General features: G+C 40.2%; 1 pseudogene; it reads right to left on the bottom strand.

The window, feature by feature from the left end:
• Positions 1-20,485: 20,485 nt before the first annotated feature.
• Positions 20,486-57,324, bottom strand: LOC133831982 (ABC transporter G family member 1-like; annotated as a pseudogene).
• Between the last annotated feature and the right edge of the window lie 14,765 nt (positions 57,325-72,089).

Below are 72,089 nucleotides of genomic sequence, written 5' to 3'. Positions count from 1 at the left end.
CAATCATCTCATCAGTCACTGGAGCCCCATTGTCCACTACTGAAGGCATATCAACTTCACCGTGGTAGGTCCACTTCACATATCACTACAGAAACTCATATATGTGTATGTGAGCCTCCACCACATCCAGTTTCTGATTCAGCATATTGACACGCTAAGCGCGTGGGCACCTGACTTCTCCCATAACATTCACGTGATTCTTGGCCATTTGAATAAATGCTTGAAGACCATTCAAAAACTCATCAGAGTTACGTCGCCTATTAGTTATCCAACTCTTGTCAATCGTCATAACTGATTCAAGTGGAAAATAAATTATCACAATGTGATAATCATAAAAAAAACTACCTTTATTTGGTAATAATTTTTTTATCACCAAAGCACTAATTTTTTTTAAGTAAATTTAATTAATTTGTATTAATTGCTTTAAAATTTATTAATTAAAATTTTTAATAACATTAATTTTAAAAATACTTTGTTATAATTTTCAATAACAATAAAGTTTTATTATTTTAATTTTAACTTAATTTTAAGAGTATGGTTAACTTAATTACCTATTTTATCAATATATAGTATCAAATTTTATGAATGTATTATAAAATTAATTGTATATTTATTAATGTTGTCTGTGTTTTGATCATCTAACACGTGGCAATTGGGAGAAATTAGTGACAGGACAGGGAAGTCCTTGGGAGGCGAAGACCCCGACGTAATCCAGTTTGGCCAAGTCGAGAATGTCTCCAGGTGAGGTCATGCCCTGAGGTCTTCTCTCAAGCAAGGGTGTCTTCCATTGAGACCACGTTTCAAGTTGGTCTCTGAAGCATGAATAACCACAGGTGAGGCCATGACCCAAGGTCTTTCCTCAGGGAGAGGATGTCTCCAAGTGATGTACACCCCGAAGGGCCTTTCTAACTTGGCTATTCTCCAGGTTCCGGACTCCGATCCTTGGGCCTGGGAGTAATGTCAGGTGTCAATCACTGCAGGTGTGGGCCTGAAAAGGATCATCTGAAAACTTTTGGTGATCCTCGATTAGTGGTGTCGAGTTCATACACTCCACAATCGGCATTTCCCACAACGCTGCCTGACACGGGAAAACATGCGCCGTACCCTGACAGTCACAGATATGTTCCCCATAAAGTTGGTGTGTGACTTTCCGCACTAGGCCCTGTAGAATCCGCATGGGCCATAGTTTTTATTGTAACATAGCCCTTTGTGTATTAATTTAACACTAATACCCTGATATTAATGAAAGATGATTAGCATTAATGATCACAGCCTCTAAAAATAGGGCTTGGGTATCTCCTTGTAAAAGGTTCAGTTTTTTAGAGAGAGAAATTATGTACTTAGTGCAATATATACGCTGCCTGAGAATCACCATTGAAGCTTGCTAGCATAAGCTTCAAGCTTACTAAATAATAGAGACTCGTGGACTAGGGTTCATTTATAACCCAAAACACATAAAACCTTGTGTCTTTCCTCGTTTATCCTTTAATCACTCCGATTAAGTTGGTAGGGAAAAAGACATTCAACATTTTGGTGCTTTCATTGAGAGCTTGAGGGGAACTTGGAAAATAGTCATGGTGACCACTGAAAGGAATCCTCCAGATGATACTGCCCCTCACATCGCAGCTGAGGGAGAAGAAACCAGTCACATGCCGTCCCAAAACTACCCAGATGCGGTGGAGGACTACGACGAATATGCCGAGTACGATGACATGGATGACGGGGGAGACGATGAATATTATGAGGAGGAATATCCTCATTCTATGGTTGCGGAGGAGACACCAAAAGTGGTGGTGCTCCGTGAACAAGTGGCCTCTCAACAACAAAAGATCAACACCAAAAAGAGTAATATCGCCACCCTACAAGAGATGGTTAATGTCATGAGGGCTACTCTGGCAGCCCAAGGGCTACGAGTGGACCCCCATTGTAACCCCCTGGATAGCCAAGACCGCTACACTATGTATTTATAAAGGTGTGGGACTTGCTAATCAAGCCAATCAATTAAAAACATGATTATTAAAGCCATTAATGTGCTAGGGTTAAAAGGTTTTGGTCTCAAAAGATACTTTCCATATAATTAAACATTTTACACATGGGATCCCAAAAGAAATAGCGTATAAAAGTTTGTTTACAAAATTTCCAAAGTTCAGACAATCACCAGCCTTTCTAAAGGCAAAGCAGAAGTTTATGGTTTTCCTGTCCCTGACTCTCCTCAACTGTGGCGGCTAAGCAGCTGATCATGTACATTATGCTCTCAGAGCTCTCCAAATCAAGGCTGATCAAGCTTGCCCTTGCCTTTAGTTGCACCACGAAGCACCCGTGAGCCAAGGCCCAGCAAGAAAACATATCATATTACATAACAAGCAGTAATAACATTTGGATAACCCTTTAAGCATGACCATATACCGAACATACCACAATAACCACAAAGCATGAAGATTCAACCAAAGAGTCAGCTAATTATCACCCAGCTATACAACATACCAATCCTCCAATCAATAATAACAAACAAATCACATAATAATCAGGGTCGACACCTTAGGTCGCACCCTCTGTTTACCCCCACTGACTCCGGCCTGCTTAAACTGAGCTCAGTGCATAATAAGCTGTCCTCAGCTACCAGTGGTTGAGTCGCGCCCTATGCGCTAGTGTAAACATCGACACTCTTAGGCCGTTGGTTTACTGTTTACATGGCATAATACCATCCTTTACAAAGCATACAAAACAGGGAACCCTTAGTCCAATTATAAATCCACAACCGGGTGCAGTTTTTTTACCTTTAATTCCCAAGTTACTGATTATGTGCGACACCTCTCAAGCACGATCCGCTTCCCGAGCCCTAGCTTAACACCTAGTCACAACCAAGATAGGGAGCACCATTAATAATCGCGTTAATATTTCCGGATGGAATTCTAGCTTCCGGGACATCGAATTCCACCAAACACGGTGGTGGGTTCGATCCCGAGCACCCTAGGTTAGGTTCCCGTGCTTTAAACCTACAAAAGATCAAAGATACCCTAAAGGGTTGCGACCCTTGAAACCCAGCCGCGGCCCGCCCCTGAAACAGAGGCTAGGCCTCTCTGAAGATAGACACGCACCGCGACGCTTCCCCACTGCAAAGCCTCCTTGGCTCTTCCTTGCTTCCCAGGGCCGCAGTGCTCTAGAACAGAGCAGCGGCCCAAGCCTTCATGTCCAGAAAATCCACCATTTCTAGCATCCTAGCCTTGCTAAAAACCATACCAAAGCACCCTAACTCCAAAACCCATTGATCACAAGACTCCTCACATGATTCTAGCAACTCAATCCAACAAGAACCTAGCTTAAAAACTCATTAAAATCCCATTTTGATTTCTGAAACCTAGTAGCTCAAGAACTCTAAAACCAGTCATGAAAACTCAGAATTTAAGCTCTAAACTACGAATTGAAGCTTACCTTCTTTGATGAACCACTTCCTTAACAATTTCTTAGCTAGAACCCAAGCTTCTCAACTTCAATTCAGTCCTTAAACATCAAAACCATAAACACTTTTAATACTCAGCCAAAACTCATAATTCTAGTGCTCAAGAATGAAATTCAGTTCTTACCTTGGTCCTGGTTGAGTGTCCCATAGTTAGAGCTAAGCCAATCCCTCACAAATTCAGCTCAAAACACAGAATTTCCAGTTGAGTTTTTTAGATTCTAGTGGTTCCCTTGGACGAGAAGAAGAAAAAAGGAGAGAGAGTTAGGAGAGTCAGTTCCTCTATTTCCACAAAATTCTGAGGTTTTTACTTAGTCTAACCTTAGGTAATTAAGTTAATCCCGGGGCTCGGGGTACCAAAAACGTCCCTGAGGGCAAAATGGTAAAATTTCCCGACATTCCCGCCTAGGCTTCCTAACCTCAAATATATATATATATATCCATATATTTATTTCAATAACCCAATAACCCAAATAATCATCTAATACCCGAATTACCCCTTGACTTGCCCCAAGTCAAATATTAAGCCCCGTTGTAACTTCCCGCTAACTTTCTCCCTAGGATCGCCTCGAGTCGCGCGCTGCAGACTTACCAACATAATAACGTGGTTCTCACAAATATAACATATACTCACATTTGAATTCATATTACCATACAAGCATGTTTATCATATAATCACACGTTAATTTAATAATTTTCACACATAAACCAATCATGCCCTCCCGACACACTAACTAAGGCCCTTAAGCCATATTAGTGATTTTGGGTTGTTACACCCATGGAAAAGTACCATCTGGGCAGCCAGCTGATGTGCCTCATGCGCCCCTAGCTGGAATGCCACCTATCGCTCCACCTGGTGGGCCTCTTAAGCACCCGACTGGGTTGGCACGAGATCCGTCAAGTGGCGTGCCTCCCAAGCACCCAGCTAGAGATGGAACCCCACCTACGCCACAAGATCGTGGAAAAGGTAAGGTTGACGATATCCATGTTCCCAAATCAAAGAAGGCACGTCGGAACCCCAAAGACAATCAGGTCTCGAGGCCAACTAGCATGGCTGAAGGCCCAGGAGTCCGAGGACGCCGCCAAGCCACCAGTGCCCGTGGAGCCTAGGACGTTTCACCCAGGCGCGCCAATATGAATCGCGCGAGGCCCTTCATCCCCACAGGAACAAGGGACAAGGAGGTAGCATGCAAAATTTCCCTGTCGGTGGAAAGCTCAGCCTCAACATTTCGGTTAACAATGAGAACGTTGAGTCCGACGGGGAAATAGAGGTGGCTTGTCTCGAGGATAATGGCGCGTTCCAAGGTCAGGCTGACCTGCAGGACAACCTTAATACTCATTGGTTCAATAAGACCAACGGGTGCAAGCCCACCAAGAAAGGTCCATCAGACCTCCGGGACAATCTCAACGCCTGAAGGAGAGATAACCCGGCACAGAGCATCAACCGAGACCGCGACCCGCTTCGTGCAAACTAGAGAATTTGAAGAGGATCATGCTCAGAATGGCCCAACAACAAGACCACAATTCAGACTCAAAGGATGAAGATGGGGCACCGTGAATTCCTCACATAGTGGAAGCCCCCTTGCCGCAGGGCTTCAAGATGTCGCCCATCCCCTCTTATGATGGTGACTTAGACCCCACCGACGACCTTACAAAGTTCAACAAGTTGATGTCGGTGCACCACGTCTCCGAAGACGTTAAGTGTCATGTGTTCCCAATAACTCTAACGGGACGAGCAGATGAGTGGTTCAAGAAGCATTGGCCGAGATCCATTCAGTCGTGGCACCAATTGTCGCCTTCCTTCCAAAGACAGTTTATAGCAGCTCAGAAGGTGAGCTTCGAGATCAATGCATTGGCCAACATAAAGCAGGGACCCTTCAAGACCCTTAAGTCTTACATCAAAGGTTTCAAGGAAGAAGCCGCAAAAACCAAGAGGGTTGACAATGGCCAGCAACTGATGGCCTTGCAGGTCGGCATCCGCACGGGGTCCCCATTGTGGGATGACCTCCAATAAAGAGGATGCCGACAGCTCGACGACTTCATTCATCGAACACAAGAATATATCAGCAGGGAAGATGCCCAAATTGGGGCATTTGGAGGGCCCGTCGCCTTTCCCGTTCCAACCACACCTGGCCCCATCGCTTCGGGGATCCGATATTTTCCTTACACTCTTGTCCAACCAAGTTTGGAAGGAGTCCAACTTGGTCTGAGTGTCCCGCCAACAAGCTTTAGTGTCGTGCTGACTGCTAGTTTCAATGCGGCTCCAATGGGATACGAAGCAGTGCACACTGGGTACAGTTCTTTTCATCCTACATTCAGTGCTAGAGTTTCCGCTTCGTCCAAGTCAGTTGCACCCAGTCGAACCCCCAACGATAGTAGATGAAGGGGCAAGGATAAGGGCTGAAAGTCCAAGGGAAATGGGATCACGCAGGCTGAACAGGGAACTACCTCTGGCAAGAAGTACTTCTTGCAGTGCTCTGAGTACACTGACTTGTTAGACTCCTTTGAGAATATCTTCATGGCTACGGAAAAACATGTTCATTATCGGAAGCCACAACCCATTCGAAGGGATAGAGAAATGCAAGATCCCGTCAAGTTTTGTCGTTTTCATAACAATATAGGGCACCACACCAATGAGTGTTGCCAGCTAAAGGATGAGATCGAGAACCTCATCAAGTTGGGACTCCTCCACAAGTACGCTCAAAGCGGGCCTCGCCAACCACCGACTCCAATAGCATGAATACCTGCACAGCCTACTGCTCCTATATCTCCGAGGCCGGTGCCCATAGCTCTGCTGCAGCCAATAGCAAACAGGCCCCCTCCTGTTAACGACAGAGTGGGGACCATTTCGGGAGGACCCCACATGGGAGGCACTTCAAGAGGCTCGCATAATAGATTTGCACGAACCTTAAACCACGATGATGAGTGGTTGGCCTTGACTCAACTACCAGCCCAGATGTCGCGGATGACCAACCAAGTCATCACATTCTCCGAGCACGATGCTCGGAGAGTTCACTTCCCCTACCACGACCCTTTGGTGATCGAGAGCTATGTGTCCAACAAGATGGTGGCTAGGATCCTGGTGGACAATGGGAGTTTAGTGAATCTCCTGTTTAAGTCCGCTTTCGAGAAGAACGGATTGACCACAAGCAACCTATCCCCATGCACCTTGAATCTTTACGAATTCTCGCGAGAAGGTCTCATACCAATGGACCAAATCAAGTTACCTGTGATACTGGGGAAGAGCCTTGTGAGGCTTTCAAATATTGCTCTTTTTGTGGTGGTGGTGGTGGACTCTCCCTCTGCATAAAACGCCATTATAGGGCGTCTGACTTTGGTGGAATTCGAAGTCGCCACTCCTATTCGACAACTATGTCTGAAGTTTTCGAATTGGCACAGTCCGAGGAGACCAGAAGGAGGTGAGACAATGCTATAACATCTCCATCCGATAACCAGTAATGGTTGTTGAAACAAAGGACCAGGAGCAGTCTCTTCCCAAGAATACAGAAGTGATAGTGGTGCTGGCTGAATAGACAGATGAGCTAGATCCGTGGGTTCAAGAAGAGAGGGCGGTTGAACCTATGGAGGAAGTCAAGGAGGTGGCTTTCGATGCAGCCGCTCCTGATAGGATAACCAAGATTGGGAAGAATCTGGAGGAGAAAGTCTGAAATTTGCTCCTTACCTTCCTCTGAGAAAACCAGGACGTCTTCGTCTGGTCTAATTTCGACATGACAGGCATAGAACCAAATATCATATGCCATGCCTTGAATGTTATCCAAACATCACTCCAATCCAACAGAAACAGAGAACGTTTGACCAGACTAAGGCGAAGCCCTGAAGGTGGAGGTGGACAAACTGCTTGCGAATAGTTTCATCTAGAACACACAGTATCCCAAGTGGGTGCCCAACCCGGTCCTCATGCCTAAGCCAAACAAAACCTGGAGGACTTGCATAGACTTCTCTGACCTGAATAAGGCATGCCCTAAGGATTGTTTCCCACTACCTAAGATCGATCAGATGGTCAATGCCACCTCAGGGTATGAGATTTTGTCTTTCATGGATGCATACTCGGGGTATAACCAGATCACCATGCATGTCGTGGACCAAGAGCACACTAGCTTCTGAATGGACAAGGGAGTTTACTGCTATAAGGTGATGCCCTTCGGGCTAAAGAATTCTGAGGCAACCTACCAAAGGCTCGTGAACAAAATGTTCAAAGAGCAGTTGGGGTGGAATATGGAGGTGTACGTGGACGACATGTTGGTGAAGTCCTGGACGGCCCTCGACCATGCGAGGGACCTCACAAAGGTGTCTCGGTGCTCTTCAAGTTCAGGATGAAGCTAAATCCCAAGAAGTGTACCTTTGGCATTAGTTCGGGAAAATTCCTAGGCTTCATCGTCAGCGCTACGAAAAATAGAGGCAAACCCCAAAAATATTAAAGCTCTGATCGACATGCCATCCCCCCTGAAAGCACAAGGATGTCCAAAGCCTCACTGGAAGGATCGGTGTAGTGAGTCATTTTGTCTCCAAGGTGACAAACAAGTGCATCACGTTCTTTAACACCCTCCGAGGATGGCAGAGGTTTGAATGGACCGAGGAAGGTGAGTAGGCATTCTAGCAATTGAAGGCTCATATGGAAAACCCTCATATCCTATCAAAACTCGTGGAAAATGAACCTCTCTTACTCTACATGGCAGTATCTAAGAATGCCACCAGTGTCGCCTTAGTCTACAAAGACGGCCATGTCCAGCATCTTGTGTATTATGTGAGCAAGAGGCTCCTCGGAGTAGAGTCTAGATACCCGCTCATGGAAAAGCTAACCTTCTGTGTAATGTCCCAAAATCCCTAATTAAAGCCTGGATTAGGAGGCCAGGAGGGTCATAATTGATTTATTATGCAATTAAATGATTATATGCATGATTATGTGAGTTATATTGTTATATGATGATAAATGCATGCATGTGGGTCCACTTTTCATTGTAAGGGTATTTTGGTAATTTGGCCCGTTGAGGGCATATTTGTATATTTTAATGCATGTTTATGACTTATGGATGAAACCACATTATAATGTGGATTTGTTAGAGCTATTCGACATGAGAGGATCTTAGAATGTAAATTAGCAGTTTGGTCATAACGGGATTAATTTTCCGGCTTGGGGTGAGTCTCGGGGTAATTTGATGATTAGTACATTGCCAGGAATTAAAGGGTAATGGGATTTGATTTATTAATTATTGGAGAATATTGGGAATAACGGGAATTGGAGGATGCTAATTATGATTAACGGGATTAGAGGAGAAATGTCACTTTTGCCCTTGGTGGCTGTTAAGGAAATAAGTTAGGCTTGGGGGCATTTTGGTCATTTGACCTTAGGATATATTTAAACTAAGTAGATGGTTGTAGAAGGGTAAAAGTTGAAGCAAAACAGAGACTCTCCTTCCTCTCCCACGATCATCTCCTCTTCTTCTTCTAGGTTGGAAATTTTGAAGCTAAGATTGAAGGAATCAAGGCTTGTGAGCTTAGGATATTGGTTCAACTGTGGAAGGGGTTCAATTCAGGTCAAGGGTAAGAATTCTAAGCTTTATTTTTCTGGTTTTGCTCTGTTTTGAAGTTAGTTTTCGAGCTAGATTTTTTTTATTACAGAAGTGGTTATTTGAGGTGGTTTTAAATGGTTTAAAGCTTGGGTTTTGTTGGTTGAATGATGGGTAAGTTGTGGTAATGATTGGGTGTGATTTCTGGATTGTGTCATGAAGGTTTTCGGCTGGTTTTAATGGAGAAAATGGTAGGGGTACTGTGTTCGTGGGGTCAAGTCGCAACTTGGCCCAGGCAAGTCGCAACCAGCCCCTCGTACCCAGGCAGAGTGCTCCCTGACTTGGGGGCGCGCCACACTCACTAGGTCAAGTCGCGGCCCACCCCTTCCTTTTGTGCCAGGGAGGATTTTTCAAGGGTTTTAGGCTCAGGGTTTCAATTCTTAAGGCTCGGGATCGAATCTACTAACCGTTTTAGTACGATCCGAGCTCCCGGGAACGAGGTTTTAGACCATGAACCTTTTATGAATTATTTTATTAATGGAATTCCATATTTGGTTATGACTAGGTGACCGCTAAAGGACCAAATGATTGATCGTTCTCAAAGGTCATTCTTTTATTATTTCTCGCTCGAACCAGAGGTAAGAAAACTGCACCCAGTATGTGACATGCATGGTTATCTATAAGGCATGTTTAGTGCTCTATATGTAGACATTGAATGCATATTAAATGCTTAGTAGTCTTGCTTACTTGTGAGTGGTACTGACTTATTAGTCAGAATCGGCGATGGTGTCAGTATTGACTGTGAAGTTGTGAATTATTAGTCAAGTTCGGCAGTAGTACTGAGCACTGATCGTATGGAATTGACCTATGAGTCAAGAATGGTATTAGCGTGTTTAACACAGTCGAAAATATTAGATCTAATCGACATAAGCATTATCAACATAAGCATGAAATGCTTGACCGACCTTAAATTCGATGAAAACAAAGCGCTTGTCTAGTCTAAAGGCTAGTTACTTAGAGCCAAAGCCAAAAGGCTAAGGTGACTGATACGTCACATGCCTTAGGTAGCGGATCCCCATAAATGGACTTATTAGCCATCTATTTAAGGAGCAAAACCCTAGAGATGGACATACTAGTCATCTATTCAGGGAACAGATCCTTAGAGGTTGACTTGTTAGTCACATGCACAACGTGTGACTCAATAGTCACTTATCTAATTGGGCTGCAAGCCCCAGCATGATTACCAGAATCAATATTGATAGTCACTTATCTGATTGGGCGGCAAGCCCCATAATGATTACCATAATAATTTATTGAGATTACATACATGCAGTAATAAGTTTTCTTGTTGAGCCTTGGCTCACAGGTGCTATGTGGTGCAGGTAAAAGGAAAGAAAAGCTCACCCAGCCTTGAGTGGAGAGCTTAGGTGGTGATGTGTACATATGCGGTCGCTTGACCACCACAGCCAAGGTGTTTCTCAGAGGAACTAGGAATTAACCCTATTTTTGCCGCTTAGGTCGGCGGGTTGTAATTTTTACACTGTAATGACCATTTTGGATTATAAATAACTTTGTAAACACTTTTATAGGCTCATGTACAGTTTTATGTTTTAAATAAATATATCCATTCCTTTTGATCAAGATTTTTTACCTTAGCCTATTAATAACACATAGATGCACGTTTATAACCAAATGACTCATTTAGCGAGTTAAGTACTGTTTAAAGTCCACAGTAACAGTCTTGGAGTAACCAGGGCGTTACATTCTGCTTAATGGTGGCTTCTCGAAACCTAAGGCCCTACTTCCAGGGCATCCCATCAAATTCCTCACGAACCACCCATTGCGACAAATAATCCAAAAGCTAGAGTCATATGGGAGACTCCTAAAGTGGGTTGTCGAACTCAGCTAGTTTGACATCTCTTACCTCCTGAGGACAGCCATAAAGGGGCAAGCACTGGCATATTTCATTGCCGAGTGCACGGGAAATAATGAGGAACCTACGAAAGCCCCAGTAAACGAGCCCACATGGAAGTTGTATGTCGATGGGTCATCGAATGAAAATGGGGCCGAGGCAGGTCTCATTTTAGTATCCCCCGAAGGGCACAGGGCCCATAGTGCCCTAAGATTTGGGTTCGACGCCTCCAACAATGAAGCGGAGTATGAGGCACTGATTGTTGGTCTTCAAGTTGTTGTTAAGCTTAAGGCTGAGGGCCTCAAGATTTTCAGTGACTCGCAGCTGGTAGTTAATTAGATACTGGGGGAGTACCATGCCCGAGGAACAAAAATGGCTACTTACCTAGCGAAGGCCCAAGAGATGCTACATGGCCTCAAGAAATTCACAATTCGACAAGTGCCGCGGGAACAGAACTCGAATGCTGATCTCCTGGCCAAGGTCACATCCACCAAGGACACTGAACTAATCAATGTAGTCCCCATCGACTACTTGTCTTCTCCGAGTATCTCGACGCCCGAGGAGGTGGAGGCGATCCAGCCCCAGGATGGGTAGATGGAACCCATAATTAAATATCTTATCTCAGGGGAGTTTCCACAGGATAAGAAAGTAGCTCAGAATTTACGCTACTAGGCGCCTTGGCATCTTATCATGGATAGAAAGTTGTACAGGCGAGGATACTCATTGCCTCTATTATGGTGTGTGTCCAAGAAACAAGCTAGCATAATACTCTGACAAGTGCATGAGGGATTTTGCGGGGACCACACCTGGGGGCAGAGCCTTGCCAAGAAAATATTAAGGCAAAGATACTTCTGGCACACCATGAAAGGAGACACAATGGACTATGTCAAGAAGTGTGACAAGTGTCAGCATTTTTCCAACATTCGTCGAGCTCCTCTGAATGAGCTCACTCAGATGACGAGTCCTTGGCCCTTCACAATCTGGGGCATCGACCTTATCAGGTCACTACCCACGAGAAAAGGAGGAGTGAAGTATGCGATAGTGGCGGTCGAATACTTCACGAAGTGGGTTGAGGCCGAGCCACTCGCTACTATCACTTCCAAGAAGGTGCTAGACTTCGTCATTAAGAACATCGTTTTTTGTTATGGGCTCCCAAGGAAGATTGTCTTCGACAATAGCCTACAGTTCGATAGTGAGGTGTTCACAAATTTTTGTCAAAGACACGGAGTCATAAAAATCTTTTCTTCTGTTGCCCACCCGCATGCAAACGGGCAAGTGGAAGCAGTCAACAAGACGCTCAAGGCCACCTTAAAGAAAAGGCTTGAACAGGCGAAAGGTGCCTAGCCCAAGGAGCTGCCTAGGGCATTGTGGAGCTACCACACCACTTCCAGGATCTCCACCGGCCACTCACCATTCTCAGTGGCCTGCGGGTGTGAAGCCATGCTCCCAGTTGAAGCAGCAATCTCCATGCACCAACGGGGTATGTCTGACCTAACCAAAAACCATGGTTTACTACGAGAATCCCTGGACCTCGTGGAGGAGCTCCATGAAGCTTCTCAACTTCGAGTAGCGTCCTACCAGCAGAAGGTAGATAGGTATTTCAACTCTCAAGTGAAGGATAGAAATTTTGGGTTCGGAGATCTGGTGTTGTGAAGATTCTTCTTAGCCACCCGAGACCTTGGAGCGGGAGTGCTGGGACCCAACTAGGAAGGCCCATACTAAGTCAAGAGCGTTGTATGTCCGGGGATATACAAATTGGCCTGGCTAAGTGGGGAGTTGATCCCCCACGCCTAGAATGTCGAGCATCTTCACCGGTAATCTCCCTTATTAATTTTTGTAATCTCCCTTATAGCCTCTGAGCACATTTAATGGAAACTGTGTATATAAAACACGGTAAAAAAGAAAATTGTTTGTCTGCTTATATTTTTTTTTTGGTTTCCTTTATTCAGTTAATGCTATGTGTGAGAGCACTCGCTCACTGGCCTAAACAAGTGAATGGAGACTAGTCTCCGGTCACTTAGGGCCATGGAGTTAGGGCAGCATAACACCTCGAGCCCTGAGAATAGAAAATCCTAGGAAGCTAGTCGAGTTTGGCCTAGGAGACTAAGCTTGTTCCATGCAGAATAGGGCTTAGCACCTAGAAACTAGAAAAAATCTTAGTAGCACGAGAATGGGCCTACATCACCTCCCATGGATATTGTGCCTGAGGAGCTCTGATCAAGTCCTTTGATCTCAAGATGCAAATGGAAGACCGAGTACTTTGTACTTGGTCCTGGGGCAGACTTGGGATGCCTCCCGTGGACATTGCGCCCGAGGAGTTATGCCCAAGTCCTCTGTATGCCTCGAATATTATAGCGTGGGGCAGTCCATGACATGGGGAGCTTGGCTAGGCGAGGAGTGAAGCACCCCTAGCTTCGTGGGATCCCATAGCTAAATGGCCTGATAGAAACGCAGTGCCGAAAGGATCCAAGTAATGCGAGATTGGATTTAGCATACTCTCCTGAGGACAGCGCGCGCCTGGGAGGCAGTGAACAAATCCAAATCCTCGAGATGTGAATGGAAGTTTGAGTCGTCGGTACTCGAGCACTAGTATAAGTCCCCTTAAGCGCTTAGCGCGAACAAAGGCCATAGTTGTTAGGACTCGGGGCCAAACCTAGAGCACTTAAAATCAAGTCACGAGACCTAGTCAAAGGGTGGAGAACTCAACCTCGTAGGCCTGGGATAGTGAGTTCACAACTTCCAAATGATTAGTTCCGAGTTGTGTACTCGAGGAACAAATCAACAATCCCAAGCTGGCCCACCGGCAACCACGTTCCCAGGGGAAAATAGCTTAATGTGAACACGGGAGAACATTAAAGTTACTTTCAAGGACATTGAGCCTGGAGGGCAACACTAAATGTCGAGCACTAAGAACCATACAGTATAAGACCTCCCAAAGCACGAGTCGTTGAAACTCGAGGATATGGGAAAGTCGAGTGCCCTCACTTGACGCTATGTCAAAGTTACTCTTATGACCTCGAGCCTAAGATGAAACACTAGACGCGCAAGTGTCTAAACACTGGTAGGAAGATCCTCAAGCTCTAAGTACCACGGGCAGGCCTTGTCCTGAGTTGTTGGAACTTGGGGACATAGGGCCATGTCGAGCTACCACTTGACCTAGCATTAAAGTTACTCTTGAGGACCGCGAGCCTACAGAACAACACTAAACACATGGAAATTTCCTAAGTACTAAGAGATGTCGATAAAAACTTGAGTCTTCAAGACTCGAGTGCAAGACCCGATTTGGCATCTTGGGACTCTCACGAGTATAGTAGGCTTAATTAGCCAAGTCCACGTTGCATATTTTCTAAAGGTTAAATTTGGAAATAATAATGTAATCATGGCAATAAAGTAGTGCAAGCTGCACAAGTTTAAATGGAAAATAGTTACAACAGTGCTCAGGGGCTCAAGCGTTGGTTGTCTATACCACAATAAACTATGGCACGAAGGCCTACTTAGTTAAAAAATTATACAGGACAAAATTATTGAGGCCCTAGGCCTGGGGGCACCTCTGCCACAACCTCAATCACAGGAGTGCCTTCAGGAACACAGCCCGCCGCCAAGGCCTCCTTCTCCTAGGCCGCCCGGACCTCTTTTTCCTCGAGACACACCTCAAGCTTTTTCTTCATGTCGAGATCCTCAGTGAATGAAAGATCCATGTCTCTGTTGCTCTGCCACGCAACAAAGAGTGTATCTTTGGCCATCACATCGAGGTCCTTCCCTAGTTCTTCGGCTTGGCGGCAATGGTCTTCGACAACTTTCTTGGCTTTCTCCAGCTCATCATCATGGGCTAGGGACTCTGCCCGACTCAACCGAAGCTCTTCAAGGGCTTTGGCTAGCTCCTCCTCCACGGCCCGGGTGCGGCCTGCAACATCTTCCAACAACTTAGAAAAATTTTCCTCCAAGGTGGATAGCTTTGACCGCTCTGTAGCAAGTAGGTCCTCCACCTCACAGACACGGGCCCTCGTGTCCTCCACTTCTTTTTGGAGTCACAAGTTTTCCTCCAGGGGGACCGTAGTCTCCTGGAGCTGAGCTAGTTCTTCCTAAGCCCGACCCACTCCCAGATCCTTGCGGCAATGAGGGATAATGGGATTATTTGGCCAATCCTCACGCAGAAATTCAGCTAGGAGTTTGAATTCCCTGTTGCCCTCTTCGATGCGGGTGTTGTAGTACTCAATGACCTACCTGGGCACCTCCAAGTCCTCTTCGTCATAGTGTTCCGGGAAGACGATCAATCAAAGCACCTTGACTGGAGCAGAGTCAGCCGCATTGGAAAGGATTTCCTTACCCTTCTAAGAGACTCCCTCATCTTGGGGGGAGGAAGCCTCAAGGTCAATGACCTCATCGATAGCCATCATGCTCGGGGTAGGGACCGGTGGAACAGCCGCAGAGGATGCTTGGGCAACCGGTTCTGATGTTGCGGTGGATGTGGATGTGGTCACTGCAGTTGTTGCCGTCGGGACGTCTATTTCAGAGGGTCCCAACACCCTCTGATGCTTCGACCGTACCAAGTCGGACAGGCCCATGCTTTCTGCACAAAGCAAACGATCTAGTTAGTCCATAGGAAAGAAAGACAAACTAAAACAAATAAAAACACATGTGAGACCAAGTATAAAACTCCTCGGGAGCCCCACCGCAATCAAGCTCCTCAGAGTGGAGGACAGGATGGGCGAATTTGTGGATGAGTCGACCCATCTCCTGTGTCAGATTGGTCTCATACTAACAAAACCACGTGGCGTACATGGTCGTCATCTCTCCAAGAAGCACAAAACCACGAGGATGCCTCTTTCTCCTTGGATTGTGGAGGAGCACGTCGATGAGGTCCTGGTAGTCTTGATACTCCTCCTTGGACCAACGACACCCCGAGACTTGGCCACACCCAAGAAGCGAGGGAGAAAATGATGAATGGTTGGGACTAGTTCCATCCCCTACATGCTTAGCATAATCAAGGATGATTGGGGATTTACCTTGAGGCATGTAAGACAATTCAATCCCTGCCTCGAGCTCTTTGTCTTTCTTTGCCTCCACGGCTGCCTTGATGGCAAGGACACTCTTTGCGTGCTCCTCGCGAAGGCGCTATGTATATTGAAGTTGTGCCTTGGCTACCACAAAGTCCGTATGGAGCCTTTCCACATGCCGAGATTGCTTCGAGTCCCGAAATTTGGTAAGGACCACCAAGCTTATGCTCTGTCTCGCCTGCAATAGCCCATACTGTCGGAGATGGGCATCGGTGATGAGGAAGGGGAGTTCTAACTCCTCATTTCGAATGTTGTTCATCGCCCGAAGCCTTACGTCAAAGGAGTCAATGAAAGGGGTGCGACGATAAGGGTCTGATTAATATGTTTTTAAAATGAAAGATCATTTACGAGTCGAATACTATCAGAAAAAATTACGTGAGGACAAAGGTGCTTACCAACTATAGGAAAGTCTAGGAGTAGGGTAGGACAAAGGAGTTTACCGAAGGTCCTTGTCGGGAACTCATTTACCCAGAAGAATTGGTCCTTGTAGTTCTGAGCGTGATTCTCGTTGCCGCTCGGAGCTTTGTAGCCTCTCCTTGGAACTGTATGCTTCATCAGGGTGTAGTACCCATATTTTTTCCCTTTCTTTGAACATTTCCGAAAGTTGTAGACATACAATATTTCGATGGGGGACGGGGTGGGCCATTTTTTCCTCTTGTACAAAATGTAAAGTCCCATCAGTACCCGATATCCATTTGGGGACAACTGGAAAGGAGTTATATCGACGAACTTAAGGAGGTCAACATAGTACTGGTGCAATGGCAGGGCTGCACCAGCCTGAAGATGGGAGGCACTTCAGGTCCTGAGCCCGTGAATGCTCTCGTGCGCCCTCTCGTCCTCTCGGGATAAGCACACTAGCATCTCACTTGCATCCACCCTGTAGTGGTCGAGAAGCTTCTCCAAGGCACCTCGGTGCCGTAGCTTGCTAGGGATGTCCTCCGCCTCAAATCCCACGACAGGGTAGGTGTTGTCCAACGGCTCTGGGCCTACATTGGCCTCTTTCTCTGGGAGGCCATCCGAAAAGGTCTTGTTGCCACCGGGTCGAAGCCCTCTCATACTACGAGGGCTTGAATGCTACCAGCTACTTGTTTCCCCTTCTTGGGGTGTTGCCCCACTTCTCAGGCCATCTGGAGGATCTCGATGTCAAAGGCATAAAATCCTTGTTGGTGTAATTGGTGAAGCTCCTCGGACATCTGAAACAACAAACCAAGTTGTTAACACGTTTTCCCGAAGAAAGATGGGTCAAAGCAAGAATCTCTAAGACTACTACTTGGGGAGGAGAAGAAAGAATCTCTAAAGGCTTGGGATGTCCTCGGGGTCAAAAATTCAGCACCAAAGAACACCACCAGAACTTATGAACACTGCCGGAATATGGGGATTTTCCAGATTCCGGTCGAGTGTCCAAGAAGGCAAAAATTACCCAATATGGGAAACGGGCCATTTGAGCCACTCCTAATGCCAAAATGCGTCTAAAAAGACTGGTAAAGGGTCAAAGCTTCCCCCCAACGTATCACAAGCAGCCCCCCAACATATCACAAGCAGCCCATTCCTAAGCATGCATCTAAAGCTCCCGAAATTAAACCCAACAAAAACATGAAACTAGTAAATTCTTAGCCGAGATATAGCGACGGTAAGTGCTGGAACAGGTTCTGACTCTGAAGAATTTCTTGTCGTTCACCCAAAAGTATGACGACTCTTGCCAATCGTCCAGACTTGCAGAAAAGTCTCCGAAGTGATTAAAGGACTGGGAAATTTTGAGAAAGAATAGAGCATTGGAGGTTTCACATTTGAATTGTAACGACCCACGCGGATTCTACGGGGCCCAATGCGTCTTTTCGCTCCATACCTAAGACGTTGTTTCCCAAGGCCAATAATCACGATCCACACCTTTTTAGAATCTATCTGTTGGATCACTCTCGAGTGCCTACGTTGTAGGTAATCTGACGGTCAGGGCGTAGAATGTGAAACCGCGTGGGTCGGAGTCTTTATTGTAACACAACCCTTTGTGTATTAATTTAATAGTAATACCCTGATATTAATGATCACAAACTCTATAAATAGGGCTTGGGTATCTCCTTGTAAAAAGTTCAGTTTTTTAGAGAGAGAAATTATGTACTTTGTGCAATATATACGCTGCTTAAGAATCACCATTGAAGCTTGCTATCATAAGCTTCAAGCTCACTAAATAATAGAGACTCGTGGACTAGGGTTCTTTTTTAACCTGAACAAGTAAAACCTTGTGTCTTTCCTTGTTTATCCTTTAATCTCTCAGATTTAGTTGGCAGCGAAAAAGGCAGTCAACAATTAATTTACTATTAAAGATTATTATTTAATTTACATATAATTTTTTAATTAATTTTTCTTAATTGCTTTAAAATTTATTAATTAAAATTTTAATAACACTAATTTTGAAAATACTTTGTTATAATTTTTAATTTTTATTTTTAAAAAAATAACAATAAAGTTTTATTTTTTTAATTTTAACTTAATTTTAAGAGTAAAGTTAACTTAATTACCTATTTTATCTAATCTATATATATTATAAAATTATATGAATATATTATAAAAATTAATTAAATAAACATATATTTATAAATTTACCATTAAAGATTATTATTTTAATTTACATTATAATTTTTTAATTAATTTTTATTAATTGCTTTACAATTTTATAATTAAACATTTTAATAACACTAAATTTAAAAATACTTTGTAATGCTTAGTTTTTCTAAATCTACTAAAATTTCGGCAGCATAAGAATTGTAATCTAGTCTATCCAAAATTTAAAATCTGCATAAAAACATATAAACCAGTCCGAGAACATACATAAAATTTAATACAATCATTTAAATTCACAAATAAACAACAAAAACATATTATAAAAATATTCTCAAATCAACATATTATTTATCTAACCTAACACATATATAATTAAAAACACAAATTTTATTTAACCTAACATAAATACAATTCGAAAGAAAAAATTAATCTAACCTAACAATTTTTCACAACTTAATATCAAATTAACTATAAAATTAACAAACATACAAATTTAATTTAAAAACTATTTATGTTTACAAATTAACTATCATTATTTATCAATACACTAATAATCACAAAACAAAACAAAAAATACTAAAAATTGGAAACAATACCCAAAAGCTAGAGATGATATCCAAAGACTTCAATGCAATCTGAAAAAACAACAAAAAATTTAACAAACATTTATCAATTAATATATTAATCAATAAAAAAAAACAAAGATTACAAACAAATACCCAAAGACTCAGGATGATATCAATGAATCGGAAAAAGGCTCGAGATGCTCCAATACAATTTGAAAACAAAAATAAATCAATAAAAAGTTTAACAAACTCATTACAATAACATACAAAATACACACAAATAATCATAAAAAAAAACTAAATTTAAAAGAAATAAGTAGATTATTAAGGTATAAAGGAACTAACCTTAACAATGGAGGGCCAAAAAGGGCATCGGAACTCCTTGGGCTGCACTGGGCGGTACAGAACCACAGAAGAAACTCTTTGTGTTTGACGCAAAATGAGCAAAAATTAGGAAGAAAGGCTCTGCCTGGGGGTTATATCGCTATAGGTAATAAAATAGTCGTTGCCGAGGTTGAACGCACCGCTTCACTCAAACAGTGAGACATGTCGTCGCTATAGATAAGGGAATAGTACACGAATCGTTTCATTTACAATGCGTCAAGTCTATAGCGACCACATGTCATCGCTATAGCGAGTGAAATTTTGACTGAAATTTTTGGCAATCCACTTTCTCTCCATTTTTTTGGGACCCTATAGCGATGACATGTTGTTGTTATAGACTAAAATTTTAACTGCTCACTCAATTAAATAGGTCTCTATATAGGGACTGAAAATTGACAACCAACTTTTGGCGGTCAAGTTCCCTCCGTACCCTATAGCGATGACATCTTGTCTTTATAGACAAGATATTTCCCTCTTTTTTTCTACGAGGACTCCACGACGACGACTAGTTGTCGTTGTAGAGTCAGTTCTCGCAGCTTGTTCCCTCCAAATTCCTGGTACCCTACCAGGAATTTGGAGAGTCGTTGTAGGGTACCAGGAATTTAGAGGGTCTGATCGTGTGTTGTTCACGACCCTACAGCGACGACATGTCGTTACTATGGCCTATTTATTTTAATAAATTAAAAATATGAATTATTCGTGGATTTTGACTACATACAGCGACGCCTTTAGCATCTTTGCAATAGATGCCATCGCTGTAGAGTCCTTTTTTTTAGTGTAGTATGCATTCAATGATCAAACCCATCATAAAAACTCATCTTTCCCTTTGTTTGGTAGAGAAGAAAAGAGAAAAGAAAGAAAGTGTAGAAGAGAGAAAAATGAGATATTAATTTGAAAGAAAATGAGAAGGAAGAGAAAAGTGATTAGAAATATTTTGAATGGGTTCAACTAATTTTTTTCATCTCCAAAATGGAGAGAGAAGTTTTATATATACAAGGGAATGTCATTACTAAATTATTTTTCTCTACACAAGCATTATAACAATAATTTAAGGATAGTATAGTAATTTCACAATAAATAAATTATATTTCCTTCCCACATACCAAACAAATATCAAGAAAATATACTTTCCTTTCTGTCTCTCCTATATTCTATCTTGTATGTTTTTTTTTTCTCTTGCATTTTCTTTCACCCATACCAAACATGTTGTAGGATGTAGATATCTATGAGGAATCAATTAGGATTTTCTGTAATTTGGTTCAATTGCTTTGGACCAACAATCTTCAAACCTCCAATTAGTGGCACAATTTTTTCTTTTGTCTTGATTATTGCCAAAAACATTGAGTCTATAAATCACCACCATTCCAAATAAGATCCCAACATCAACCCATTTGGAATAGCCTAACTCCACTTTCCAAACACTCCTTAGAATTTCCTCACCACTAATAGTGGGGAACCCTCCTGCTTGCTTACTTGGAAAAGTCAATCCTTGAAACTCATTCTTGTAGAATCCTTGGTTTGCATACTTGTGGAATGCAATATAGTACATTGGATACTTCCAAAAGGGCTTAGGAAGTTCATTTGGTAAGCGAAAAAAGCCACCGTTTAACATCATAACACCTTGGATTCCAGCACCTGTGATGATCCCCATTAGGAAGTCTGGGACTATGCTTGCCACAATCATCATAAGAATCTCAACCAACATCATGCATACAAAGAGCATGATTGAAAAGTAGGCAAAATGTTCAATGCTCTTTTGAAGTCCCACAAGGTAATAGGCTATGGCTCCTGGGATTACAGATATGAGAAGCAGGTAAGGTATTGAAGAAAAAGTGTTACCCACTACAAATGAAGCCACTCCATAGTGCCCATTTAGTCTTTCTCTCCCAAATAACTAATTAAGAAATGAAAATTATAAAATAAAGTTAGTTTACAATAAACAGTCTAATTATGTTGTAATTTTTAACTAATATGTTTTGGAGTTTCTATACATAGTAGTATAAGCTATTGTTGGCCGCTTCACAAACCAAAACCCTATTAGTGTATAAAATAAATAAAATTTTCTAACATGAACTTGTTATGTGACTAACCTTCATGTCTTCTACAAAAGATGGGAATCCACCAATGGCCATGAAAGTCAAAAATGCTGCTACAAACATCAACATTGCTCCTCTAGCCTTAAAGTGAACAATGAAAAGCCATACAATTTAGTATTCAATTACCTAACAAAGCAATAGAGTTTTTCATAGTTCTTTGATGATAACCAGGTGTATAAATTCAAATTACCTGTATTGAGCCATAACTGGAGCCAATGTCATGAAAGATGGTTCCTACACATAAACACAAGGCAATATAGATTGCCAGACGAAGCCAGTAGTAACCAAGATCGCGGTACATGTTCACAAAGGATCTCCTTGTGAGAACAAGGCACTGGGTGATGAAACTTGCTTGGCTTCCCTTCTTCTCTACACTCCTTTCTTTCTGTAGATTAGAGAAAAAGAAAGCAATTTTCATTAGCTAATTTTACATGGACTATATTTTCTATTAGTGATGCTATAAATTTACCATCTTTAGCAGCATTCTAAACCATGGAAAAGCTATATATTTATATATATATATTATTTACCTTTTGGCGTATCTCGAAAACTTGTTGCTTAACTTGTTTAAAAGTTTTAGAAGACTTGTAGGACTTCACAAGAGTGTCAATGGCTTTTTCAGTTCTTGCATTGCTGCCATAACCTTGCTCTAAGTCCTACATTACCAATAACAATATGCTTACTAAAAAAAATTGTAAGTTTATGTTTTGTACATAGTCTCAATCTTTAACAAAAAAACTGATCAAACAAAATATATAGAAAACTACTTTTATGTAAAAGACTCACAACAGCAAAGTCCTTGTTGATAGTTCTGAGGTAGTGATCAGATGGGTTTCTTAATGATGGGCAAGGAAAGCCATTTGAAGTAAAAAACTGCAACATATTAGTATTATTGATTAATTTCTCGTTAAATAAATGATCATGAAGGCCTTTTCAGAGGAAGTATAATATATGACCAACTCTTGGTTAGACATACCTCTTCTGCCATTGAAACAGGACCAAAATAAACAGTTCTACCAGAGGAGAGAAGGCATAAATTATGGAAAAGCTCAAAAACTTCACTGCTTGGTTGATGAATTGACGCAATAACTGTCCTTCCATCTCGACGCGCAAGATTAACAATGCGGCTCATGACATGGTAAGAGGCTGCACTATCAAGACCACTAGTAGGCTCATCAAGGAAGAGAAGCTTTGGCCGAGTCAAGATTTCGATACATATGCTTACTCTCCTCATTTTTCCACCACTGAGTCCTTTTACATTCCAACCTCCAATTCTTGTGTCTATTGACCCTTGCAAACCCATCTCTCTTATAGTTGTCTCGGCTCTTTCTCTCTTCTCTGATCTTGCAATTGAATTAGGAAGTTGGAGCTGTGCTGAGTAGTAAACAGCTTCTCTGACTGTTAGCGTTTTCATTAAAGTATCATCTTGTGTTACGTAGGCCTAATAAAATCATGGTAAGTCAAGAAAACAAATGTATTTGTTAGCTTTAGGTGGATTCACATGGTTTTCTAGTGGATTTGTGATATGTTATAAAATGCGATATACACATATATACAATTTTGAGTGATTACTTCTTCACGGTGGTTACATTTTTTTTGTGATTTGTTATAAAGGTTTTTATTAGGAGTATTCGTGGTGCAGGTGGTGCGGTTTTTATCTAATTTTTTGGACCGCATCGCATATGCAGTTTGAGCAATTTTGCAAACAGCAACCCGCACCGTATAGGCCTCAACCCCCATAAACTGCGCTACATTTTTACGGTGCGGTGCAATGTGGGCGGTTTATACTATTACCAAATAATTTAACAACTAAACATTATAATTAATAAAGATTCATAATAAATCTCATAACTAAAGAGTGTTTAACAAAACAATTAAATGTACAACAAACTAATAAACTTGTAGTAAAGCAATAAAAATACAACAAACTAATAACAGAGAAAAAATGTAATATAGAAGTAAAGTTTTTAATTAAATAGGAATATTTTTATATTAAAGTAGAATATGTGTTAGTATCCTATAAAACAATATATATTTATAGACTATATAAATATTTATACATTAATTTTAAATGTAATAAAATTAAATATATATATAAAAAGTTAATATATATAATGATATGCATGGCGGTGCGGTTTGAACCACATTTATAAAATTTAAAACTGCAAATCGCACCACACTGCACGGTGCGCAGAAATGCAAACCGCAACCGTTCCGCGAATGGTTCCAAACCGTAAATTATGGTGCGGTGCGGTGTGGTGTGGGCAGTTTGTGCGATGTAGACAGATTTGTGAACACTCCTAGTTTTTATAGGTTATCAAAATATAAATTTATATTTTTAGATTTTACTTTTAGAATTAAATTAGACTTTAATCCTAATTTAATTATTATTGTAGTTAATAATTGCATCAATTAGCCTTCATTTAATTAGTCAGTAAATAGTTTCAATAGTATTCTTAACTTTTTTTTTTTGAAAGGGTATTCTTAACTTTATTTACTCTGTCAAAGTAGCTTAGTACACTGTTTTTAAGGGATAATTATTTAGTAACATCTCTAAAAACATCACACAAATAATTTTATGGATAACATCAAGATCTTTCCAAGATCTTTAAGTCCACGAGTCCCTCCAATGAAACCATTGATAATGCCATTAGAGGGATCCAACCTAGAATAACGGAGGAGATGAATGAGAATCTGCTGGGCAGGTTCACAGAGGAGGATGTCGTCACGGCGGTCAGGGGCATGAATCCTATCAAAGCCTCGGGGATCGATGGTTTCCCCGCCCTTTTTTTTCAGAAATTTTGGAGTTCAGTTAGGGGGGATGTCGTGAATGTGTGCCTGAAAGTCCTAAATGAAAACATCCCTCTCCAACAGCTAAATGAAACTCTGATTACTCTAATTCCAAAGGTGCCTAAAGCAAAGAGAGTAGAGGAGTACCGGCCTATTAGCTTGTGCAATGTGGTTTATAAGATAGTGTCGAAATGCTTGGTTGATCGCATGAAAAGCTCATTAACAGTGGCTGTCTCAAATTCTCAAAGCGCTTTCATGATGGGTAGGATGATACATGATAATGCGATAGTTGGATATGAGGGGCTCCACTGCATGAGGAAGGATCGGTTTGGGAATGGCAAGAAGTTGGCCTTAAAACTGGATATGTCTAAGGCTTATGATAGAATTGAATGGAGATTTGTGGAGCGGCTGATGCTAAAAATGGGATATCACAAAGAGTGGGTAATGAAAATCTTGGGGTGTATTACGTCAGTTTCCTTTTCCTTCCTGCTGAATGGGGAAATCAGAGGTAATGTGTCTCCAGGACGGGGCCTCCGCCAAGGCGACCCCCTTTCTCCTTTCATTTTTGTCCTTTGTGCGGAAGCGCTCTCTAGCTTAATCTGGGAAGCTGAGCAGAATAATCTCATAGAGGGTCTTAGCTTCGGAAGAAGGGGGGTTAAAGTCTCCCATTTGTTCTTTGCGGATGATAGTATTATGTTTCTTAATGCGAACACTGATGAGTGTAGAACGCTGAAAGATATCCTCCGTTGTTACACGACCGCCTCGGGTCAAAAGATCAACTTCAGCAAGTCTGAAGTTTGTTTCGGCAGTAAGGTGGAGGAGGGAACCAAGAAAGAGATAGCTGAGTACTTGGAGGTTCAAATTACGAACCATTTTGAAAGGTATTTGGGCCTTCCGGGGCTGGTTGGCAAATCAAAAAAGGAAACCTTCAAATATATCAAAGCCCGCATCTGGAATAAAATTAAGGGCTGGAAGAGGTCTTTGTTCTCTGCAGCTAGGAAAGAAGTGTTGATTAAGGCAGTGGTGCAGGCGATGCCGAATTATGCTATGAACTGTTTCAGACTCCCCTTAAACCTGATTAATAGCATCCATAGCATAGCTGCCAAGTTCTGGTGGGGTTCTTCCAAGAAAAAAAGGAGAATACATTGGTGTAAATGGGAAATGCTATGCAAAAGAAAAAGCAGAGGAGGCTTAGGATTTAAAGATATGGAACTCTTCAACAAGGCTATGATCGCTAAACAATACTGGAGACTAATGAAGTACCCCGACTCCCTTGTCGCAAAAGTCATTAAATATAGCTACCATGGAAACTGTGATTTTTTGCAGGCTAAGTTAGGCGCTGCCCCGTCCTTCATTTGGCGGAGTCTCCTCTGGGGGCGGCAGATCATCGAAGCTGGGACACGATGGAGAATAGGGCCTGGAGAAGAGGTTCGAATTGTTGAGGATAAATGGATTCCAAGGCATGTTCGGTTTGCTCTTACGGAGCAACTCGAGCTTCCTCCGGGACTCAAAGTCATTGATCTGAGGGGAGCGGAAGGGGAGTGGGACGAAGACTTTGTTCGTAGTATCTTCAGTAAGGACGATGCGAATAGCATCTTGAGTATAATCCCTGGGCCCCTGGAGTCTAGAGACAAGAGGATTTGGCACTACAACCAAAATGGCGAGTACTCTGTGCGAAGTGGCTACCAAGTGGCAATCCGGGAAAGAGAAATGGTAGAGGGGTCGGACATGAGTGAAACGGAAAGCTGGTGGAAAAGAGTGTGGAGTCTGAGTGTCCCTCCGAAAATCAAACATTTTCTCTGGAAGCTAAGTAACAAGTGGCTTCCTACTAACAGTGTGTTATTTTGCAGGAAACTGAGGAAAGATTATGACTGCTGCAGGTGTGGAGGGAATAAGCAGAGAGAAGATTGGTATCATGCAATTTGGAGCTGTCAAGGAAACAAACAGGTCTGGAAGGTGGCGGGGTTTAGCAAGATCACTAAAAGGAGGAATTTGGAAGACCCGATATCCTTCCTTTCCAGAATCTCTTCTCAGCTCCCCAAAGATAGATTTGGTTTCTTTAGTGTTCTAGCATGGCAGTGTTGGAAGAGTCGAAACAATAGCATATATAAGAGGTGGAACCCGGAGGCTACTGCGATGGTGGACTGGGCAGCCAATTACCATACCGATTTTGTTAAAAGTCGGAGTGCAACTCCCCACAATTATAGCTCCAGTCACGAAAGGTGGACGGCCCCTGCTGCTAATGAGCTGTTGATCAATGTGGATGCTGCCACTAACAGGGGCCATGGCTGCTGCAGCAGCGGCATGGTGATCAGGGACAGTGAGGGCAAGGTTATTGCGTCCAAAAGCACTCTCATTAACTGTGCCCACGAACCGCTTGTGGCCGAGCTGATGGCCATTAAACACGATATTGAGCTATGTAAAAGGCTAAAGCTGCAGGGGGGGATGGTAGTTTCAGACAGTAGTTTAGCAGTGGGTATGCTTAATAGACCTCCAGAAGAGAGTGGGGATCTTGATTTACTGGTGGCTGCTATTAGAAGGGAAGCAGAGGATCTCAAAGTCTTCTCTGTTCGTTATGGCCCAAGATCTTCGAACGTTGTGGCTCATCTGACAGCGAAGTATGCTATTCGGTACCAAGTCTCTGGTTTTTGGGAAAGAGGAGCTCCTCCTCTAGCGTATCGGGCTCTGGCTACAGATTTGGCTGGCCTGGGTGGCCGACCCTAGGTTGCCTTGTTTTCTCTGGTTTCTAGTGTATTTCTTCTCAAAAAAAAAAAAAAAAAAAAGTACTGTGAGCAAAAAAGAGATGTCATTTGAATAATTTATTATTATTATGAAAACCTCGTCTAAAACATTAGGTTTTATGTTTTTTATTGTCAGAACAAATTTTATGCTTTAATTGGTTCCTATATAACTTTATGTATCCTTTATTTCAATGCTATCTATCCATATTTATATTATTAAGAAAAACTTCACTAATCATTTAAAATGAATAAATGTGTCATTGACGTATCGTCTAGAGCTCATATATAGAAGATATACTATTATATTAAAAAAAAATAACAATGAAAAAAAGATATACTACCGAATCAAGTGTCTACGAAAAATGAAAGACAATTATAAATTTTAATTGTAAAAAAAAAACTGTCCAATACTTTGAATAGAAATTTTAATTTAAGAAACTAGTAACTATTTTTTAATAATAAAATACAATCTTATTATTTTATAGAGATAAAATATTATAAATACATATTATGTGATTAGGTTATTATCAAGTTTTTACCCAAAATTAATCAACTATTAGATTAATTACAATAATTCAATATCAATCCCACAGCTAAAACTAATATAATTATTAAGGTTGTGTTTGGTAAAAAATTTATTTTTGAATTTGTTAAACGCAAAAATAAATTTGTTTCTTTAATTTTAAAAAATAAAAATATGTTTGATAATTATTTTGGTTTTTTGTTTTTAAAAACAAAAAATAATAAATATGTTTGATAACTTTTATTTTTATTTTTTGTCTAACAATATAATGAGGTGTTGATTTAAAGAAAAGAAGAAAAAAAAACAAAAAGGAAAAAACGGTTTAAAAAAATTTTGAAAGTGAAAATTTTTTGTTTTTAAAAGTTAATGAATTTTAATTAAAATTTTTAAAAATAATAAATAAAAATAGAGTTACTAAAAACTATTTTATGTTTAATTTTTAAATTTTTAATTAATTAAATAAAAAATTATTTTTTAATTGCTCCTAAATATTAGTGTTTGTTTGAGAGTTTTTTTCTTACCGAAGTACCATAAGCAAGTGTCTCTTTCTGACCATTGATAAGTATGTCCCCTGTTTATTTGGTTTGTGAACCAAGTCTTCTTGTAATTGAATGAGTATCAGTATGTTATATTATTTTAATAATATAATGTTGATTAAATAAATGTGACAAATAAATTAAGCGTGTGACAAATTTATTTGTCAAATCTTGAAATATATATTTGGATGTACAAAATCTTGTTACAATTTTGTAACTCCCAAAAAAGTATCATATTTAAGTGTGCAAATTGGAGTTACACACTTTGAATTTGATTCTCATAAAGTTACAACATTTTATAGCTATTGTTGATGTCGTTTTTCGTCAACTTAGATAGTGCCTTTGAGCCAACCTAAGCTCAAGTGTCACTCATGCTCAAGTGTTAATAACTGACCAAACCTAGAGTCATGTCAATTTATACAAGTGTACAACCAACACTTGTTATTTTTCAGCTTACTTTTTTCGAGCCTACATTTCAAGACTATTTATTTATTCTCAAAATTTAGGTGTAACATTTTGCTCCCTAAAAAATATTGATATGAATCCTCTGAGAATGAAACTTTTGAACTTCACTTTCGAAAAACGTGCCCACCTACCACACTCGAGTATGGACGCATGTCATTGGGGGATTGCATACCGAGAGTACTTGAGTACCTTCCTATTTGCACACGTCCTTTCATATGACCTTTTTGGCGCCAACTTTTTGGAATCAAACATGGTCCATCGGATCGCATTTTAACCCAAATCAAGGGCTCAGATTTCTCTAACCTTTGACATTCCTTTTGTCTATTTAAACCCTCTCTTCACCTTCTTCTTCTTCACTTTTGCATTTCAACCTTTTAGAAAGAAAAAAATACGAACCAGAAGAAAAACCCAAACCTGTTTTTTTTCTTTGCATGTTCTCCAAACCCAAAAAACAAAGTGCCATTTCCACCTTTGGCTTTATGGGATCGTTCCTGCTATCCCTTCTTCAATCGACGATACCTTCGTACCCACAGTGCACTTTGTGTAAGTTCTCTAATATTTATATATTTTTTTTTTTATCTTCGTGCATGAAAGAAAAGTTGGTCCTTGTTATATTTCTGTGATCTTTACCATACATAGAAGTTTTTTGATTCGTAGGGTGTATAAATTTTGATGGGTAGAAACCTGTTTATGGCGAAAAACTGGTAAAAAATGGCTTCTTTCTGATTAGGGGGTAATCAGATATAGGTTTCATGTAGCTTAAGAAATAAGGTTCTGAATTAGGGTTTTAGCAAACGTATCCCGATAATATCACTTTTTTGGGTAACTGCCCACTTTTTCCTAGAAATTAGGGATACGCTTAACTGACAATAACTCCCCCACATTCTCGAGGGTACACCCTCGATGCCCCGAACTTTATAACAGTTCAGTGTTGGCATTTGAGTTAATCTCGCAATTCGAGCCTTCAGGCTTGATTAATACGATCTCGTTATCTCGAGCTTACAAGCTCGAGTTATCAAGATCTTAATCCTTTCCTCTTCCTTTTTTTATAATGGGCCTTCACATTTTTCTTCCTTGTTAGATGTCGCAGTCTTCTGAGAATTGGTGGGGGCCCGAGCTTGCCATCCCATACCATCTGCCATCTCCCCGACCTGAATCACCTTTTACGCGAAATCAACGGCTAATTTGCAAGCATAAGGTGCGGTGCGAACAAGAAGATAAACGAGCCCATTTTCGATGTCAAATCGATGAGGTTGAAGAGGGGAAGAGAAAGAAGCTTCGAGTGGCGGTATACCCTAATCCGGACCCTGATCCAGCCAATTCAACTAGACCCCAAACTCAAAGTCACCATAGACTATTCTCCCAGTGAACTCTCATTCAGCCTCATGGAGGGTTCATCTAGCCAATCATCTACAACCCCCAAATCCCATTTCCATCCCGGTCTCGAAAAGTTCTTTTTTCGAGGTCGAACACTACCAAAGTTGCATAACTTTGACCCAAATGATTTCTGAGATTCTTTCCTGCCATGGGTTGAAGCTTTCCGGAATATTAGTATGTCGTCCCGCCTGCTCCGACGAGAAGAGCTACTTTGCCCCTAGTGATGGCGATCTTGAGAGGAAGGCTAAGCTCGCGGCCTGGAGTCGCGAGCACTTGCGAGCAGGGGCTTTATTTCCTCTAAAGGACTATTTTCAGAGCTTTCTGGATTACACTGGTGTCGACCCATTCCAAATCCAAACTAACTCGTACATGGTCTTGACCTATTTGAGATAGTTGTACCAGGAGATGAAGTGGGAGGAGCCCAGGACACATGAGATCCTCTATCTCTTTTGCCTCAAAAGCAACCCTTCCCGAGCTCACGGCGGATGCGAATTCTACTACCTTTTGAGCCATCCCAAGGAATAGGGGCTATTCGAGGATATCCCCAATCATCCCCCTAATTTCAAGATCTTCTTTTTTCTGTACGGAATCTCGCTCCCTCTTGCTTCTATTCGTTTCAGCAGATTCGTAAGTGTTTTGCTATGATCCTTACTGATTTGATTTTCCCTTTCACTTTTGGGCCTGATTGACTTACTCAAATCTTGCATACAACCAATTATCATCATCCCCAGCCAACAGACGCCATGAAGGAACATAGGGAAGCTATTCTCAAGCTCCCTTACGGTCGGCGATCCCTCACCTACCTTCTTCACGAAGACAAGCTTCGGCTTTGCAACCTTCTTGGGGAGGGTGAGTCCATTGACAACTTGGGCATTCGTAAATAGAGGAGGTGGGAAGACGTCCAGTGCCCACTACCAAGCTACCCGTGAGAGGTGAACACATGGGCTCGAGCTTGCGTATCCCTATACCTCGCCTAATCAAACCCTCGGGATCAGGTAATGAGGCACAAGACAAGGCCTCAACGAGCTCGCCAGGAGGAGGTAAAATTGGGCTCGACCTATCCATGTGGTCTCCTACTCTTCTTAGATATGAAACTAATGTAATGGTTCTTTTTAAGGACCCCAAGAATAACTTCCTGGCCTGGATGAGGGTAGACCTTAGAGTCTATAGGTTTGATAGTTGGTTAGGAAAATACCAAACAATGTATAGTTTAAACTAGGTTTGGGATGAGATAGTTGTCTAGTACGGTACAAATGATTATAGGGACCTTTCGAGGATGTCCCCTACTTTCAGGGAGGGGAATCCAATAGCTCCGTCAGAAGATAGGGAAATTTCTTGGTCCTCGAGTTCGAGCTCAAATGAGTCTTCTAGTTAGGTTACTAATACTTAGTCATCTTTAATATTGATATGTGTATAATTTTTCTTTTCTCGGCTTAATTGATCTTCTTTATTCTTTTCAGGCGAGATGGATTCTGACCTGGACAACATTTTGGGGATGCCTCCTAAGGCTCGAGGTAGTAAGCGGGGACGCTCCACCTCAAAGAAGGGCAGTCCTCCATCGAAAGCCGTGAAGGTGGCCGAGGATCCTCTCCTCATGACCTCGAAAGCTATCACCAACGAGCCCAAGGTCCAGACTTCTGACGCTACAAGTATGATTGAGGACACTACTCCTGTAACCTCGAAAGCCATCACAAATGAGCCACCGACCACTATGACGTCTCCTCAGAGAAAGAAGACCAATCCTCCTCTTCCCCGCCTAGTCCTTGTTGAGGATAAAGGCAAAAAGGTTGTGGACCCTTCAGTTCCCAAGCCAGTGGGCGCCCCGACCGTGGTCCGACAGTTCGTGGCCACATCCCACATGCAAGAATATCCCCGAGAAAACGTGCCTGGGAGCCTAGGGGCCGATTTATGCTTGGACCTGCTATCTCGGGCAGGCCAATCGTGCAGCAACCTCGACCCCAACGTGTGATGATTTCTGTTGGGGGATAACCAATACGGGCCGAGGATGACCTGAAGGAGGCCAAGGGAGCCCAGGCCAAAGCTGAGGGTCTACTGAAGGAAGACATGGAGGCCAGATCCCGCGCTGAAACATCACTTCAAGAGGTCCGAGATGCCCAAGCCAAGTTCGAGAATGCCCTCAAAGCTTCCCAAGCCAAGCTAGCCTCTTTCAAGGCCAACGTCAACAACCTAAAGGCAGAGCTCGACACCAAGACGATGGATTTTGATGCCTCTAGGGCTGCTATCGATCACTTGAAGGCAGAAACAAGTGTTGCCAAGGCAGAGATCGAACGCCTGAAGGAGGGAAAGAACTCTGCCGTTGAGATCCTCGAGGATGAGAAGAAATGCATGCTCGAGGAATTCAAGGCCAAGAAGGATTGGGCTACCAACCGGGCCATGTACATGATGTGGTCTTTGAACCCCAAGATGGACACCTCATTCCTTCAGGATAAGGAAGAAGAGTTCGTCTCCAGGTGGAAGGCTTGGTTGGCCGAAGAGGAGGTCACAGTTACCACCCTGGACAGTGGAGGCGAAGAGGAGAAAGGCGAGGAAGTCGAATCTGCATCTGGTAATAAAAAATTATTTGTATTTTAAAAATGGTTGCATCCTTTATTACTCCTTTTTTTGTAATTAAGGATTTATTTTGATGCCTTTTGGGCAAAGACAATTAACACTCAAGGTTTGAGTTTGTTTGACAATTTTATATTCTAATGGTAGTTTTTTCTTTTTTACGCTCAAGCTTCTTCCTCGAAACCTTTATGCATATTATCTACCTTTATCATTTTTACTTGATAGTATGTCATATTTCTAGTTCAAAATATTTCGAGCATACTACAAAGTACTTACCTTTGTATTTTTTTATCTATACAAATACTGTCGTGCTTAGGTTTGAAATTCTATGTATTCGTACATAGTTCATTCGATTGCACTTTTCCGACTTCATTATTGTCAAGATCGAATATTACTTTTACCATGTATTTTATTAAAAAGTACTTAGTGGCGTGTAACCTCGTTAGTCTAGTTATATTTTGCTCTTCTATAGTAACTTTTCATCATCCTCAAGTATGGTCTCGAGGTTGCGAGATTGAAACTTATTTGCAAAAATTTCCAGCTCTGTCTCGACTCATGAATTTTTTTGGTTTATCTTCAATTCCAACTTTTAATCATGTTGATTAGAATTTGCTGGTTTGTTCCAGACTTGTTTAATCCATGCTTGGTTAATAATCCAAACATTGTTATTATTTACTTCATGCTTGGTTAACAATCCATACACTGCTATTAGAGTTTATTTTTATTGATGTTATGTTTTTTTGAGTTCATGGTATGATTATATACCACTTATGCCCCCTTAATTTCCTATGATTGTAATCTTAGGTTATTGAATTTTGAGAGCTTGCAAAAAGTATAACAATAAAAATACACAAAACTTTGAATAAAAATTAGTGCTTTATTGATAGAAAGCATAAATTAAATACAAGATGGGTTAAAAGTGAATAAATATCATTCCTACATTACTGATAACAAGGTCATAGATGTTCACCATTCTAAGCTCGTGGGACCAATTCTCCATTCAGTCTCACTAGATTATAAACACCAGGTCGAATGATGGACTCGATTTGATGGTCCTTCCCAATTAGGCCCGAGCACACTCGCAGAGGGGTCTCGTGTGGCCAAAAACACGCGTTTAAGGACCAAATCTCCCAATCCAAATTTTCTATCTCAAACCCTCTTGTTGAAGTATCTTGTAACCCTTTCCTGGCATGCAACATTCCTTAGTTGGGCTTCGTCTCATTTTTGTTCAATTAGGTCTAGAGTTTCTTTGAGCTGGGATTGGTTTGAGGTATGGCCGTATGTCGTGCGTCTTATTTTTGGGATTTCGATCTCAATAGGTAACATGACCTCACAACCATAAGCTAGGGAGAAGGGGGTATGTCCTGTTGAGGTATGCGCTGTCGTTTTGTATGCCCATAGGACTTGCGGTAGTTCCTCTGGCCATCTTCCCTTAGCTTCTTCTAGCCTTTTCTTAATAGAACTCTTCAGATATTTATTTACTGCTTTGACTTGGCCATTTTCCTGTGGATGGGCCATGAAGGAAAATCTTTTGATTATCCCATTCTTTTCACAGAACTATGTGAACAGATCACTGTCAAACTGGGTCCTGTTTCAGATACGATCTTCCTGGGCATCCCGTATCTACAGAGTATATTATTCACCATGAAATCCAGAAATTTTTTTGAGGTGATAGTAGCTAGAGGTTCAGCCTCGATCCACTTTGTAAAATAATCAATAGTGACTACAACATATTATACTCCTCCTTTTCCAGTTGGCAGGGAACCTATGAATTCGATTCCCCATACTGTGAATGGTCATAGATAGCTCATCATGGTGAGCTCAGTTGGTGGAGCTCGCGGTATTGAAGCAAACCGTTGACAATTTTCACAACGCTTAACATATTCGAACGAGTTTGCTTTAACTGTAGGCCAAAAGAATCCATGCCTAATCACCTTTTTCGACAGACTATGCCCCCCGGTGTGATCTCCATAGAATCCTTCATGGATTTCTTCTAAAAAAATTCTTGCTTCGAACAGAGTTACACACCTTAGCAGTGGCATGGAATACCATCTTCTGTACAACTTTCCTTCCAAGATGGTGTATCTTGGTATTTTGTACATAAGTTTCCTAGCCTCGTTCTGGTCTGCTGAGAGACTCCCAGTTTCGAGGTAGTCAATTATGGGGGTCATCCAGGTAGGTTGCGAGTCAATCATGTTGACATTTTCTTCCTCGGGCTCTGTTATACTTGGGGCCGGTAGGAATTCGACCGGCACTACGTTGAGTGTGTTAGCCTCTTTTGTCGTAGCAAGCCTAGCTAGAGCGTCCGCATTTGAGTTTTGCTCCTGTGGAACTTGTTCTATGGCATAGAACTCAAATTCCTCAAACGTCGCCTTAACTTTCTCCGAATAGGCTGCCATTTTAATGCCACAAGCTTGATATTCTCCTAGAACCATGTTAATGACTAATTGGGAATCACTATAGCAGTGAATGGCATTTTCCATGAGCTCGAAAGCTATCCAAAGTCCTGCTAATAGTGCTTCGTACTCAGCCTCATTATTAGACGCTTCATAGCCAAACCGTAAAGCTGAGTGAAAACGATTTTCGTCGAAGTGATGAAAACGATTCCTGCCCCCAACCTATTTTTCATTAGAAGATTCATCGACGTAAAGTCTCCACAGCTCACAATCTGGGGTTATGACTTAATCGTTGGTCATTCTCGTACATTCAACTATAAAATTTTCAAAGGCCTTCCCCTTGATCGTTGTCCTTGAATGGTAGGTGATCTCGAACTGCCCGAGTTCGACAACCCATTTTAGCAATCTTCTGGAGGCCTCGGGCTTAGATAGCACTTGCCTTAATGGTTGATCAGTCAATACATATATAGGATGTGCTTGGAAATAAGGTCGAAGCTTTCGAGGTGCATGTATCAGGCATAAATCCAGCTTCTCCATTAACGGATATCTCGATTCTGCCCCCAGTAACCTTTTACTAACATAGTAAACGGATTTTTTCACTTTCTTATCCTCTCAAACAATTAATGCACTGATTGCATGCTCGGTTGAGGCGAGGTATAAGTACAATACTTCCCCCATGATTGGCTTAGGCAAGATTGGTGGTTTGGCGAGGTGTTTCTTAAGGTTTTAATATGAGAGTTCACACTCGTCCGACCATTCAAACTTTTTACCCCCTCTCAAAAGATCAAAGAATGGAAGGCATCGATCTGTAGATTTCGAGATGAACCTACTTAAGGCCGCCATTTGTCTAGTTAGGCTCTGGACATCTTTATGTTTTCGAGGTGAGGGCACATCTATTAATGCCTTAATCGTATCAGGATTTGCCTCTGTTCCTCGAGAATTCACTATGAATCCGAGAAACTTTCCTGAGGATACTCCGAATAAGCATTTTTGCAGGTTAAGTCTCATATTGTACTTTCGGAGTACAGCGAAGCATTCAGCGAGATCGTCCACATGGTTACAATTATGCTTGGACTTGACTAGCATATCATCCACATAAACTTCCATGTTATTCCCTATTTATTTAGCAAACATCCGATTCACCAATCTTTGGTACGTGGCTCCGGCGTTCTTGAGCCCGAAAGGCATCACAATGTAGCAATACAAGCCTTAATCAGTCATGAAGCTCATATGTTCTTGGTCAAGTGCATGCATGGCGATCTGGTTATATCCAGAGTATGCATCCATGAAGGACATGATGTCGTGACCTGTAGTGGCATCTACGAGCTGGTCAATTTGAGGCAATGGAAAGCAATCCTTTGAACATGCTTTATTGAGATCCGAATAATCAATGCAAGTTCACCACTTGTCATTGGGCTTCAGAACTAGCACAGGGTTGGCTATCGTAGAAAGCATCTCAGATAAACTGATTTGCCTTCAAACTTTTGACCTGTTCTTTTAGGGTTTTCTTCCTTTCATCATCCAAGAGCGTTCTTTTTTGTTGCTTTGAAGGGAAGCTTTTGTCTACGTTGAGTGGATGGATTATAATGTTTGGGTTGATCCCCACCATGTTCGAGTGCGACCATGCAAACACATCTTGATTTTCCCTCACGAAGTGAATTAATTGTTATATCGCATCCTTGGGGATATTCTTTCCTATCTTTACCACCTTAGTGGTATCCTTTTCATCGAGCTCCACTTCTTTGAGCTCCTCTATTAGTCTGAGATCGGCCATGTCCTCTTTTATTTTGGGGTCGATCTCTTCTTTGACTTTGAGGAATGTTTCGCTTATCTCCGAGCTGACAACAAGTGCATGTGCACTTGTTTGGCCCTTCCCTCTCATGGAAATGTTATAACATTCCCAAGCATCCAGCTGATCTCCTTTCAGTGTCCCAATGCCAATAGATGTTGGGAATTTGATGGCCAAGTGCCTAACATATGACACTGCCCCCAGCCCAATTAGGGCTGGTCTCCCGAGCAGTACATTATAGGCTGATGGGGTGTCCTTCACTATGAAATCCATCATCTTTATTATCAAGACTGGATAATCTCCCAAGGTTACTAGGAGCTCGATGGAACCCATGCTAGCTATCCATTCTTCAGAAAAATCCATACAATGTCGTCGCACAGGCTTTCAAGTTTCAAACTATGAGTCCCATCTTTTCCAAAGTGGCCTCGTAAAGGATGTTAACAGAGCTTCTGTTATCTATCAGGACCTGACATAGTCTTTTACTGATGAGTTGGAGTGTGATGACCAGAGGGTCATTGTGGGGGAACTGGACATGCGATGCGTCTTTTTCTGTGAAAGTAATGGATTGAGTTTCAACCCTTTGTTGCTTTGGAGATTGCGGTTCATGTTCGTAGGGAGATCCATTGACCGTCTCGAGCTCGTTGACATATCTTTTATGGACATTTCGACCTGACCCAGCGAGGTGTGATCCTCCAGTAATGGTTACCTCATCCTCCCCATCTATCGAGGGAGGTCAATCGTCCTCCCTGGTACATGTGGTTGTGTTCTATTGGGCAGGCTGTGTAAGAGCTTCCCTCTGTTTGACCGATGCTTGGGTCAGATTTATGTTTCTTACATATTGCCCAAAATATCCTCTCGAGATCAGACCTTCGATCTCGTCCTTCAGTTATCTGTATTCATCGGTGGTATGGCCGACGTATCTATGGAATCTCTCTTTGATTTTTGATTTCGCATTGGATCAGGTTGTCTAAACACTTGATTTTCATTTGCAATAAAAAAAATTCCTGAGTTTCTGTAAGCTCGGTATAAACTGTGTAAATGGAGAAATATTTATCTCCTTTTTCCCCCACCCGCCTCCGAGTTATTCCCTTCATTTTTCTTCCTTTTTGAAGGGTTGTCTCCTGAGGGTCACGACGCTGATGGGGCAACCGAAGTTGAGGTCGAGGTTGAGTTGAATTCATCGTTGTAGTTATAATAGGCTGGGGGTCAGTTTTAATGCTGACCTTGCCTCCTCTACTTTGACAAATGTCTGAGCCCTTTTATTGAACTCAGTTATTGTCCTTATAGGTTTCCTTTGCATATCATCCCAAAGGGGACTTCCTGGCAATATCCCAACTCGTATTGCCATAAGATGACCATTGTCATCGACATTACGGGCTCGTGCCACCTCTATGTTAAATCTTTCCAGGTATCTCTTTAATGACTCTCTCGACTGCTGTCTAAAATTAGTCAAGGCCGAGACTTCAGGTCTGACGACTACCATGACTTTGAATTGTTTCTTGAAATCTTTGGCTAATTGTTCCCAAGACGAGATTGAATGCCTTCAGAACTTGTTGAACTAGTTTTTTGCGGGTCCCATCAATTTGGTTGGAAATAGCATGCACCTTAGCTCATAACCGACGTTGTCGGAACACATTATTGTGTTAAATGTGCTCAAATGGCTGTACAAGTTTGAGTTCCCATCAAAAGGAGCCACATGGGGTATCTTGAATCCATAAGGAAACAGAGTGTTTGATATGTGCGGAGAAAAAGGCTCGAGCTCTTCATCAGAGTTGTCTGCCTTGTCTTTATTCCTCTCATCTTGAAGGAGTCTGAATGCTCTTTCGAGCTGGTTGATTTTTTCTTGGACCAAGTCCACCGGAGGTTGAGCTTGCATTTAGGGCAGCTGGTTATTGTTTGTGAAAACTCCAGCTCCCTGCCCTAGTACAGGGTTATACTGATTCTCGTATACTAGTTGTATGGGATCTTTTTCAGCTATTCAAATGTGCCCATAAATCCGGGTTTGAAGGGTTAGCCTACCCCCGGTTTTGATCCAAATGATCTCGAAGATCAGGGTTGTTGTTCTCATAATTCCCACTATTCCTGGGTTCAGTGTTGTATATACTCACCGACCTACTAATTCCAAACTTCTACTTATGAAACTAACATTTCTCTCTGGTTGTGTGGCTCGATGGTTACGAGATCCATCTTCCACTGCCCCCCTCGCTCCAGTCATTTGTGTCCTTGACATATGGCTTCTCGCTGGCAAGGATGCCCTATGTCCTCAGGAAGTTTCTCATTCACCCCCATGTCCAGGTCGAGCCCTGTCGTTTCTATCTCGGCTACCACTCTGAGAGGGTCTTTGGGGTGCTCTTTCCCCTGTTCGGTTCCCATTAGGAGATGGCTGGGGTGCCTCTTGAACTGGAAATGAGTGCCTTATTGGTGATGGAGGATGCCTTATTGGCAACAGTGGGGGCCTTCCGTTGTTGGGTCTGGAAGGTCCAGAACTGGCTTGGACTGGCTCCGGGTTATTCCTGACAGGCTCGGGGTTATTTTTCTGAGCTATAGAGGGAGCTCAGTTACTCCCCGTTCCAGCAGTTACACTCACCGTTGGGTTGCCAGTAGTAGCATTTTAAGTGTTTCTCCCAGGGTGGCCATTGTTGGTATTTTCCCTAGGCCTCAGCTGGGATTGTTAGGCCCTTTGTTCGGCCATTCTGGCAGTCTTACTCCTGCAGGGACGCCCTCTGGTCCTCTGAGGAGGTGCCTGGGCCTCGACGGCTTGCCTAGCTAATTCCTTGTTACGCTGTGTGGCTTCGACCACTTGTTCGTGTAGTCTGCGATTCTCCAATTCCACAATGAGCACGTATCTTTCAAGATTATAGTATAAATCCTCATCGGGCTTGGGAGTTGGAGTAGGTGGCCCCCTGGAATCAGATGATGCACTTCCTTCATCAGGGCCCTGATCTGCCATGGGCTGCTTCCCAGGATTTTGTGGGTAGTTCTCAGTCTGAGAAGTTCGTTCCTCAGGGATTTGTGGCAATGGTAGTCCACCAGTTCCTGGATTGTTCGTGATGGCCATTAATGCTATGCAGGAGGTTTCAGATTAAACAATACAAATATTTGTTTAATGCTCTCAATGAATGTATCAAATTGTTGACGCCGTTTTTCATCAACTTAGATATGAAGAGCACTAAACAATGTTGTAGAAAAAAAAGAAGAATTCACAAGCTTTTTATGTGGTTCAACGGTTAAAATCTGCCTAGTCCACGAGTCAATATTATTTCTCTCAATACTCTCTCAAATCTTTTTCAGGAAGTAATTTGGCAGAGTATTCTCTAATACAATTTGTGAGTGAGTACAAATGAAATTTCCCAGGCTATTTATAGACCTGGTGGATAGAATATCTTCCTCATATTTCGGGAAGTTACAATCAATCATATAAATTTGATATAAATTCAAATAAATTAATTAATTACATAATATCCCATGATAACAGGGATTTAATTATCTGATAACAATAAATCCCTAAGGAATAGGGATTTCCCAACAGTTGTCGCGTGCAAAATGCATCGCTGAGCTCAATTATAAGGCTAATACGCTTTTGAGACCGATCCAGACTTCGAGCTCATCATTCTAGTCAACCTCCTCCTCATCTAGCGATTTCGCCGAACTCATTCTTTGGAGAAGGTCAGTGTCTTCGAACCTGCAACCTAAGCTCGAACAATGTCACTCATGCTCGAGTGTAATAACTGACCAAACCTGGCGTCATGTCAAATTATACAAGTGTACATCCAACACTTGTTATTTTCAAGCTTACTTTTTTCGAGCCTACATTTCGAGGCTATTTATTTAATCTTGAATTTTGGGTTTAACAACTATTAAGGTGTGATTTTGTAACTTTTTGACTACCATAAATAGTATGGAAGTTACAAAATCATAAAGAATTAATTTGGACGTTTTTTTGTGGCAATTTTGGGTGCCAAAAAGAGTGCGCAAAATAGAGGGACCTGCGTTGCGTCGCCCATTGTGAGGTGATATATCGTCTGGTGGTAGGCGACGCATCGCCTGGCCTGGTACTAGGCGATGCATTGCCTGGTATGTAACAAATGAAATTTTGAGTTGTTTGAAACATTTCCAAACGGTTCAAACAACTCGTATAACTCCAAAATCTTCCATTTAACACCATGAATGTGCAATTGTTGTTCTGTAACAGCCAAAGAGTTGGTGGAGTTTGAAAATCAAAATGTGATCCAAAAGCTCTATAAATAGGAGTCTTATGTTCACTTGAAAGATACACCATTTTCTATCCACAAAGTACGTAGCTAGAAAATACACCAAAATACTTGATAATTCAATAGAGTTATTTCTATTTGAGTGTTCCCTTAGTGCTTAGAGAATAGGAGGAAATAAGCTTTTGGACAAAGGTCTTAAACCTTGTTCAAGTTGGTGGTTCCCACTACTCTACAATTAAGGTGGTGGTCTTGAACCTTATAAGAGTGATCTTCTTATTGTTATTGTTCTTCTTATCTTTTGTTGTTATTCATTCTTCTAGTTTATTTATTTATTTGTATTGTTTATGCTTTGATTTTGTTGACGCCGTTTTTCGTCAACTTAAATCGTAGAGCAATTAAGCAACGTATGCTATAAACTGAATGAATAATGAAGAAAGACAAGAGGGTTTTTACGTGGTTCAGCAGTTAACTCTGCCTAGTCCACAAGTCTATGTTATTAAGGCTTAAAGATTTCTGGCAATTCTTCAGAGATTAATTACCCAGGGCTTATTCTTCAGCCCAAAGAAATCGATCCTTTACAAGCGGTCATTCCTCCTCTATTTATAGGGGAGGTTACAGAGTTCATTCCCACATATTTCAGGAAGATATTCTATATATCAATTTAAATAATGACATTAAATGCAATATCTCCTACATATATGGAAACGTCCCCTAAGAATCGGGAACGGATAGTAGACTAAATAATATCCCTTAAATGTTGGGATTATACAACAATAAATATGTTCATACATAACGAGTTATACCAGATGACTCATCGGATCTTCGAGATCAGCGGTTGACCCTGTGGCTGTTGAGACTCATGGTATTGCTACGAGCTTACCATCCTACTTCAGGACATGCTTGGAGCAGATAGACACTACCGAAGCTATCACACTCGAGCATGCACTTCCCAAGCTCGGACTGTTTAATCCGAAGACAATCAATAACTGATGTATCCTAACGTCGTGTTACTTCGAACTCAAAAGCATCCCGAGGTTACACATCTTCAAGGTCATCATTTTACTTCAGAGATCTTACAGCTGGACCATACAATGCATTCATACATTTCGAGCTCACACCTGACGAGTCCAGTTTTCGAGGTCATATCCTCTGGTCTCGAAATCTGGGTGTAACAGTTTGCCCCCTCAAAAGTATCAGTTTGAATCCTATGAGAAGGAAACTTTTGAACTACTCGTATTGGAAATTGTACCATCAAATACACTCGAGTGTGGACACACGTCAAAAGGGTATTGATCACTCAAAGTACTTGAGTACCTTGGAAACCTGCCCACGTCTATCCGCCTGCCATTCTTTATGGTACTATCAACTCATAGGTCCCTGGTCGTTTGATCTGATACGGAATCTGGCCAATGGCCCAGATTAATCTGGCCTTTTACACTCCCATGGGTTTATAAATAGGACTTTATTCGTCATCCCCATTTTACTTTCACGTTCGAGTTTTTGCAGAGAGAAAAGAAGAGAAAAACCAGAGAATACTGCCCAGTTCTTGCATGTTCTCCAAGCCATGAAAACAGAGCAACATTCACCTCTTCGATTCTGTGAGATCGTTTTAGCATCCACTTATTCAATCATCAATCTCTCTATTTCCGCCGATCGCATTGTGTAAGTTTCTTGTTCATAACTTTGTATGCCCGTATATTTTTTCATGCATGTTTATATTGCTACACTGTTAGTTCCCTTACCAGTTTTGCACAATAGAATGTTTCAGTACATACTAGTCTTAAGTTCTGATATCATGGGTTCCAAACCCAGTTCATGCGTAGAAGACCTAGATATGGTTCTTTTACTGAATTTTTTGAATTTTGAATGGAATATCTTGTACACCAAGATATCGGGTATAAAATTGGGGTTTTTTAAAATGTACATTTCCCAAAAATTCCACTCTTTGGGTAACCGCCAACTTTTTCCCTGAAATATCGGGATCTTCAAAAATAAATCCACCTTCCTTTCTTTCGGTGGAATACACACTCCGAGAGACTGGCCTCGTCCTTTGGATCGAGTTTGCCTTGTAGCCTCGATCATTTGAGCTTAGGTCATCCCATTTTTTCATTACTTCTTGTTCGCTTGGCCCTCGCCCTTTTTCTCTCTTGCTAGATGCTACAGAACTCGGGAAAGTGGTGGGGGTCAAAGCTCACGATTCCTTATTCTCTAGTAACTCCGAGCCCGAAATCCCCTTTTACTCAGAACCAGCGCTTGATTCGAGAGCACGAACTGAGGTGTGAGCAAGAAGACATCCGAGATCATTTTCGACGTCAAATAGACGAGGTCGAAAAAGGAAAAAGGAAAAGACTAAGGGTCGCCATCCACCCAAATCTAGATTCCGAGCCTAGACCGATTCCCCTCGATCCTGCACTCAAAGTGACGGTTGCCTTTAGGCCAGGGGATCTCCAATTCTTACTAATGGGGGAACCTTCTTCGTCATAGCCAACCTCCATCCCCACCTTGAGGAGGGAATTTTTCGAGGCCGGGCATTACTGGAGCTCGATCTCTTCACCAAGGCAGATCTCCGACATTCTGGCCCTCCACAATATCGGACTATCGTGTTCGCTGAGGTGTCGAGCTCCGGCCTCCCACGAGTGAAGTTGCCACGTGCCGGGAGATGGAAACGCTAACAACAAGCTAAGATACGCAGCTTGGAGCCAGGAACATATGAAGGCAGGGGTTCTACTGCCCTTGAAGTCCTTTTTCAAGGATTTCTTGGATTTTGTTGGGCTGGCTCCTTTCCAGCTCAACACCAATTCTTATAGGGTTTTGTCCGCCCTTAGGTCGCTATATCACGAGCTAGGGTGGAAAGGAACTTCTCCAAAGGAGATCTTGTATCTCTTTTGCTTAAAAAGCAATCCCTCCCAAGCTCGGGGAGGGGATGGATTCTATTATCTCTCGAGCTATCCCAAGGAGAAGAAGATCTTCGAGGATCTTCCCAACCATCCTCCAGATTTCAAGAAGGCTTTCTTCTGGACAGATGGCCTAGCTCCCTCCAGATACTATTCGTTCAGACGAATTCGTAAGCCCCCAACTAATATCTTCTTTTTACGCTCGAATTTTATTTGAGCTCGCACTTAGTCACAATATGTTCAATTTTTCAGCTAACTACTATCATCCCACTCCCACCAAGGAGATGAAAGAGCACAAGGAGGCTCTGCTCCAACTCCCCTACAACAGGGGTCCCTCTCCTATCTCCTGCATGAAGACAACCTCCGAGCCTACGGCCTCCTGGAGAAGGATCAATCCACATTCAACTGGTCCAACAAAAAATATGCCCAGCGGAAGCTTGTGCCTCTCCCAACTGGCAGTCTCCCTCTGAGGCGAAATACTAAGCCTCCATCTCCAGTTCGATGCCGCAGGAGCCCAAAATCGGGGAATGAGGCCAATGGCGAATTCTTGAGTTCGAGCTCGAGTGACAGAGGTACAATCATCCTTAGCTCGTATTTGTGGTCTCCTTCACTACTTAAGCATAAACCTGATAGATTAGTATTGTGCAAGGACGATAGGGACCATTTTTATGTTTGGTCCTGGGTAGATGAGAGAGTACATAGGTTTGACAGTTGGCTCGGGAAGTATGACACCATGTATAGTCTGAACGAGGTGTGGAATGGAATAGTCATTCAATACAGGACAAACGACTATAAAGACCTTTCGAGATTGACTTCCACTTGTAGGGAAGGTACTCCCCCCGTCTCCTCTGAAGATGGGGGAATTACGTGGTCACTGAGCACGAGCTCGGGGGAGAGTTCCAGTTAGGTTTCTCTCTACTTGTTTTTTTATTCTTTGCCTGTTTGGATCATGCTAACTTTTTTGTCTCAGAATATCTCATAATGCGATGTGAATGTGCAGGTGATATGGATTCTGACCTTGACTCTGTGCTTGCTAGTGGCGAGGGAGCCCAAAGGAGTAAGCACCCGAGGGGGTTGCGGAAATCAGACCGACCTGCCAAGGTCCTTAAGAGGACCAAGAAGACACCTCCCCCACCAGCTCCAACTGTTCCGAGCCCAGCTGTGGATCCGACTCCTCAGGTCGAGGCATCCTCTACGGTTGTTCCTCCTGTGCCTCCTCCAACCCTGGTGCACTCCGCGCTTGGTCCACCTCAGAAAAAGCCTTTGATCTCCAAAACGCATCTGCTGTCGATTTCTACTCACGTCGATGAGTATGTAATCGACAATGTAGCCGGATCCCATGGGGCTACACTTGGCTCAGACATTCTGTCTCGAGTGGGCCAGATTTTTGGTAGCTTCGACGCCCCTCATTGGCAGTTCTTGAACAATGCTCGAGACTGCAACACTCTTTACAAGAAGAGTATCGAGCTCACTGTCGCGGTAACCTTCCTCATCTCGTTGCTAGTTGTATTTATACTTAGTTTATGTTCTAATTTGATTTCTTTGTGTGTCAGACTCTTGCTGTCTCTGCTCAACTTAACTATAAGCTGAACAATGAGGTCAATTCGAGCATGTCTTATGCCCAGGAGTCGAAGGATCTCCAACTCAAGCTTAGTGACGAGCTCAAGGTCACAAAGGCAAAGATGGAGGCTGAAGCTGAACAACTAAAGGCCAAGACAGCCGAGCTTGAGAAGCTGAATGCCCGACTCACGGAGCTTGAGAAGATCAATGCCAAGCTTGAGGAGGAGAAGGCGGTCACTTTCGAGATTATGGAGAGAAAAAAGGCTCGTCTCCTTGCAGAGTTTAAGGAGAAGAAGGATCGGGTGGTCGACCTAGCTATGTATAGGATCTGGGCCAGCAATGCCGACCTCAATACCAGCTTCTTAGGCTCTTTCGAGGCAGACCTAGTGGCCAAGTGGCAAGCTTGACTTGATGAGGAGGAGGCTGTTCGAGAGGAGGCAGAGAGAACTAAGGAGGATGCCCCTCCTTCCTAAATCTCTACCTGGGGCTGCATCCCTTCAAATTTTTTGTACTAGTTCTTTTTTATCTTCTGCTTTTTATGCCCCTGGGGCTAAGACAATGTATAGCTTGCGAAAGAGCTATTTTCTTATGATATTTATGATACCATATTTGACTTTACTTTAATATTTTTGCTTTACATTTCTTAGGTCGAAATATTTCATGCAATTTATATTAAAGTGTCCTTATGTCTGTTTATTCATACACACATGCGATGGATTTTTAGGCTCGAGCTTCAATGCATTCATGCATAGTTTGCACAATATATCCGAATCCCATCTTGTTATTTGTCAAGGTCAAAAATTACTTTTACCATGCACCCGAAAGTACTTCTATGGCGTGTAACATAAGTGGTTTAGCTATATCTTGCTTTTTTAGATACTTTTCCTCGTCCTTGGGTAGCTCCCCAAGGTTATGAGGTCGAAACTATCTTTTTGCAGGATATTCCAGCCTCGATCTTGACGTAGATTGAAGTCGGTTGTGTTCCAACTTACTGTCGATTAGTTTTAGCTGGTTCATTCCAAACCTATTCAGGTCGTGCTTGGTTTGTAATCCATACACTTATATTCCCGTATTTGGTTACATCCAAATACTTATTTTTCCATAATTTGGTTATATCCAAGCATTTTATTTTTATTAATTTTGTTGTCTCCAAACTATCTTATATCGCGTATTTGGTTATATCCAAACACTTTATTTTTAATAATTTGGTTATCTCCAAACTATCTTAGCTCGCATATTTGGTTATATCCAAACACTTTATTTTTAATAATTTGGTTATCTCAAAACTATCTTAGCTCGCGTATTTGGTTATATCCAAATACTTTATTTTTAATAATTTTCTATTTCATTTTTTCAAGCTGGTGGTATATGTACCACTAATGCCCCCTTAATATCCTATGAGTGTGACCATAGGTTATTAAATTAAGAGAGTTTGCAAAAAAGAAAAAGAAAATACAGCATATTGAAACAAAATCGAACTTTATTTATTAATAGGAACATAGTACAGATAAACAAGTACGGTTACAAGTGACATCATTCCTACACTATTGATAGTAAGGTCGTAGATGTTCGCCATTCCATGCTCGTGGTACCAAACTCCCATTCAATCTAGCCAACTTGTAGACACCAGGTTGGATGACTGATTTGATCTGATAAGGTCCTTCCCAATTAAGCCCGAGCACGCCAGCAGCTGGATCCCGTGTTACCAAGAACACACGCCTCAGCACCAAATCTCCCACACCGAATTTTCTATCTCGAACTTTTTTATTGAAATGCCTGGTAGCTCGCTGTTGGTATACAACATTTTTTAGCTGAGCTTCGTCCCTTCTTTCTTCAATCAGGTCCAGACTTACTTTGAGCTAGGATTGATTCGATCCTTGGTCATAAGCGTGGGCACGAATTGTGGGTATTTCGACCTCGATTGGCAGTATAGCCTCGCATCTATACACTAGAGAAAAGGGGGCATGTCCCGTTGAAGTACGAGCTGTGGTTCGATATGCCCACAAAACTTGGGGCGATTCTTCGGGCCATTTCCCTTTTTGCTTCTTCTAACTTTTTCTTCACAAATTTTTTTAGGGTTTTGTTTACAGCTTTGACCTGCCCATTCGCTTGGGGATGGGCCACAAAGGAGAAGCTCTTCATTATCCCATTTTTCTCGCAAAAGTTGGTAAACAAATCGCTATCGAATTGAGTACCGTTATCGCACACAATCTTCCTTGGCACCCCATATCGGCATATCATGTTCTTTACCACGAAGTCCAAGAATTTTTTCGAGGTAATTGTCACTAGAGGCTCGGCCTTGGTCCACTTTGTAAAGTAATCTACTGCGACTACTGCGTATTTGACTCCGCCTTTGCTTGTTGGCAGCGAGCCTATGAGGTCGATTCCCCATACTACAAATGGCCATGGGGAGGTCATCATATTTAGCTTGGAAGGCGGAGCTCGAGGAATTGTGGCGAATCATTGACACTTGTCGCATTTCTTGACATAATCAAAAGAATCTGCTTTGATAGTAGGCCAGAAGTATCCTTGGCGTATGATTTTCTTGGATAGGCTATGCCCCCTAGTGTGGTCTCCACGGAATCCTTCATGAATTTCTTCCATGATCTTCTTAGCCTCGGGTGGAGTCACACATCGCAGTAATGGCATAGAGTATCCTCTTTTGTATAGCCTTCCCTCCACAACGGTGTACCTGGGGATCTGATACAACAATTTTCGAGCCTTAGTCCGTTCTTCTGGGAGAATGCCTGTCTCAAGGTACCTAATTATCGGGTTCATTCAGGTCAGCTCGGAGTTTATCATGCACACATCTTCCTGTTCAGGCTCGGTTATACTGGGTGTCGATAGACGTTCGATTGGTATGATATTTAGTTCATCGACCTCGGTGGATGTGGTGAGCTTGGCTAAGGCGTCTACATTCGAATTTGCGCTCGGGGAACCTGTTCTATCGTGTAAAATTCGAATTGCTCGAGGGTTGCCTTCGCTTTTTCTAAATATGCAGCCATTCTTGTCCTGCGAGCCTGGTATTCCCCTAAGATTTGGTTGACCACCAACTGGGAATCACTGTAGAATTGTACTGCCTTAGCCTTGAGTTCCCTGGCTATTCGAAGTCCTGCCGCTAGAGCTTCGTACTTAGCCTCGTTATTTGATGCTCTGAAGTCAAATCTCAAAGCGGAGTGAAATCGACTTCCTGTTGGGGTGATCAGTATTATTCCTGCCCCGACCCATTTTCATTGGAAGACCCATCAACATAAAGTTTCCACAGCTCACAGGCTAGGGTTATAACTTCATCGTTAGTCACTCCAGTGCATTCCACTATGAAGTATGCCAGGGCCTGTCCTCTTATGGTTGTCCTCAGATGGTAGGTGATCTCGAATTGTCCGAGTTCAATGGCCTATTTTTGTAATGGGCCTGAGGCTTCTGGCTTGGACAAGACTTGTCTTAGTGGTTGATCGATCAGCACATGAATGGGGTGCACCTGGAAATAGGGTCGGAGCTTTCGAGATAAGTGAATTAGGCTGAGAGCCAGCTTCTCCATTAAGGGGTGTCTCGATTCTGCCCCCAGTAACCTTTTGCTAACATAGTAAGCAAGCTTCTGCACCTTCTGCTCTTCTCGGACGAGCACGACGCTAATGGTGTGCTCGGTCGTAGCAAGATATAGGTACAAAATTTCCCCCGTGATGGGTTTCGACAAGATGGGAGGCTCCCCGAGGTGCTTCTTGAGCTTCTGAAAAGCTAACTTGCATTCTTCTGTCCACTCGAATTTTTTGCCTCCCCTCAAAAGGTTGAAAAATGGAAGACAACGGTCTGTAGATTTCGAGATAAACCTACTTAGTGCCGCCATCCGCCCAGTTAAAATTTGGACATCCTTATGTTTTCGAGGTGAGGGCATATCAATTAAAGCTTGGATCTTGTATGGATTAGCTTCTATTCCCCGTGTGTTTACAATGAAGCCTAGGAACTTTCCTGACGACACTCCGAAAGAACACTTCTGGGGGTTGAGTTTCATGTCATACTTCCGTAATACGGCAAAGCACTCTTCAAGGTCGTCCACATGGTTACTGTTATGTTTAGATTTAACCAACATATCATCAACATAAACTTCCATGTTATTACCTATCTGCTCGGAGAACATCATGTGTACGAGCCGTTGGTAAGTGGCTCCAGCATTCTTTAGTCCGAACGGCATGACATTGTAGCAATATAGTCCTTTGTCTGTCACAAAACTCGTATGCTCTTGGTCTGGGGCATGCATGGCGATCTGGTTATATCTAGAATAAGCGTCCATGAATGACATAAGACCATGCCCAGCTGTGGCATCTACGAGCTGGTCGATTTGAGGTAGGGGGAAACAGTCATTTGGACAGGCCTTATTGAGGTCTGAGTAGTCAATACAAGTCTGCCATGCCTCGTTAGGTTTCGGGACTAGCACCGAATTGGCAACCCAATCAAGGTAGAAGGCATCTCGAATGAATCGGCTTGCCTTCAATCTGTCGACCTCTTCTTTTAAGGGCTTCTTCCTGTCGTCATCCAGGAGTCTTTGCTTTTGTTGCTTCGGGGGAAATTTTTTGTCAATATTTAGAGTGCGGCTTACCATATTCAGATTTATCCCTACCATATCCGAATGTGACCATGCGAAAACATCCTAGTTCTTTTTCAAAAAGCAAATTAATTGCTATTTCGTTTCTTCTGGAAGATTTTTCCCTACCTTCACTGTCTTCGGGGGGTCTACTTCTTCGAGCCTGACCTCTTTGAGCTCTTCTAATGGCTCGAGGTCAGTTCTTTCCTCTATTCTCGGATCAATTTCTTCATCTATCTCGAAGACTGTTCCATCTTTGTTCTGATTTATGACAAGTGTTCGTGCGCTTGTCTGTTTCTTTCCTCTAATAGAAATGTTATAGCATTCCCTTCCTGCGAGTTGGTCTCCTTTCAGTGTCCCAATGCCACTAAAAGTCGAGAACTTGATGGCTAAATGCCTTACAGAATAAACTGCCCCCAGCCCTACTAGGGCGAGTCTCCCGAGCAGCACGTTGTAGGCTGATGGTAGATTTACTACAACGAATTCCATCATCTTGGTTGTCAAGATTGGGCAGTCTCCCAAGGTTACGGGGAGTTTGATGGATCCCATACAAGCAATCCCTTCTCCTGAAAAGTTGTACAATGTCGTTGCACATGCCTTTAGGTCACGAAGCGTGAGTCCCATCTTTTCTAAGGTGGTGTTATAGAGGATATTCACTGAGCTCCCGTTATCTATCAAGACTGGGTGAACTCTCTTATTCGCTAGCTGAAGGATGATGACCAGCAGGTCGTTGTGAGGAAACTGCACATGAGATGCGTCGTCCTCAGTAAAAGTTATAGGTTGAGATTCAACCCTCTGGTGTTTCGGAGCCCTGGGTTCAAGTTCGTAAGGGGACCCGTCACCAATTTTCTGCTCATTCACGTATCTTTTTTGGGCGTTCCTGCCCGATCTTGTGAGATGAGGTCCCCTCAAGATGATTACAACATCTTCTCCATCAATCGGAGGGGGTCTCTCATCCTCCCTTGCTCGGGAGTTATTCTTTTGGGCAGGCGGTGGTGCAGCTGCCCTCTGACTGATAGAAGCCTGATTGGAATTTTGGTTTCTTACATATTGCCTAAAATATCCTCTCGAGATCAGGCCTTCTATCTCATCTTTTAGTTGCCTTCATTCATCGGTTGTATGTCTGATATCCCTATGGAATCTGCACTATTTACTAGAATCTCTCTTCGCTTTCTGGTTCCTCATGGGGTCCGGACGTCTGAAAGGAACCTGGTTTTCATTAACCAAGTAGATATTCTCCCGAGACTCATTCAGCTCGGTGTACACTTTGTAGACGAATAAATATCTTTCCCCTTTCTTCTTCTTTCCACCTTCCGCCTCGGGGTTACTCCCTTGAGTCTTCTTTCTTTTGGAAGGGTTGTCTGCAGAGGGCTTCGAGGTCGATGGGTCCACCGAGGTCGAGGCAGAGTTTATGTTTGTCGTTGTAGTTATGGGCTGAGAGGACATATTCAGTGCTGACCTTGCCTCATCTACATTGACAAATCTCTGAGCTCGTCAATTGAACTCGGTTAAGGACCTCACAGGCTTTCTCTGCATATCTTCCCAGAGAGGGCTTCCAGGCATTACCCTAGCTCGGACAGCCATCAGATGACCGATGTCATCTACGTCACGAGCTCGGGCGACTTCTAAATTGAACCTTGTAAGGTAACTTTTCAATGTTTCGTTCGGCTGCTGCTGGACATTGGTTAAGGCAGACGCCTCGGGCCTTATTTCGATCATAGCTCTGAATTGCTTCTTGAAATCTCTAGATAATTGATCCCAAGAAGAAATTGAATGCCTCTTATATTTTTCGAACTAGTTTTTTGCTGGTCTTGTGAGCGAAGCTAGAAACAGCATGCACCTGAGCTCGTAGCCCACATTACTCGCTCTCATAATGGTATTAAAAGTACTTAAGTGACTGTATGGATTAGAATTCCCATCAAACTGTGGGACATGAGGAATTCAAAATCCTTGAGAAAACGAGGTACTAGAAATATGGGGGGTGAAGGGTTCAAGTTCCTCGTCAAGCTCTTTGTCCCGATCCCGACCTCGTTCATTTTGTAAGAGCCTAAACGCTCTTTCCAGTTGATCAATCCTTTCTTGGACTGGATCCACGGGGGGTCTGACCTGAAATTGGTTATCATTGATCACAATTCCAGCTTCACACCTCCACATGGGATCCTTGCGCCCATTTAGGTGATCCCTCAAGTCTGGGTTCGAGGGGTTATCATTACCCCGACTCTGGTTCAGGTGTTCCCGTAAGTCTGGGTGATCCCTTCGATTCCCAGTGTTTCTGCGTCCCCAGTCCTACATGCTGACCGATCTGGTGTCTCCTGAGCCTTCGCTGGCATGGCTTGCTATGCGGTTGTTTCGAGATGGGTTTCTTTTTGGTTGTATCGTCTCAATGGTGTGAGATCGAGACATTTGGCTTCTTGTAGGCTGGGCACCTCTACGTTCTCTAGCAGTGTCCCCATTCTCATGTTTCCGCCCAGCTTGCCTTTCCCTATTGCCCTGCGTCAGTTGTGTGTTTCTCCGAGGTGGTGAGGGATATCTTATCGGCGATGGTGGGTGCCTTATGGGCAATGGTGGCTGCCATCCATTACGGGGCCTAGAAGGTCCCGCGTTTGCCTGTGCCGGTTCAGGAACGTTCTGCGTGTTACCAGGATTTTGGGTCCGAGTCGCCGCGGGGGCTTGGTTATTCCCAGTCTTGGCTGATACCTCAGTAGTTGAGTTGACAGGAGCTCCAGCCCGGGTATTTCTCCGGGGCCTCGAGGGAGCAGGTTGTTTTGCTGGTGGCGGAGGTTGCTCCGTTCTTCGTGTGGTAGCATTTTTGCGAGGTCGCCCACGAGGCCTGCATGGTGGAACATGAACATCTCGTGGAGGTGGAGCTTGGGTCTTAGGTGGAGGCGGGGGTTGAGCCGCCTACGCCTCAGCAGCCAATCTGGCCAGCTCCTTGTTGTGTTCTTGGCCTCCGCCAACTGCTTTCGCAGTTGACGATTTTCAAGCTCCACAATAGGGACATATCGCTCAGGGTTGTAGTACATATCCTCGTCATCCCTGGGGGCTGGTGGTGCAGGTGGTCCTCGAGATTCAGAGGATCCACTCCTCTCATCTGGGTCCGAATTCATCATCGGCTGCTTCCCAGGGCGCCGAGGATAGTCAACTTCCTCTAGGATTTCCTCCTCAGGAATATTGGGATCATTCGCGGCCATATGTTATTCAAGGAGGCTTCTTCGACTGAATAGACTTACGTACGCACTGCTTAATGCTCTCAATGAAAGCACCAAACTGTTGATGCCATTTTTCGTCAACTTAAATCGTAGAGCAATTAAACAACATATGTTATGAAGCGAATGAATAATAAAGAAAGACGAGAGAGTTTTTACGTGGTTCAACAATTAACTCTGCCTAGCCCACGAGTCTGTGTTATTAAGGCTTAAAGATTTCTAGAAATTCTTCAGAGATGAATTATCCAGAGCTTATTCTTCAGCCCAAAGAAATCGATCATTTACAAGTGGTCATTCCTCCTCTATTTATAGGGGAGGTTACAAAGTTCATTCCCACATATTTCAAGAAGATATTCTATATATCAATTTAAATAATGACATTAAATGCAATATCTCCTACATATATGGAAACGTCCCCTAAGAATCGGGAACGGATAGCAGACTAAATAATATCCCTTAAATGTTGGGATTATACAACAATAAATATGTTCATACATAACGGGTTATACCAGATGACTCATCGGGTCTTCGAGATCAGCGGTTGACCCTGTGGCTGTTGAGACTCATGGTATTGCTATGAGCTTACCATCCTACTTCAGGACATGCTCGGAGCAGATAGACACTGCCGAAGCTATCACACTCGAGCTTGCACTTCCCAAGCTCGAACTGTTTAATCCGAAGACGATCGATAATCGATGTATCCTAACGTCGTGTTACTTCGAACTTAGAAAGCGTCATGAGGTTACACATCTTCGAGGTCGTCATTTTACTTCGGAGATCTTACAGTTGGACCATACAATGAATTCATACATTTTGAGCTCACACCTGACGAGTCTAGTTTTTGAAGTCATGGTCTGGAAATCTGGATGTAACAGAGTTATATTTTCTATAGATCTATCATCTTCTATTTCTATTTACTTATAATATTTATGTTGTAAGTTGTATCCCTCTTCTTCTACATCCAGGGACGCCTAGGGTTAATACCTAGGAGTAGCATATTGGTAAAAATTATTTTAATAGTTGTATTTGTTTTTGTTGGTTTTCAAATTTTAATTTATTTTTTTATTATAGGACCCACATGTAAACTGGTTTTGGTCCTCCAAACATTTATAATAAATTATAAATTGTATACTATATATGTATATATATATATAGAAAGAAAATAAAATATATAGAGGGTGGGCAGTGAGTTTACTAGGCTCCGACTTGGACCATAGATATATATTTACAAACAAAAAAAATAAATTTAGGGTAGGCAACTGTCCAGACTCTCTATAAAGTAGATCCGTCCTTATCTGCATCGTCATCTTTTCTACGTTGTAATACTTATTTTATCTAGCATCTTATTTATTGCAATATTTTGTCTAGAATTATATTTTGGTTTCCATTATTTGGATTGGAACATATTATTTCTCCTCTTTCTCTTTTTTGCTCTTGACTTTCCTTAACTAAAGCCATATATTCTAAATAATCCTTTGTTGGACAGATTTTGTTTGTATTTTTTTTTTAGCATAAATTCAAAATATAGTACAGATTTTTTTTGTTGAGCCGATTAATTTAATTCAAGAAGAAAGATAAACTGAACTAAATCCATACACACACGTGTAAAAGAGAGATTGAGTTCATATTAAAATATTATGTTCAAAATTTTCCCTAATGAGGAAATCATTTAAAATAACAACTAATATATTTATAAAAATAAATCATCATTTTCAAATTAAGTTGATTGCTCTAATGAGGAAGACAGAAAAAGTAAAATATTTGAGTCCAAAGCAAACAAGCAATCAAATATAGTATTTTTTTTTTTAAATAAACAAATAATGTATAGCATTAATTATTCGAAGCCTTACTAAAGTTAAGAAAAATATGATACAGGAGAACTCATAAAATTTTTAAAAATATATATAAAGAGTCTATTGACCAATCAGACATACAAACAGAAATAAAAATCAGTTGTCTCCTTCACTGTCGCACTAATATAGAATTTTGACATTATTATACCATTTCTTTTATTTGAACTCATAGTCGATGTCCTGGGAAAAGTAAATTATTATAATCTTTTTAAAAATGTCATGTCATACTTATATAATATATTATTTTATTAAAGTATTATTTACTTATTTATTTACATAATATCTTTTTTTCTATCCCTGTGTAATGCTTTGACAAAGTAATTTTTCTTTTCATTTTATAATTAGACCAATAATAACAAAAGAGGATGAATTAAAAATTTCTTCAATTTTAATAAACAATTATTTTACAAAAAGAAAATTAAGGAACTCCATTAATTTAACCTGGTTAGTTTTGTATGAAAATATTTATTTGTTTAAATATATTTTTCATTTTTATAATTTTATAAAAAAACTTTTTATTTTATTTGGATGGTCTGTCTTTTAATTTTTTTTTGAATTATTATTGTATATTCATTTAAGAAAAATCTATGAGTTGATAATATTGTTCTCCTAAAAAAAACTTTTTAAATATATTATTTTTTAAAATTGTATCACTTTGACTTTATATATATATATTATTAAAATTGAAGAAAAATTAAACTTATACTTTATTTTTATTATTGGTATTAAAAATTAATTAAATTCTTGTCTAACAAATTATATATCATAATTTTTTTCTTTTTAGAAAGCATATTATTTTTCTTTCCAAAAAAAGAAGCATATCCAAAAGATATATATGTATTTAATTAAAAAAAAACATTATAGGATGTATATATGAAAAATAAATTAAAAAATATATTATCGATGCATATATGAAAAAAATAATATTTTTTTTATAAGAGACTATGAAAATTAAAAAAAAAATAAGCAAATGATATTTTTAATAAAATTAATTATTTAAATGTGTAACTTAATTTTTTATTTTCCTCTTTTTAAATATATTTTAACGGATAAACAATTTATTTTCTCAATAATTAACACATACAAATTAACAGAAAAAACATCAAAATATAAAAAGAAGAAAAAAAATAGCCGCTATCCGAATTCTATTGGTGTGTTCTCCGAAAAATCAGCTGAGTTATTCCCATCTCTTAATTGCCAAGTATATATGAACCTCTTTTTTTCATATTCAAATTGGAGACAAGATTTGTCAACTCGCCGGACAAGAAAAAACAAAAGATTTTCTTTTATGTGTGTCTGATGCAATAGTTATTATTATGACATCACATGATGTCAATACAATAAATTAATCTGATCTCACTTTAATTTTATCAGGTATAATTCTATGTGTATCACACTACAAAATAATATAATGGTTTTATGATTTTATTTTGAAGATATTAAGAGTGTAAAAAGAAATATTGTACGTATAGTCATTATATATTATAAGTGTATATATCAGATCTCTTGATAAGAAAAGTGAGAGACATTTTACGTCTCTTAATAAAAAAAAACGCTGGATGTCTTCATAAATACGTGTTTAGACCTTTAATTTTCAACATCTCTTTATATTTTGAATGTCTTACAATTTTAATAATTAATAAAAAAAAAATTAATTTCTCCCAATATAAATTATTTGAAATCTTTCCTAATTTTTAATGTTTTACCCAACCATAAGATGAGTCATTCAAAATTGTTTTAGTCTAAATTATAAAATACACTTGACAGTTATGGTAAGTTGGCAAAATGATAAACAATATTAATGATGGTGAAATTAAGCGATACACACCTGCCAAAGCATCCAAGAGAGTCGATTTTCCAGAGCCAGAAGGGCCCATGATGGTCAAAACCTGGCCTGGCTTGGCGTAACCAGTGAGATGTTGCAGAATCATTTTTGGTCCATTTTTCCCATCTGAAACACTAACTCCCAACTCCTCCCATGTCAAACTAATATTGCCATCTAATATTTCTTTTTCCAGTAGTTTAGGCTTTTCAACCTCAACGGAAGAGTCGTCTTTGTTTCTGTAATCACCGAAGTGCGTCAAAGACGGTGCCGTTTCATTAGCACTAAACCCAGTGCTGAATGGGAATTTTATGGCCAGCTGCTAATCGGTCAAATTTGTCATGAGAACCAATAGTAGGATTGGTTTGCATGATCTCCATCTCCAACCCTTTCACCGTACTGCTAGTGGGATTGTTGTTAGGTGGATCTTTGAGAAAAGATCTTGTTGGGCTTGGACTTGGACTTGGTGTCCATCTGGGCACTACCACCGCAGGAGATGAATAATCATCCATTTCTGATTCTGATCTGTTGATTATGTTATCTAATAATTAATGATATTAATGATGATGATGATTCAGTATTGCCTCAAAACTACTTCTCTCGACTATTGTATTTATAGCTAGATTTCCATTCTACCTAGACAGAGATTATCTAAATCATTGTAAATATTTTATTCCATTTGATTGTTCGCGTTGTATTTGTTTTTTCGATCGGTCCCATTTTCATAATGAATGGGAAAACAACGTGTCATTTTATATTGTACCAAAACAAGATGAGAGAAACGTTTTTGTGTGCATTGATCCACCTTACAACATTACGTAAGTGTCTCCATAAATAAGTATAATTTTTGTATTTTTTTGGTACATAAATAAGTTATAATTTTTTTTTACAAAACGGTGTATAATGTAATTACACGAGACTTTCCACAAATTTTTAAAAAAATCTGAATAATTAACCTACTGAAATTAAAATTCAAACAACTTATTACACAAATATTTATTTTTATATATATAAACGCTCACACTATTTGAATTATGATTTTAACATCTTAAATCATCCAAAATTTCTTTTGTGGAGATCCTCTATAACCACATTATAAGTGTCATGTAGAAAAGATTGAGTCCCATAATTATCCATGTATAGAAAATGCAATACAAAAAATATGTATAGAATAGTCACTATCGAATGGTACCCATATATATATATATAGAAATATTATAATTACAGCTAAATTAATACTACCAAAACCATATAGTGGATGAACGCTTTTGTGTGCATTGACGCGCCATTAGCATTTCCCCACACATTATGTTTATATTCGAAGCTAGCGGAGAGAGCATTCGGTCGTTGCTGTGCTACAACGCAAGTGCTCAAGCCGATCGACCAGTTCAACTTACTACTTAGTTAAGTGCCTCCATTCTTCTCTTGTTTATAGAACTCGGTATAAGCAATATATAATACACGTTTAATTAGTTTTATTTTTAAAATTTATTAATTATTTTTATTAAGTTTTAAATATTATATATAAAAAAATAACATAAACATATTAAAAAAAATAAACCAAAACATTATGTATAGTTTTTTAAATAAAATATTATGATAACATCACTATAAGAAAAAGACTCTATAGCAACGACATCTATTGTGACAACTCTAAAGTCGTCGTTGTATGTAGTCGAAATCCACAAAAAAATCATTTTTTAATTTATTAAAATAAATACGCTATAGCGACGACATAGTTGTCGACAACACATGACCAAACCCTTCAAATTCCTAGTATTCTACAACGACGATATGTCGTCGCTGTAGGGTACAAGGAATTTGGAGGGAACAAGAGGTGAGAACTGAGTCTACGGCAATGACATGTGGTTGCCATAGAGTCCTCGTAGAAAAAAAGAGAGAAATATCTTTGTCTATCGTCGCTATAGGGTACAAAGGGAACTTGATCGCCAAAAGTTGGTTATTAATTTTCACTCCCTATAGCGACGACATATCGTCACTATAGAGACTCATTTAATCCAGTGGCCAGTTAAAATTTTAGTGTATAGTGAAGACATGTCGTTGCTATAGGGTCCAAAAAAAACGAAGGGAAAGTAGACCACCAAAAATTTCAGTCAAATTTTCACTACCTATAGCGATGACATGTCGTCGCTATAGATTGGATGCGTAGTAAATGAAACGATTCATCATGTACTATTCCCTTATCTATAGCGACGACATGCCGTCGCTGTAGGGTCTCACCGTTTGAGTGAAACAGTGTGTTCAACCTCAGCGACGACTGTTTATTACCTATGTCGTCTCTATAGGTCACATCGATTTAACCCCACAGGCAGAGCCTTTCTTCCTCATTTCTATTTAGTTTTTCTTCAAACACTGATAGGTTTCTCTATTTCTCTCCACCGCCTAACGCTATTTCGGCCAATTTCTCCTAAGTTTCGATAGTCTAAACCCACTATCTTACTATTATAGCCTTTAATGTGTATTTTTTTTCCTTAATATATGAGTATTTTGTATTTGGTGGAAATGAGTTTTGACATTTTTTTTGTTTTCTTTTTCAGATTTGGGTATTGGATCATCATCCCGAGCCTTTGCCTTTGGATATCCCCCAGCCCGAGCCTTGGGTAATTTTTTTTAAAAAATATTTTGTGATTGAATAATGGTTAAATTATGTTTTTAATTCTGTAATTGGCTATTTTAGATAGTGTTGAATTTTATTTTTCATTTTAGAGATTTGTATTGTTAATTTAATTATATTTGTGATTTTTAATTTTGTTATATGTTAATTTAATTAAAAGTTATGTTATAAAAAAATGTATGATATGTTAGATATATGTATATGTATATAAATGTGAATATGTTTATATGTATATAAATGGTAATGTGAATTATATTTTTAAAATGTGTGGTAGGTTAGATTAATATGACTAGATGTTTATAATATATGTATGCTCTCAGACTAGTTTTTTTTTAGATTTTATGCAGATTTTAAATTTTGGGATATGTTAGATTACAGTCGTTATGCTGCCGAAATTTATGTAGATTTAGAAAAACTAAAAATTACAAAATAGTTTTAAAGTTATTATGATTAATTTTTTTATTTGATAAATTTTAAAGCAATTAATAAAAATTAATTAAAAAGTTTTAAAGTGTGCATTAAAATAATAATTTTACAAGTATAAAACTTTATAAATATTTTTTTATAAAATAAGCAGAAATTAAAATAATAATATTTAATGGTAAATTAATAAATTTATAATTAAATATTTATTTATTTAATTAATTTTATAATATATTCATAAAATTTGATAACATATGTAGATAAAAATAGGTAATTAAGTTAACTTTACTCTTAAAATTAAGTTAAAATTAAAATAATAATTTTACAAGTATAAAAGTTTATTAATATTTTTTTATAAAATAAGTAGAAATTAAAATAATAATCTTTAATGGTAAATTAATAAATTTATAATTAAATATTTGTTTATTTAATTAATTTTATAATATATTCATAAAATTTGATAATATATGTAGATAAAATAGTTAATTAAGTTAACTTTACTCTTAAAATTAAGTTAAAATTAAAATAATAAAACTTTATTTTTGTTTTTAAAAAAATAAAAAGTGAAAATTATAATAGGAATTTGATCATTATTAAATAACATAATAATAATTATAATTAAATTTTTAATTATATAATGAAACCTTATAATACATTCATAACTAACAATAATATATATTCATGAAATTTGATAATATATATTCATAAGATTTCATAATTTACTTAAAAAAAATTTGTGTTTTGGTGATAAAAAAATTACTACCAAATAAAGGTAGTTTTTATGATTATCACATTGTGATAATTTATTTTCTACTTGAATGAGTTATGACGATTGACAAGAGTTGGATAACTAATAGACGACGTAACTCTAATGAGTTTTGGAATGGTTTTCAAGCATTTATACAAATGACCAAGAATTATGTGAATGCTTCGGGAGAAGTCAGGTGCCCGTCTGTTCAGTGTGACAATATGCTGAGTCAAAAACTGGATGTGGTGGAGGCTCACATACACAGATATGAGTTTCTACAGCAATATGTGAAGTGGACATACCACAGCAGCCACAACCACCACAATAGCCCGATGATGATGTTGATGACTTTGGGATTAATTTAGATGACATTTAGTTTGGTTATATTATTCTTTTGAACTTACTAATATTTTGTGTTGTTTTTTTTATTTATTTTGGAGACTATATTACTTATGTTTTATTTTTTAAATTTTGGAGACTATACTAATTTTAAATTGGTTTTATTATTTAATTAATAAATGAATTTTCTTATTTAATTAAATAAATTGATTTTATTATTTAATTAAATAAATTGATTTTATTTATTTAGTTAGTTAATATTTAATATTTTATTAAATAAATTTTAATTAATATAATTAATTAATTTTGTTTTTAAAAATGATATACCTACAACGACGACCTGTTGTCGCAGTAGGGTGCTCGCTAAACACAAAAATTTGAGATTTCATGACCCTATGGCGACGACATGGCGTCGCTGAGGGCATATAAATCCATACACTCTACAGCGACGGCATGCCATTGCTATAGATGTTGGCTGCCAAACACCTACAGCGACGACATGTCATCGCAATATCCCAGTTCAACTAAAAAAAAGAATTTCCTACTGTGACCGACATGTCGTTGCTGTAGTAAAACCCTACTGCGAAGACTATGCTTTGTCGTCGTTGTAGGTCACTACACATAAGGACATATAGCGACGCCTTTTTGGCGACGACATGTCAGCGCTGTACGCCTATAGCGACGACTTATTGATTTACAGGGACGACAAAAGTCGTTGTAGAGTATTTTTCTTGTAGTGTCTTTTAGATCACAAACTACCCTATTTAAGGTGCAAAAATTCATCATATTATTCAAATCACACATCAATGATTGGAGAATAATTTTATTTAATCTTGATAGGAGAGAAATGTTATTATAATTGTTTATGTGGTTACATAATCATATTATTGGTACATATACAACACCTATATATGATGTATTTATAATGTTTGTTGTTATTTATGTTACACCCAAAATTCGAGAATAAAAGGAATAGCCTCGAAATGTCGGTCAAAATAGTTAAGCTCGTGTATATGGATACTAGCAAAACACTTGAGCGAATTATTAACTGGTTCTAGATCTGCTATCATCACTCTAGTCTACCTATAGTCTATTACTAGCACTCGAGCATGAATTGCATCGTTCGAGTCTGATTTGTAGGCTCGAAGGCACCGACCTTATCCGAGGAACGTACTCAACGAAATTACTAGATGAGGAGGAGGTTATAACTGGAACAATGCGCTCGAAGCTTGGACCGAACTAGAAAACAAGCTAGTAATATGATCAAGCTTAGCGACGCATTTTGCATGTGGGAATGCTGTTAGGAAATCCCTATTCCGTAGGGATTCGTTATTATTATCATACATTAAATCCCTATTGTCATGGGATATTATGTAATCAAGGCATTCATTATATTTATTTCAAATTAATATGATTGATTATAACTTCTCTGATCAGAGGAAGATATTCTCATGACTAGGTCTATAAATAGCCTGGTCTAATTCATTTGTAGACACACAAAAATTGTATTGGTGAATACTCTGACAAATTGCTTTTTCTGAAAAAGCTTTGAGAGAGTAGTGAGAGTGATAATAGTGACTCGTGGACTAGGTAGATTTTAACTGCTGAACCATGTAAAAAGCCTTTGAATCCTTCTATTTTTTCTTTAACTGTGTTTAGTGCTCTTCATATTTAATTTGAAGAAAAATGGCATCAATAGTTTGGTACTTTAAATTAGTGGATTAAACAAATATTTGTATTGTTTATTCAAAAACCTCCTGCATATCGTCAATGGCCGCTATGAACAATCCTGGAACTGGTGGACGACCAATGCCATAAATCCCTGAGGAACAAACTCCTCAGACTGAGAACTACCCACGAAGGCCTAGGAAGCATCCCATGGCAGATCAAAGCCCTGATGAGGGAAGTGCATCGTCCGCCTCCAGTGGACAACTTGCTCCAACCCCCAAGCCTGACGAGGATTTATACTATAATCTTGAAAGGTACGTGCCCATTCTGAAGGCATTCAATCTTGTCTTGGGAACAACTAGCTAAGGAATTCAAGAAACAATTCAAGCCCATGGTAGGTTTCAGGCCCGAAGCCTCAACCTTGACTAATGTTAGACAATAGCCAGGAGAGTCATTAAAAAGCTACCTGGCAAGGTTTAACGTAGAGGTGGCACGAGCCCGGAATGTTGATGACAGTGGTAATCTTATGGCAGTACGAGCTGGGGTATTTCTAGGAAGTTCCCTTTGGGACGATAGGCAAAGGAAACCCATAAGGACAATAACCGAGTTCAATAACAGGGCTCACAAATTCGTCAATGTGGAGGAGGCGAGGTCAGCATTAAAACTGATCCCTCAGCCGATTGTAACTATAACAACGAGTGTCAACTCAGCCTCGACCTTGGCTACACCCTCAACGTCGCGGCCCTCAAAAGGCAACCCTTCGAAAAGGAAGAAAAATGAAGGGAATAATTCTGAGGCGGACGAGGGAAAAAAGAAAAAGGCAGATAAATACTTCTCAATTTACACAGTTAATACCAAGCTTACTGATACTAGGGAGAACATTTTTATCACAAACGAGAATCATGTCCCATTTAGACGACCTGACCTGATGCAAAATCAAAAGTCGAAGAGGGATACCAATAATTTTTGCAGATTCCATAGGACATCGATCATACCACTGATGAATGCAGACAACTGAAGGATGAGATCGAAGGTTTGATCTCGAGGGGATATTTTGGGCAGTATGTAAGAAACAGGAAGCCATCCCAAGCGTCAGCTGGACAGAGGGCAGCTCTTACATAGCCTTCCCAATAGAACACAGCTCCGCACGCAAGGGAGGATGACCGAACTCCCCCGATAGATGGCGACGATGTGGTAACCATTCTCGGAGGACCACATATCGCTGGGTCAAGTAGAAATGCCCAGAAAAATATGTCAATGAGCTCATGACGGGGGACAGATCTCCCTATGAACCTGAACCACGAGCTCCAAAATAACAGAGAGTTGAAACTCAACCCATTACTTTCACAGAAGAAGACGCCTTGCACGTCCAATTTCCCCACAATGACCCTTTGGTCATCACATTTCAGCTCACCAATAAAAGGGTGTGTCGGGTCCTGATAGATAATAGGAGCTTGGTTAACATCCTTTATAAGGCCACTTTGGAAAAGATGGGACTCTTCGAGACTTGAAAGCTCACGGGTTCCATCGAGCTCCCGGTAACCTTGGGAGATAATCCAATCTCAGTAACCAAGATTATGGAGTTCATAGTGGTGGACACCCCGTCGGCCTACAATGTACTGCTCAGGAGACTAGCCCTAATTGGGCTGGGGGCAGTGTCATTTTTGAGGCACTTGGCAATCAAGTTCCCAACATCTAGTTGCATTGGGACAGTGAAGGGAGACCAGGTGGCTGCCCGAGAATGCTATAACATCTCTATGAGAGGGAAGGTTCAAACGAGTGCACAAGCACCTGGTGTAATCAAAGAAATAAGTGAGATTGTCTTCGAAGTTGAAGGAGAAATCGACCCCATGATAGAAGAGGACAGGGCCAATCCCGGACCAATTGAGGAGCTCGAGGATGTAGAGATCGATGAAAAAGATACTAATAGGGTGATAAAAATAAGGAAGAACCTCCCCAAGGATGCGAGATAGCAATTAATTCGCTTCATGAGGGAAAATCAATATGTGTTTGCATGGTCACACTCAGACATGGTTGGGATCAGCCCAAACATTATAAGTCATGCACTCAACATAGAAAAAAGCTTCCCTCCAAAGCAACAGAAAAGAAGGCTCATAGATGATGAAAGGAAGAAAGCCCTGAAAGAAGAGGTCGAAAGATTGAAGGCAAATCGGTTTATCTGTGATGCTTCCTATCCGGATTGGATTGCCAATCCGGTGTTAGTTTTGAAGTCTAATGGCAAGTGGTGAACTTGCATTGATTATTCGGATATCAACAAAGAATTCCAAAAGGATTTCTTTCCCATACCTTTAATTGATTAGCTCGTAGATGCTACCGCAGCGCACGACATCATGTCATTCATGGATGCATATTCTGGATATAACCAAATAGCCATGCATGCTCCTGACCAGGAACATACTAGCTTTATGACCGATAAGGGTTTGTATTGCTATAACATGATGTCTTTCGGGCTCAAGAACGTCGGGGCCACGTATCAGAGATTGTTGAATAGGATATTGTTGGGAATAGTGTCCTTAAAGCAATCGTAGTTGACAAATGTTTTAAATGAAATAAATAATTGAGTTGAATTATTATATATATATAGACTATGTCCGATATTATATGATAATATTAAGTGAATATAAGAAAATTCCAAAGTTTATCTATGTGGTCTTAATCTCATATTGGTATGGGAGGATCGAGATTAAGATAATAAACTTAAATATTTCAGAGTAAAATAAAGTTATGGAATCTTTAAATTAATTACTGCTAGTACGGTCCACTAGTATTATGAATACATGTGACCTAGATCCGGGTTACTAGTGTAGTAGGACACTTTAGTGGAGGTACTTTGCATGCTGGGAGTATATAGAACTAGACCAGATGTGATTTTTTAATACTTGTTTAAACACTGTTTCATAGTATTAATCAAACACATCAAATGATGATCATATACACGATGATATTAATCATGAGGTTACTATGAACTCCTATATATGTCATCTGATCATTTGATTCATGCGTTAAGGTTTGTCAGAATGATCAGGCTAAGAACAATTATTTTAGAAACTCAATGATGTATATGGCGTACGTAGTTTAACAGATAAGTAATATATACCTTCTTATAGATTGAATAATGGTTCCCTATTGGGTGGACTTTTGGAACTGAAAATGTTATGAGCACTCACGTCTCAAACTTGTTGTGACACAACCTTCACTAGTAAAGTCAATGGTACTCTAGGAACAAGATATAGCTAAAAGAGTAAAACGATAATTTTATTCCCTTTTAATTATGAACCATTAATAAAGGATTAACGCTATATGTAATGATTATATCAATGGACACTTTATTCTTAATAAAGTACTTTGTAAATATATGTCTATAATTATCAAGAGTTCAATCTCATACTTTTAGTGGAGTAATCATGAGATTAATAAATATGATTATTAAATCAAAGAGCTTTGATTAATAATGTAATATTTATTGGAGCTTTTTATTATAGGTCCATAGGTCCCCATGGTGGCTCTATCAACACCATATCAATGTAAAAATTGATACAAGGGTATAACTGTAATTTAGAAATTTGAGAAGAATTTTATTTTTCGGGTCAAATATGTAATTATATGATAATTGAGGTTGAATAATTAATTTAGAATTAATTATTAATTTTGAAAATATATTTATTAATTTAAATATATAAATATTTGAATTTCATGTACATAAATAAATAAATAAATTTTTTAAATTAATTATTTTATTTGAGTGGGAGAAAATAAAATTGGTAAGTAAAAAAATAGTTTTTGATTTATTGAATTTTAAAAGATGATGACAATGATAATCATCAATTTGAATTTAGAATTTAGAATTTAGAATTTAGAATTTAGAATTTAAATTTTGAAATATGGTTGTCATCTTTTCCTTAAAAAGATAAATACCTTATTTTGTGGGAGATTGATTTTAATTAAATAATTAAATAAAAGAAAAATGCAAAATCCATGAAAAGGGAATAATAGTACACACCTGACACAGTCCAATGACTATGCCATGCGCGTACCACTTATACTGATATTGTATCAGTGTAGTTTTTATTTTATTTATTTAATTATTTAATAATTTGAAAATTATTTTTTCAAATTTGGTAAGTTAGAAATTTACCTAAATCAAATCCTATCATCATTATTATATTATTATTAGGAATAATAAGGTAATATAAATTTCTATATATATGATATAGAAGAAGAAGAGAAAGACACACAATACACAAATAGAAAAGAAAACACAACAATATACAATTCAGAATAGTTCTCAGAGTTTTTTGTTAGACAAAAACTCTCTCTTTCTTTTTCTTTATTCTAGTCATTCTCAGACCATAATCCAAGTTCTCATGTGTTGAGAAATACTTGTGATTTCTAAAATACAAACTCATATTCTCTATGGACCCACACACATCTTGAGGTGTAGAGAACACTCTGGAAGATCGTGGTTTGAGTGCTCAAAGCTTTGGATAGGAAGATCGTTAAAAATACAAAAAGACTCAAGGATACTTTCTTGATAAGCTTCAAGAGGTAAAAATTTATGTTCTTGATTTTTGTGTTTATATATTCTATATAAATATATTGTATATTTATATATACATATTTGTTGCATGATTAATAGTATTGTATGATAATGTTTTTGGATTTTTTTATTGGTCATATAAATTGTTTATATGATTAATGAAATTTTTTTATTGTTGTTGTGTTGTTCATAAACAACAATGGGCCCACCACACAAAGTTTTCGCTGCGTGCTCTAAATGGTTTTCCAACAGATGTTTGCCGAACAAATAGTGAACAATATGGAGGTTTATGTGTATGAAATTCTGGTTAAATCCAAACATAACGGAAACCATGTTGAAAATCTTGCGGAATGTTATGCTATACTCCGGAAGTATAATATGAGACTTAACCCACATAAATGCTCGTTTGGAGTATCCATGGGAAAGCTTCTCAGATTCATAGTTAACGCTCGGGGCATAGAGGCAAACCCAGATAAGATTAAGGCTTTAATCGATACTTCCTCACCTCAGAAACATAAAGATGTCCAGAGCTTAACTGGACGAATGGCGGCCTTAAGTAAGTTCATCTCGAAATCTACAGAAAGATGCCTTCCATTTTTTATTCTTTTGAATATGAATGGTCGGATGAGTGTGAGCTTGCTTTTCAAGACCTTAAGAAGCACCTCATCGAACCACCAATCTTATCCAAACCAATCACAGGGGAAGTATTATACTTATACCTCGCCACAACTTAACAAGCAATCAACGCATTACTTGTTCGGGAGGATAAGAAAGTGCAAAAACTAGTTTACTATGTTAGTAAAAGGTTACTGGGGGCAGCGTCGAGATATCAACTAATGGAAAAGCTGGCCTTGTGCTTGATACATGCCTCTCGAAAGCTCTGACCTTACTTCCAAGCACATCCCATACACGTATTGATTGATCAACCATTAAGACAAGTATTATCAAAGCCTGAGGCCTCCGAGAGATTGTTAAAATGGGTTGTCAAAATCGGACAGTTCGATATCACCTATCATCCGAGAACGACGATCAAAGGACAGGCCTTAATAGATTTCATAGTTGAATGTACGGGAATCGCCAACGAGGAAGTCATAACCCCAGCCTGCGAGTTGTGGAGACTTTACGTCGATGGATCTTCAAATGAGAATGGGTTGGGGCGGGAATCATTTTGATCACTTCGACGGGAACTCATTTTCATTCAGCCTTACGGTTTGCTTCGAAGTGTCAAATAATGAGGTTGAATACGAATAAGTATTAACGAGACTTCGGATAGCTTCCGAGCTCAAAGTGAAGGCCATTCACTGCTATAGTGATTCCCAATCAGTCGTTAGCCAGGTTTTAGGAGAATATCATGCTTGTGGCATTAAAATGCCAGCTTATTTGGAAATAGTTAATGCGACGTTCGGGCAATTTGAGTTCTATGCCATTGAACAAGTTCTACGGGAGCAGAACTCAAATGTAGATGCTCTAGCCAGGCTTGCAGCAACCAAAGAAGCTAATGCACTAAATGTGGTTTCGGTCGAATTCCTACCAATCCCAAGCATAGTCGAGCCTGAAGAAGAATATGTCAACATGATTGACTCATAACCTACCTGGATGACCCCCATAATTGACTACCTCGAAACCGAGAGCCTCTCAGTAGACCAGACGAGGCTAGGAAACTTATGTAAAAGATACCAAGATACACCATCTTAGAAGGGAAGTTGTATAAAAGATGGTACTCTATGCCACTACTAAGATGTGTAACTCTGCCCGAAGCCAGAAAAATATTAGAAGAAATCCATGAAGGATTTTGCCGAGACCACACAGGGGGCCATACTCTGTCAAAAAAGGTGACTAGGCAAGGATACTTCTGGCCTACAATTAAAGCAGAATCGTTCGAATACGTCAAGCCTTGTGACAAGTGTCAATGGTTCGCTTCAATCCCACAAGCTCCACCTACCAAATTTACCATGATGAGCTCCCCATAGACATTTGCAGTATGGAAAATCGACCTCATAGGATCCTTACCAACAATAAAAGAGGAGTGAAATATGCCATATTTGTTGTTGATTACTTCACAAAGTGGACCGAGGCCGAACCTCTAGCTACTATCAACTCGAAGAAAGTCTTGGATTTCGTGGTGGAAAAATATAATTTGTAGATATGGGGTACCAAGGAAAATAGTATCAGACAACAGGACCCAGGGCATACAGAACGGCAGCCCGGACCTTAACGAGACATACCCCCTTCTCCCTGGCTTATGGTTACAAGGCTATGTTACCTATTGAAGTCGAAATCCCAACAATAAGACATGAAGCATATGACCAGACCTCAAACTAATCCCAGCTCGAAGAAACTCTAGACCTAGTTGAAGAAAGACAAGACGAAGCCCAACTAAGGAATGCTGCATACCTGCAAAGGGCTACAAGATACTTCAATGACAGGGTTCGAGACAGAAAATTTAGATTGGGAGATTTGGTGCTCAGACGCGTGTTTTTTGCCACATGAGACCCCTCTGCAGATGTGCTTGGGCCCAATTGGGAAGGACCATACCAAATTAAGTCCATCATTCGACCTGGTGTTTATAAACTAGCGAGATTGAATGGAGAATTGGTTCCATGAGCTTGGAATGGTGAACATCTACGACCTTATTACCACTAATGTAGGAATGATGTTTATTCATTTGTAACCCAGCTTGTATTTAATTTCTTCTTTTTATCAATAAAGCACTGATTTTTATTCAAAATTTTGTGTATTTTTATTGTTATACTTTTTGCAAGCTCTCAAAATTTAATAACCTAACATTGCAATCATAGGATATTAAGGGGGCATAAGTGGTATACGATAATACCATAAGCTCAAAAATGCAGCATCAATAAAAATGAAATAAAATTAATCAAAGTGTAAACAATAATAGTGTATGGATCACTAACCTAACACGAATTATACAAGTCTGGAACAAACTAGCAAACTCTAATCGACACGATCACAAGTTGGAATTCTAGATAAACCAACAGAAGTTTATAAGTCGAGACAGAGCTAGAAATTGTTTGCAAATAAGTTTTGACCTCGTAACCTCGAGACCATACTCGAGGATGAGGAAAAGTTACTATAAATAAGCGAGAAATAACTGGGCTAACAAGGTTACAGGCCAATAAGTATTTCATAACGAGGTAAAAAGTAATATTTGATTTTGAGAATAACGAAGTCGAAATAGTGTGCAATCGAATGAACTATGTATGAATACTTGGAATTTCGAACTTAAGCGTGATAAGTATTTGTAAGATAAACAAATATCACACTGTGGGCATACTCAAAATATTTCGAGGCTAGAAATGTGAAGTATGAAATAAAGAAACAAAAGCGATAAAGTTAGATGACGTGCATAAATATTTCGAGTAAGAAATTTATGCATAAAATATAAACAACCATTAAAGAGTAAAAAACTCAAATCTTGAGTTTCAATTGTCTTGGCCCAAAAGGCAAAAAAGGAAGTTAATTACAAAAAATAGATAAAAATAAAACTAAGCGATGCAACCCTTGTAAAAAAATGGTCTTCAAGGATCAACAGCTCCATCGACCACGGTCTTGGTTTTTTCGGTAGCTTCTGCTGCCTCTATAGTATCAAGGCTGGTCTCTTCCTCCTTCAATCGAGCCTTCCACCTGGCAATAAACTCGGTCTCGCTGTCGGATAGAAAGCTGGTATCGAGGTCAGGATTGTTAGCCCAAATCTGATACATCGCCATGTCAACGACGCAATCTTTTTTGGTCTAGAAATCCTCAAGTAGACGAGCCTTCTCGCTCTCAATGAACTCGAAAGTCATCTTCTTGTCCTCTTCCAATTTGGCATTGAGCTCCTGGATTCTTTTGTTCTTTGAATCCCTGGCCTCAACCTCCTTCCGGGTCACCTCTAGCTTGGCGTCCAGCTCCAGGATCCTCTTGATCTCCGCATCTCTCGCTTCAAGCTCCAATCGAGCCTTTTTAAGGTCGTCCTCGGCCCTAACTTGTGCATCTTTGGCCTCTTGGGCATGTGCCTTGTTGGCTGTGACCTCGCAATTCAGGATAAAGTTATGTTGAACAAAGGATAAGAATGCTTGCAATGAAAAATCAATGTTAAGAACAAAAATTCAAAGCAGCACAAAAGCAGGGAGCTTGTCAGAAAGTAACTAACCGAAGAAAATAATTCTCCACTCTTGTCGAAAAGAGTGTTGGCATCCTAGTAGGAGGTCAGAAATTCCCACTAGGGAGCTCCTAGGTTGATAAATCTTTGACCCATGCTAGTCAAAGCGTCAGAATCAAGGTTAACCCCAGGGGTACCGACAGCACCATCAACCACATATTCGAGCACATAGGTCGAGATCGAAAGAAAGCAGTCTCAGATAGAAGGTTGGGCTCAGTTTGGTTGAACTGAAGGAGGGAGATTCGCGGTTTCCAAGGGTGCTGGGAGCTTGGTAACTTGGCCCGGGTCGGATGACCTCGATGCTGGAGGGACTAGCTCGAATTTCTTGGTGAGTTTGGATGCCTGGTGGCGTTTATTTGCTCTCGAGGCAACGGGCTTGCTAAGGAGGTTGTCCAAGTCTGAAACCATATCAGCTGAAAAAAGGAAAGATACAACATCAGCAGTTTATTAGGTTACCATGAGTGATGAGACTTCCAAGTGGAAAGAAACCTAACTGGAAGATTATGTCGAGCTTGAGCTCGGGGACCAGGAAATCCCCCTGTCTTCTGATGACTCTAAGGGGGTTCCCCCTCTATAAGTAAGGGACAGTCTCATTAAATCCATATAGTCCTTGGTCCCATATTGGATAACTACCCCATCCTAGACTTCGTTTAGACTATACATAGTCCAGTATTTCCCTAACCAGCT

Source organism: Humulus lupulus, chromosome 1 (genome assembly GCF_963169125.1).
Source record: "Humulus lupulus chromosome 1, drHumLupu1.1, whole genome shotgun sequence".
Classification (NCBI taxonomy): domain Eukaryota; kingdom Viridiplantae; phylum Streptophyta; class Magnoliopsida; order Rosales; family Cannabaceae; genus Humulus; species Humulus lupulus.
Note: the sequence above shows the minus strand (reverse complement) of the source record. Positions and strands in the feature narration are given on the sequence as shown.